This window comes from Amblyomma maculatum, chromosome 9 (genome assembly GCF_055883805.1).
Source record: "Amblyomma maculatum isolate TAMU_Amacu chromosome 9, ASM5588380v1, whole genome shotgun sequence".
Classification (NCBI taxonomy): Eukaryota; Metazoa; Arthropoda; class Arachnida; order Ixodida; family Ixodidae; genus Amblyomma; species Amblyomma maculatum.
In genome coordinates this window covers 111,139,855-111,211,943 of record NC_139352.1, presented here as the reverse complement: position 1 = coordinate 111,211,943, position 72,089 = coordinate 111,139,855, and the positions used below count along the sequence as shown (strand labels likewise).

The 72,089-nt window shown below is 47.3% G+C and overlaps 1 pseudogene; it reads left to right on the top strand.

The window, feature by feature from the left end:
• Positions 1-40,099: 40,099 nt before the first annotated feature.
• LOC146180157 (uncharacterized) lies at positions 40,100-44,586 on the top strand (annotated as a pseudogene).
• Positions 44,587-72,089: the final 27,503 nt, after the last annotated feature.

Below are 72,089 nucleotides of genomic sequence, written 5' to 3'. Positions count from 1 at the left end.
GCTGGAAAACTCAATTGGCAGCGGAAACACTTCTTCAGGCATCTCACTCTTAGGTAGCTAGGACATAAATAAAAATAACTGCAGAATGTACTGAAGGGAAAATTTTGGGGCTACAAAATTTTATATAAGTACGGCGTTATGAAAACAAGGCTGTTTATTATGCGATATTTTTGGCGAGGCTGCGTCGTTCTTTTCCAACAGAGCAGGTTTACTACCCCTTGGAGTACGAGAACTGAGGGCGTTAGGCAGCCGGATCAGATTTTTCCAGATTCATAATATGATATCAACCATGCTTTTAAAGATACAGTGTAAAGCATTACCGTGAGAAACTTGATAGTTGTTCGGAGTCGAGTTACCTAGTCTGCGGCCTTTTTAGTTTCTGAAGCCGAGTAATAATAAACCATTTTGAATTCTCTGTGAAAAACAGCGAGTTTATTCACACGATGTGGCTTACCTCGGAACTCTTCGCACAAAAGTACTAATTACGCAATTTTATTGGCTGGTGTTTCCTGTCCGCGCTTATTGCCATCGATAGCTTGCTATCGGTGGTTTCACGATTCGAATTTTCCCGCTTTCGAAGCGCTCCTTGACAAGTTCCGTCATTCAATAGGAAATAGAGGAACCCTTCTTTCACTTTTGCTTTTGATTTAATTTTCCGGCCTGCATGTAACCGTGCAGATTATCTCCGGAATCAGGTTATCGGCGCTTCTCGTTTACATCATGGCGTCGACGTCGCGCGCTCCTGCTGTGCGGAACGGGCGTTTGCGAGGAAGTTGACGCATCGGAAAGCACCTTTTTGGAAGCGAACAGCAGCAGTGATGACTCGGAAGACAAATTCAGCTCTTTAGACTTTAACACTGACAGCGAAACTGCGTTAAGCAGACCCGGAACGTCGACAGCCAAGCCGCATTCGCTCCCAAAACATTTCCGCTTTCGCTGTGCGTTGATCGGGAGAGACCCCTGTTCTGCAGGTCACAACTATTATCTGCAGGATGGCAACGTCTTTTGGGTAGTATAACTTGCCGCCGGCAGCGCAGGGAGTAGTGTTTTCCACGTGACGACTACGGCGTAGTCGACTTCGACTACCGTTTTCTTCCCTAATTTAGTGAATACTGTGCACAGAAAGCTAGAATTTGCTGCAATGTTGCACTGGTTCCTTTTGTAAAACACTTATATTTGGAAAAAGTTTTGTTTCATTTGTATCAAGAAACTTTGGTGCTCTCATGTGTTAGTTTTTTTACTACAATGTTTTGTTGGTAGTTCTTTTTTCATCACCTATTCTATAAATATGTTGATTGTTACTAATGCCCATTGTGAAGAAGAATTCTTCTAGAATTTGATACTAGACACTCCTGTACCAAGTGTGTATTGGTAAAGACAAATAACATTAATGGCACCACTTAAAAACCACCCCCTTCCCCGGTGTCAGGAAAGTATTGAAATACGGCAACAAAATGAGCAGCTGCTCGCGCATTTTTTTCACCCTGTGGGCATGCAAAGCATTAACGAGTCCTGTACGATCTCTTCTAGAACTATGCTGTCAATAGTAGCAGATTTGTTCTGGCGGAAGATATTGCAGGTCGAGCGTCCGAAAGCGTTATCGGCGGTGTGGATTTTTTGGATGAGTTTCCGGAGCGTTCGAAGCGCACTTGCAGCGTTTGGTCCCCGTGAAGTGGGCTTCACCGCATACGATGCACCTGGGCGTGCAGTCCAGCGTTTGCTTGGGTGGATGGGCAACGCCGCAGCGGAAACATAGGTCAGTCTTCTCCTTGGGACAGACATCGGCATGGTGTCCAGGCTTCCGACCGTTGAAGCAAGCTTCAACTTTTGCCTTGAATGGGTAGCAAGAATAAATAGTGCCGTAGAAGTTCAGCTGACGCGGTACCTCCGCGGTGTCGATGAACGTTACTAAAATTGACTTGGTCCTGCCGAGCTGCCGGGCGTCGGCCATAGTGGTAGGCTACGGAGTAATTTCGACCACCTGGGGATGTTTAAAGTTCGCTGATATCGCACAGCACACAGAAGCCACTTCGTTTCGCCGCCATCGCCACCATCGATTCGCGCTGGTCTACAATTGAATGAGAAGCTTTTGCCATCTGTCAAAACCCCCGCCTATATGATCAAAAGAGGTTCGGGATCCCCTTTATGGTTACCCGTCGTCAATCTATTAGGTTTGAGAGCACAGTTAAAAGTTAGGCCGGTCAACCCGTAAAGTACGTGTGTCGGTGTGTGATTGAGGAATAATTTCAATAAACTCACCGTCTTTTACAAACAATTGAATATTTATAGATAGTAGTAATATGAGTGCATGTAAAAGAACCCCAGGTGGTTGAAACTTCCGGAGTCTTCCACTGCGGCGTCTCTCACAGCCTGAGTTGCTTTGGAACGTTCAACCCCACAAACCAAACCAAACCAACCCAAATTACACTGCATAAGAATAGAGTCCAAAAAAAATTAAACGCCAGAGACGATAGTGTAAAGACGACTCGGTAAATATCAAGAGGAAAACCCGACAATGAACAAAACACCGCAATAAAAGATGACTATAAAGATCACAGTGTAAGTATTTCAGATATATAAGTATAGCAAGGTATATATAGAAAACACAGCGCAAAATACTAAGCCAGATAAAAGTTTAAACAAAATCGAAAAGAATATCCGATTAACCCACAGTCTGTGGCAAAAATATTATCACGGCGTGTTAGATGAGGCGTCGAATGCTGAGTTGGTCGGTATAGGCAGCCGTACAGATGAGGAGAACAATGCGTAGATCGCGGGCCCGGTAAAAAACAAGACGCTTTCTCAAAGCACCCAAGAACGTTGGCCGCGACAGGTGCTCGGAAGACTGAATGTTCTCGGAGTGCACTGCCACTTGCGTGCTGCGGTATGTGTTTTTAATGTTCTCGGAGTGCACTGCCACTTGCGTGCTGCGGTATGTGTTTTTATACTCTCTGCGTTTTTATATCCGCGCTTCCTTCACGCGCACTGCCCACGTGAAGGACGCGCGGCCGCATAGCTGATGCGTCCCGTCCAGCTCGCGTACCGGGATCACAGCGGAGTTGTAGGGCAACTCCGGAGGCTCAATGATATTCAGTCGGAGCACGTCGTCCACTGCTGGCGTAATTGCCTGCCTCAAAGCGTACGGTAGCGGATATTGCTTTACATTTATCGGCCTGTCGCTCTGTAACTTCAATTGGCACTCGATCAGCGTGGAAACCCGTCCATCCGCGATAAACTGCGTCTCGGGGGGTTTAGAAAGTTCTAACTCTCCAGCGTCTGCGTCTTATTCTGCCGACATTACTGCACCGACAGCTGCCACTATGGTATCGTCTTTTTGTGCTGGTATTTTATTAGCATATTGATAAGAAATATTTTGTGGCATGACCGAAATCCACTTCATAGTTGACCTCTCCCCTGCAGCTGATTACAGAAAAAGGGCCCTTTCATTGCATGAGCAGCTTATTGTGCTCTGTGGTTAGAAGAATGAGAACCTGCTCTCCGGTTTGAGTGATCTTTGCGGCTCTTAATGTCGTAGTAGCAGCTGTAACGCTCTCCTGCACGCTCCAGCTATTCGTGGGCATGTTTAGAGGCTTCTCCAGTCTGTCCCGAAGAGCAAGGACCTACTCGTACGTAGTTCGGATCTCGCCAGAGATGGTTATGTTAGTCCACAGCTCTCTAAGTACAGCCAGAGGTCAACGCACATGTCGCCTATATAAGCGTCCGAACGGGGAAAAGCCGAGGCTTTATTGGGGAGCTTCCTTGTATGCGAACGGGAGTGAAACCAGGTAGCGATACCAATCGGTCGGTCTCACCTGACACATGCGCTTGATCATTTGTTTCAGCGTGCCGTCAAAGCGTTCGACTAGGCCGTTCGCTATCGGGTGGTAGAGTGAGGTACGCAGCTCTTTTACTGACAACAGACAGCTAGCCTATTTCATTTCTTCAGACGTAGAATTAGTGCCCCTGCCACTGAGGACCTTTCTGGGCACGCCTACACGGGAAAAAATTTCGACAAGATCTTCGGCTACCCTTTCGGTCTCAATGCTAGGAAGCGCGACTGCATTAGGGTACCGAGTGGCATAGGCCAGCATGGTCAGGCTTTGCACGATTAGCCGACAGGAGGACGTCTCGAGATGGCATTCGCGTTGCATAAAGTGCAACAGAAATATTATTGGTCGCTGTTGCCTGCAAATGTTGTCAGCGGTACAAGACGCCACGAGTGTCAGCCGTGAGTGACAGCTGCGAGTGAGAGCCGCGAGTGTTAGCGATGCAAGACAACTCTGATCAGAACTGCTGGATTGCTGAACCTCATTCCAGCCCGAACCAAGCCGTTTCAGCACATAGGAAAAGATTTCCTCGGCCCTTCTCGAGTTCATCAGCGGGTATCAGGTGGATCATCGTGGCCACCGACTGCGTTGCCCGCAATTGCGTTACCATTCTAATCTTTACTTATTCTTTTATGACAGCCGCCGGAAAGCTGCCTTATCACTTGATTCTTGCGCACGGATAAATTCTGCATTCTTTAGTCATCCTTGTTGTCATGAGACGCAACGTTTTCATTTTCTTTGCATAGAAAGTTGCTCCGAAGTGTCTCTAGAAGAGTCCGGTCACTCGCGTGTGTTTCTGAAATGTTCCAGTTTATGCTAGTCACCGCTTGCGGCTTTATCTACATGTTTCTTCGCAGCCTTTAACGGGTGTTGACGAGTTCGACGGGATTTCTTTGTTCGACGATCGACGAATAAATTCGCTGCTATCGCCACCACCGAATGGCTTAGTTCTTTAGCGGGCGGAAGTCAGCCCCGAAATAAAGAGTTTATTTTAGTAATATTAGGCTTGTATTTCCTTTTGTGCCTGCGGTCTTGTCACTACCACGTGACAGTAAGTGCAGTGCCCAACCTGTTTTGAGCGTATTACATATGCACATTTTCACTGCAGGCTTTTGAGAGGAAAGGGGAAGTTTTGTGAAAAGTATCGCTTCATTCTCTTGATCATAATTTTGCCAGTTTAAGTAACTGCGTACTGAGAGAAAATAAGATAACGACAGCGTGTTGATTCAAATTTAAACGTGATAGTTCAAGAAACAATGCCGCAGAAAAAATCACTTTGCTTCGGTTGGACACAGTAGCAATCAGAGCACCGTTCAATCAATTTAGTTTGATTGCAATGATCGCCACTTACTTTAGATTCAAAAATTTTGATGCGTTCAACTGAAGTAGTGTCTCCGAACCATGGGCGTGCATTCATACACATTGTGAAGGTGGAAGATGTAGGTAGTGGAGGGTAGGAAATTCATGATTATTGATTCTGCGAAATGTGCCGGCATAGGCAACTGAGTCGTAACACGGGGAGGTGACGACCACCTGTGTTGCATCTGACAGAAAAAAGTAGGGACTGGGCCTTGGCCAAGTCTGAAAAGGATTGTAATCGGGAATGGCCGATAAAGAAAAAAAAAAATGCCTTGTACACAAATTTGATCGGATCTATGTGCCGTAGAAACTGTTATTTCCCGACGAAGAAATATAAATGCCATCTCAAACTCCTGGTAAAACCTTTTCACACAAAACACTAGTAATGTATTGAAGCAGACCATACGAAAGCATGGTTTAAGGCAACACTATAAAAATGAATGCTATTACAGGCGCGCTAACTGAAAAATTATTGTTACAATAAACAATCAGCCCTAAAGGCACTGATTTGTTTTCAAATCTTCTAATCATCATAACTACTTACAGTAAAAAACAATTTGGGTTTAATGCTGATATGGAGATGGAAACGGAAGAGAAGCCAAGGCCGAAACACGTTTCGAGCCTAAAGGTAGAAAAGCCCATCTTTTGCATGCCAGCTGCTCAAGGAAGACCACTACTGTGAGCACGAGCCAACTCTAAGCGCATTAGACTTGTAGAACCGTCGCAGAAAATGGTGCGGTCGTTGACAACCTGTTCAGTGGGTGTCGCGCTCAAGAATAGGTACACAAGTTTACTATGTTCAAACTATTGAGTGTCTGACTAGAGTCTCAACAATGAACCCTCTGATTGGCCAAAACTTCATCGGGGTCTAGAGGCTCCTGCCTGTCGTCTAGGATGGAGGGTTAAATGCCTTACTCTATATGTTGGAAAATATGCTGCTCCATTTATTCTTATATTTTAAAGTGTCGTTTTAATCTTGGACTTTATAAGTTTGCATTTAAACTCTGTTTGTTATGTTGCAAACTATCACATGCATTCTAGCAATGCCATATGCGGAAAAGCTTCTGGCAATCGGAAGAAAAACTTAAAAACAAAACGAAATCGGTAACAGTTGTTATCTATTTGAGTGCATTTAGGTAGTACAGTCTACATTAAAAGAATGATGATTCATCGATATTGTGAAGAAAGAGCCTCATGTGGGCAACGGTGCTCAGCAAAACATTTTGCGCTTCAAAGAAGTTTGACACTGACAACCTAAGAAGATACGATGCTCAGTAAGCAAAACAAATGGCAGTGCAAAGAGGGAACTTAGCGCGATATAATTCATTTTTTGACATACGACGCCTTCTGCTTTAATGGGGCCGATGTCAGTTTTTAATTTATTCATGAATATTTTCTGTAGAAACGGCAATCTCTTGGAAAAACATCGCTATTTGCGCAGTTCTCAAAGTCATTAGAAAGTGACAGTTGAGCAAAGAATACAAAAGTTTTATTCTGCTCATTTCTATTTTTGCGAGCATAGGATGGCGGAAATGCAATGTTTATTCGCAAGATGGGTATATATAAATAATTACAATGTCGCACTTGCCGTACAATAAACGTTTTTTCTAATATATGCAAAAAACAATGCCTCAAGATAGGCTTTCGCATTGTCTACAAACTTTTTCGCAGTACATTTCCCTCTTTTTACCTTCATGGCGCATGGTCAGATTCCCAGCAGAGGAATACAGTAATGATTAAAGTGTACTCTCCCCTGCGCCCGTAATCACATTTGAAGAAAAGAGCAGGTTTTGAAAATTTCTGGGTTCTTGATAATGATAGGTGGTTTTTGTAAACCTAGATATAAGCTAGAAAAAAAACTGAAAGAGAAAGGCGATTCCTAAACTTCCGTATTCCCGGAAATGCAAGCACAACATAGTACTGCGGAATGTTGGCTCACGAAAGTAGCAACCGTCCGATAATAAGAGCACCCAACTTGCACAATACAAGAGCAATCAAAAAGGTCCCTGTCGTGCGAAGAGTATGAAAAGGCAGGTTATGAAGATTATTTCGTGCGAGATTTTCGATGCGACCCTGAGATAAAGGAGAGCAGCCATACAAATCAGTCTGGCAAGACCGGTAGTGCAGGCTCTCGTTCAAAGATGGGGCAATGCGGGTTGTGAACAATGCCAGTTTGCGGAGGCTTCGTCAACAACCCTTTTGCAACATAGCAAAGCATTTTGTAGAGGCTTCGTCAGCGTCGGCAAAAGGCTAATTTTACAACTTTACTACTAATTTTACTAATTTTACACTCGGTCATTCTGGTTTACCAGAAGGAACATATTCTCTTGCTCTACGTTTAAATATTTCCTGATAAACGGTGAAGCTTTGCGGACCACTCAAACTTGACACTTCACCTTGAACAAATACATAGGACAGCTGCCTCAAAACAACCTACAGTTATTCTACTAAGTGAAGTGGGAAAAAGGCTAAATACACCATCATCTACTTACTTGATATATTCATCCGCAAATACAATTATTGTCTGAAAACTAATTTATGCTAAAGTGTTTAGTTTTTATATATCTTCGCAGTACATGACACAACTCAGACATGATGATTTATATTCGCGCTCTTCCGGAAATGCATGATCACGATGTAAGTATTGAGATTCATGGGTAACGTCATTAATGACGCCAGAGTTTCAATCTCCGTATCAATAACAGCGCATCGTCACGCTACGTACAGAAGTGGCATCACAAGCAATCACCTACGAACTGCGGCTGCCGATGGTCGCGTTGTGTGCTCTTTGATTGCCTTGTGAATAATGTTTCCCACAGACGGGTTGTTAGGCTTTTAAATGTTTTTAATTTAAAGGCGACCAGTTAGGCAACCAGCCAATTATTAGGAGACCAGGTCCCGTTGACATCGTCTCATTGACCCAATCGAACTACCTCATTTGAATGAAGAAATGACGCCTGTCAGTATCTTTACTACTCAAAAGGCTACGTCGTCAGCATGATTGTGTCCATTGTCCGCTAAAAAATGGTACTTTGTACAAGGCAAGGTTTTTTAAGGCTTTAGTGAACGAAAATATTTGCCTTCTATGCTCTAGGTAATACAAAATCATCACTTGTTGAAGATATCACCTGTATTTTGCTCTTGCATAGACAGTTCCGTGAACGCGCCGTATCTGTTTGCCTTGAATACCCGCTTGGTGAATTCGTCAAATCTATAGTGACAAACCGATCTCAATTACAGACATACAGGAATGCATTACAGCATTGAGCTGCGAACTACAACTGAGTAAACCCGAATTTGCTTCGGTTTCGACGCTGTGCGGATTATAAGAAAATGTTCCACGAGCAGTATATATTTGTGAGGAACTCTGTCAGATCAGTTAATTCTATATCAGGTCAAGAGCGTTTGGAGATGTAGCACAGCTCATTCAGGAATAGGCCTTTTCGAGCATAAGCTAGGCTATTTTGCCTCATAGGGGCCGACTGACCTTTAACGGCTGACAAAACTAAAACTGAGAACCTGACGATAATAAATAATCGTGTCTATGACAGGATTGGAATCACCATCCAACACGCTACAGTCGAGTTCGATAACCGCTATTTCATACTAACTTCGTGCGAGCAAGTCCATATTTTGTACTAGCTTAGCATCATACAGCACGAGCAATGATGTCACATTTTCATTGCAGCATTTCAAAGGCAATATTTTAATCTAAGTTAGTCTGCATACAACCTTCAAAAACCATGCGTAACAGAGCTTTCGCTGGTATAACTAGGTTCTAGCCATGCTCAGCCCACTCTGCCATTTTTGTCATGTTTTCAGCAGCACTGCTTTTAACTGCTATTTTTTCGCATCTAAATTCAGGCCACTCATCACCTCGAAGGAAGCGGCCTGAAGAGCATCATGGAAACATTACAACTGATTCAGTACAGAACATCGGAACATAAGTATTGTGAGGCACCATAATAAAACGACATTCAAGTCACTGAGAGTGAAGAAAATATGACCTTTTATTAAGCGATAATGCAGTCGAAAGAAACGAGGATGCGAAATTATAGTCTAGAAGTTTTAGGCATGTTCCGTCGGTTCTACTTTCCTGTAAACCCCATGGAAGTCCACAGGAGGCAGCTATGTTTAGGACGCAACGCTAATTCTAACGAGACACGTCTGCAGAACTGCAATGTATTAGAGCCTTTTTATTTCGAAAATTATTTAGGACATTCTTAAGACAGCTTAGGATCGTAATGAAATAATGTTAAAACTGCTGTCACTCTCAGTTAAATTAATGGCAAGCCGGCGGTGTTAATATCAGTTTTAAGCAGAAAGCATCCCTGCTCTCATCTTTTTATCTGCGTTGCGTCTGTTCAGTTTTTACCTACAGCTTTAAGTGGCGTCCATATATGATTTTTTTGCAGGTATCTAAGACTGTGCATAGCTCACACCTGGTAAAAGGTGCATAGGACTCATGCGCGTATGTAAGACATGCTGTAAGCGCGGCAATTCGGCACTGAGAAATAAATGTCATAGAGTACTTGCATCATCATTATCATCATCAGCCTGACTATACCCACTGCAGGGCGAAGTCCTCTCTCATATTTCTCTAATTAACCCGGTCCTGTGCTACTTGCATAGTACTTGCATAGTCTCCTCTTTTACCTGGATGAGTGCAAACAATGGAATGTACTATGACAGCCTCATCTGCCACTCCCTTCTCAAGTGCACCGTACGCGATCATGGTCAAAAAGAAATGGCCCCCCTCTCTGGCTTCATGTTTCATTTTTTACTTTCGCTCACTTTCAATATAGCCGCTTATAGATGTAGTACCTACATTGCCGTCTCTAATGCTACGCATTGTAGGTTTTTATTCGTCGTCTTCGTCCTCTTTTCTAAAGTTGTTCTAAATATATTAGTCAAGCTGGAGATGGAAAATACAGCGCAGAGAAGGACGAGGACAAAATGAAGACACAAGGACACACGAGCGCTGACTTGCAACAGTATATTTCGAGCCTCAGAGCCTTATTATATAGATGAAAACACCCAACATCATACATGCGCAGTAGGCGATATCTTGTCATATTCATATCTTGTCTTAAGTATATCAACTCCGCACGAGTCAGAGCGATAGAAGGCTTGGCTACGCAAGACCCACCCAACCGATCTATCATTTCGGCTTCTATAATCTCACGAGTCAGTTGACATCGGTTTTTCGCGATAACATGGCATTGTTGGTAGTTCGGATGGCACACGGACATTTCATCTGGATAGTGTTGGTTTACATTTTCGTCATTACTGTTTAGTTTACATTTCCTGCAGTGTACATCCAAAATCCCTCCTCGCTTTTCAGACACATTATTACAATGTTTCCGGAGGCGGTCGTTCAAGCACCTACCGCTTTGCCCTACATAGCTTTTCCCACATTTGAAAGGGATGCTGCACACCACTGAACGCGAACATTCTACAAACGTTGTACGGTGGTTCTTCTTGCAATTACGGTTTCTTGAACCACCGGGCCTTGTCAATCTCCACAATGTCTGCAGCTTATCGGGGGCAGAAACGACAACTTTCACATTGCCCCGTTCACCAATCTTTTTCAGGCGATGAGACAGACCATAAATGCACGGGATCACAGCAATCCGCTTGTGAGTAGGCGGCAGTGATTTACTAATTTCTTTTGAGCACAAGCGCTTAAGTAGGGTTTCAGCGACACTGGTAATGACATGTATGGGATACCCCGCAGCTCGGAGACGAAGGCTCTGTTCATTGAAGCTGGCAGCCATAAGTTCAGGACAAGATTACACAGGGAGTTTCTTAAGCACAGTCCCGCAATACCCCTTTTTACAAGTTTTGAATCTGAAGACCCAAATGGGAGCAGTGGCTTATTGGAGCATGGTTCATACTTCCAGTAAATATGTGCGTTATGGAATAAAAGCCTGATATCCAGAAATCTAATGCTGTCGTCAGAAGGCATCTCATGTGTTAATTCTAGAGGCGAAAAACCTGCGCGTACAAAAGTTAATGTGTTAGCAGCTAGTTCTTCAAATGAGTCCCAACTGCAGTCAAGAGAAATTAGGAAATCGTCAACATACCTAAGAATATTGATTATGTTAAAATTTGGGCTCTGACGGCTATAAAGGGCTCTGTCAAGATCAGCTAAAAATAAATCGCTAAGAACTGGGGCTATACAGGAACCAATACAAATTCTTTCCTTCTGCAGATAAGTTTTCCCCTCCCATTGGATAAAAGTTGACCGGAGTTGAGCGGAGGTGTAGCCATTTCGACCTCTGGATTCTGCAGCTCCGGTTTCCGTCTGAATGGTCTGAATGGCTACGGCTAGCTCGTCTCCACATGAGACTGCTTGCCGTGCAACTCAGCACTGCGGGGGACCCGTCCACTACTGGGAGGCGGCTTCGTGAGTTTTTTGTCCTGATCGACCAAGCCACTGAGCACATTTGGCAGCTTGAACTCAGGCAGTTTCGTCGAGCGCTCCTTGAGAAGCGCTCAGTGTCACATGGTTCTGTCCATGTCCCTGAACAACTCAGCTTGCCTCAAGTTGTACAGAAGGTGCTCGCACTGGGACCGAAGTTCGCAGTCGAAGAGCGGACAGCCCCGAAGCTCGTCACCCTTGTTCGACACGTGGCTCGGCGTGCCTGCGCTGAGGATTCCCTGCGCTGTGAGTCGGACGGCATGGATGCGTTGCATCACTGCAAGCAGCCTGTACCGAAGGTACCACTTAAGGGGCCCACAAACACCTCCCGAGCATTGCTCGAAAACTATCGCTGTCGCTAGGCTATGTTGCGATACACATCTGAACGTAATAAAACACGTCTACGCGCAGCACAGGTCCCGCAATCCTATTCGAAAGTTGGAGCTTTCTTTCCATCCACTTTTGCGGTCCCTCGCCTCCTCCGTGCAACGCGTGTACGTACACGCGGTTTCGAATGACTATTGGTCTGCTTCTTTGCGACGTCACGCATCCATAAAACTACCACTCATGCCAAAATAATTGTAATACGCTTAACTTTTAGTCATCAGGAAAGAAAATTAGAATGTTTTGTAGACAGAAACATTTTTTGAAAGCTTTTTTTTTGCACTTCCGGTGTCGCGCGGGCACCGCGGTAACCACGGTAACCACCGTGCGCGGTCGCGCGTGGCGACTGACCTCGCTTCAGTTCCCTGCGGGGCGCTTTCCGCCTGTGTATGCTCTCGTTTCTTGTGTCTCCCATGCGAAATGGACTTCGAAATCGGATTACCGGTCTCCAGCATTAGGTCGGTGCCTTAAATACAGTGCCACAGTGCACCGCGCCGTACGTAGTGCAGCAAAATTTCGGAGGCAACCGCTCCGTTCCCGTGTCCACCAAACCAAAATACGCACCTCGGATCGAGTCAAGGCGACAACATACGCTGGTAAGTAATGTGTTTACTAGCCTGAATATAGCGCACAGATAAACGACGGTTTCACGGGAGCAATGAGTTAGTCATTGTTGAGATGTATCAATACTATGGAGGCTTTTAAAATCCTACCGCTTCAACTGCTGACTTGATTGCATCAAACTTGTTTTGTCACGTAGTAAGTTTATAGCGTATGAACTTTTTTCTTATAGTAAATTAGCTAAGACAACTGTACCTACCTAGCTCAGCCGTGCGCGATGCGCGAACCCGTGGTATGTGCCGGCGTTGGCAGCTTTCGGCCCCCGATACTGGCGCAGATTGCGGGTTCGCATTGTACGCAGCAGCAACGAATTAAGCACCCTTACCTAACTTACTGCGAGCAAATAAAAGTTAACGCAATATCAAAGCTCCGTGTGCAGTTTCACCACAAACTACTGAGCCGTTAGGCCGGAGAGATACAAGACGCCGCGGTAAACACGTATTAACATTCGCATGCTGTATCTACCCCTTGCAAGGTTTCACATGACGTGCAGTGATGAGGAGGCACCGAAGAAACAAAGAAAACAACTTTATTTCGAGAGAAGGCCTACAGCATTTCTCTATATAAGTCCTAGAGCATATTCCATTATGTCCTGAGGGTAAACAATTGACGTTATTAAAAAAAAAACTTCTCTCCGCCGCGAAGTGTTGTGCTTTCTCAGTCGCTCAGCAGTATAAATTATCGCTAGGAACACAGTAATATATCGCGCACATAATAATAATAAGCGCAATTACACTGTTGTCTTGTAAACTGTGGACCTTAACGGATGCGGAACAGCGAGCCTGTGAAAAGAGAGATGTGACATGGTCACTTGTGAAGTCGGCTCACTTTAATTACTTCCATATACTTCCAGCTTGACCTCAAGAAGCTGAACAACTCTGATCGGCATAATTATTCGCTATCTAGCTTTACACACACCCTGAACCCACAGTTGCTCTGTATTTCCTACGTTTTGTTTCAATACTTGAAGGGCCTGCGAGCGGTCTCACACCATGTGGAGTTGCCGCGATAAGCAAACAGCAACATGTTTTGTGTGCACGTTTGCTTGGCCGCAGCCAGAAGCGTAACACAGAGACATGGGTATAGGACTGCACTCACTACGACAAAAAAAGTCATATGAAACTGAGCTCCAGTTATTGTTAGTCGCAGCAAACATATTGAAACAATTGTTTTGGCTCCAGCGGCCAATGCTGTGCCTCGCTGATGCCAGTCTGTTGAGCATTTGGGTTAAGTATACTGACAGTTGTGCTGTGCAGTTGAATAGTCATGATGAAGCACAAATCTGTGCCTGTGTGCAGCAATTAGTTCTTCTTTTGACGGTCTTTCATAGGCATCAGTTATAAGGTGGCGCTCTGAAGCTATGCTTGCAGCTGTGTCTCTGTGTGAAGAGCGCTGAGACCGTTCCTCCGCATCCTGGAGGAGCCTCTGGACGTACGCTGCACAAAATAGCCATCGTGATTACAACAGTTCACTCAGTTTTTTGTGTAATAATATAGGCAAAACGAAGTTTTAACTTACAAAAAGTATGCTCCATTTTCACTGAAGCAGCACTGAAATGTCCTTTTCTTGATTTTGCCATTTTCACTTTCCAGCCGTCCTCTCCTTTCTTTTTCTGTGCCTAGAGTTTAGAAGAATTTTCATTGAAGAGAATAACAGCCAGATGTGACCTAAAAGGAAGGTAAATATGACTTTCTCATACTTTGGAAAAAAATGTGTTTCTTGTTGCCTACTAGCAAAATTATGCCAAGTAGAGGCTACTATAAGAAACCATTATGCCTTATATTCACATCACAGCAGCAGAGATTGCTTCTGTTTTAGCTTCTATATCCAGCGCCTTCATATCAAATTAAAAATGTGATGCAATGATCTTCAAGCAGCAAAATGAATGTATGACATGGGATATACAACTTATCGTGGATCACCCGTGTTCTCCCTGCTGTTGTATTCTAGCGATCATCATTAATCCATGTGATCAAGTGAACCATGAGCATTCTTTCAGTTTCAATACATTAGCTTCGGGACATTCGAGATGGTTCCAGAGGGGTCAGAAACTTGCGCTGATAACTTCCAGTTCTTTAAAAACTACCTTTGTCTTGGGACTGCACTAAGATAAGGAGCACAAAAGAGAGACGAGGTGTTCTTCCAGCCAGCCCTCCATTCTCGTCCTCAACTTTGTGTCATTGCAGTGTCTCAGCTCATGCCATTTCTGTCTGTATGTATTCCTGGTGCACTGTTCTTTATCTCATCCCATCTGCCGATTCTAATATAACAGCAATGACTTTCAATGAGGACCCTTGGTGGCCTGTGCAGTACGTCTATAGACTCCTGTCTCACTTTTTCCATGGAAGGGGATTACAGAATGGCTAGTGCTACCATTCTACCAAATATGTTTTTACCATATTATATGAAGCATCCTTGAATGTCAGAAGTGTGCACTGCAGTCTCCTCCAAATATATGATAACTACCTTTGACATGGTAGTGTTTCAAGTTTCAAAAGGAAAGACACAAGATAAGTTCAGCTAATTTTACAGCAGTGTATTTACTATCAGGATGGAAGGATTGTGGCAGCTGGTTCATAAGGTGCATTGAGTGCCTACTTTATGCAGAAGTTGGGATTGAGTTACGTGGTGGGCACTTTTGTTTGGCAGATGTCAGGGTCGACTCCTGTGAATCGCAATTGTAGGGTCTCATTTTACCTGGCCTGATAACATGAGTGCTCCAGATCAAGCACTGCACTAAGGAGACTGAAGTCAAGCACAACTTCCATAAAAAGAAGGCGCCAAATGCGTCCAGTAACACAGCAGCTTCCCCCTCCTCACATTAAAAAAAAAAAAAAAAACCTTTGACCTTTATTTCTCTAAACCTCAGCACTAGACCATGCGAAAGACTGTTTTGAGGTGCTTGAAATTAGTTAAACCTGGAAGGCGTATAAAAAACAACGGACAACAGCAAGAGACAGACTTCCAACTGATTTTTTATTTTCATGCGAGAAGCAGAATATATGTGCACATTGAGATCACATGCGCATGCGAAGAAAAACTCAAACAAGAAAAAGTATTATCTGGCTGCACATGTAAAAGATGAAAGATATGCGATCTCTTTCTCAGACAGCAAAATCGACGCACCACTTACACAATCATCGCCAGTTCGTGCTATCTCACTTGCTTCAACAATTTCACGCGTTGTTTTACACTTGCTTTTATACAGAACTTCACATTGATGAAAGAGAGGACGACAATTCTTCTTGCTTTTGCACTTGAGGCAATGAATGCTCAAATGCCCACCTTTTCTGTTTTCGACAGCGTAATTATGTTCACCTAATCTCTCATTTAGGCATCTACCAGTTTGGCCTATGTAATATTTACCGCAAGTCAATGGCACCTTTTACACAACCCCTTCTGTGCATTTTACAAATGGTTTTTGGTGCTTGATCATGCAACCTGACCTCAGCCTGTTTTTTGACGTGCTCAGCTTACTTAGCGCACTCAGCTTACTTGGGGCAGAGAACAAAACATTTACATTCACTCGGTTACCAATTTTTCTTAGGTTGTGTGACAACCTGTGTTTGTAGGGGATGACTGCAAAGTTTCTTTTATCTTTTGTCTTATCCGGCTCTTGCTTTGAGTTAGCTTTCCTTTAGATTGTTTTAACAAGTCCTTCTGCAACAGACACCAGCATGTGCAATGGGTAGCCAGCATCTTGCAACTTTCTTGACTGTAAAAAGATACTTTCCTCAACAGAATGTGGGCATGACTTTTTCAAACAGTTTATGAAACCCAAGCGAGCTATGTTACGTTTAATGAGTTTAGAATGCGCGGAGCTGAAAGGTAAAGGCAATTTTCCATCTCTGGGATGATAAATCCAGCAAGTATGATCTTCAAAAAATGTTAACATGATGTCAAAGGAAGCGTATGCTATTGTTATCAGGGAGCTCATGTGTGACAACAAGGGGAGATAAACAGTTCGAAAAACAATCTAAAACACTTCCAACGGCCTCATCGAGGGTGATTACAGTTGTGTCTAACAAAATTAAAAAGTCGCCAACATAACGAAATACATTTAACACCCCTACGTCTTTCAGGCGAGCAAAGAGCCTTCTGTCACATTCAGATGAAAACACGTCACTTAAAATGGGAGCCACACTGGACCCTATACAAATTTCTTGCTTCTGTAAAAACAGGTCATCGCCCCACCTAACAAATGAAGAATTGAGATATGTTCCTAAAAGTTCTAGAAAAGCGCCGACACTCACACCCACTGAATTCTGAAAATCAATTAAACCAGAGTTCTCGATACATCTTTCAACGCACTGCAGCAAACCATTTTGGGGCAAAGAGTAGTAGAGGTCCTTTATATCTACAGAGAAAGTAGTGAGACTTCTTCTTTCACTTTGCTTAAGAAAAGTAGTCACACAATCGGGATTTTTTATAAAGAAGGGGTCGTCAACAGCTAGCTGTTTTAGGCTCTTTTGCAGAAAGTGTGAGACTGATTTTTGCCACGTTCCCGCTTCTGAAACGATTATTCTTAAAGGACAATCCAATTTATGGGTTTTAGCAGAAAAAAAACATGTCAAGATTTAGACCTCTGGAATTTTCGACGGACTGAGCTAAACGGGTGAGATTATGCGAAGTACACAACTTTTTTGCCTTCAGCCTAATTTTTGAAAGCTTGATGCCTTGCTGCTTGCAAAATACATTCTCAATCGCCTTGTCAACTTTTTCATCAAAAAGGCATCTTGGCATCACAGCAAAACCGCCTTCCTTATCAGATGGAAGAACACATAAGTTGTGTTCCTTGAGGACTTTCAATACTTTTGAAAGGGATACCATTGGCCTTGTCTTCGAACACTTCTTTAAAACGTCGATGCCCTGCGACACACAGCTCCCTTGCTCACTTGTTGGGGCATGCTTCGAAACCGTACGGACCATGGCCAAGAGTTCTGGTTTAGATTTCTTTTGTTCCACGGCGAACTTGGGTCCCAACTGAAGCGTACGGCGCACATCTTCGGGAAGCGTTATCTCCCCAAACGTATGGACGTGGTTGTGCAACCTAGAATTCCGTTTAGGGACCAGTTGTCGAAGCCCAGGTGGGACAGAACTCCATAAAAACTCGGCGGACTGGTTAAGAACTCGTGCGAATTTCTGCCATTTTTTCTTGGCACACGGCGGGCTCCCACCTGAGGAAAGCCTTGCTTGCAGACAGTCCTTGTACAGTCTTGCTTGCCTTCTCCAAACCGCGGCTGACAAACTACACCACAGCGCACAACTACGCAGTCCCCTTCTCCTCATCCCCTTCCTTTTCTTTTTTCTTTACAATCGATGGGTGTCTTTCACGAAGGGGCATCATATAGTCAAAAGCGAGAGGAGCCTAAACATGGAGGTTTCAAGGTTCGGGCAAGGTGCACGAGAGAATTTCCCTCCGCAACGCCCGAAAGACCGCTCTCTGCGATCTCGATTCTAAATTTCTAGTCTTTCGCTAACGTCTCATGCCCTTGCTGCGGTACGGATATTATGGACCCCGAGCTTGAAAAGCGACTTCGGCGAATGAGTACCGAGATGGGACTCGACCCCCACAAGTACACGCCGTTGAAGAATCCGCTTCTCTACCTCGACGATGATAGTATACGGCTTATATGGGTGCACTGGCGTGTAGGGTCGACTAGCATAACATTAAAAATAATAAAATCCCATCGTAAGCTCGTCACTGGTTTATTTTGAGCAGTGTAGTTTACAGCGATCATGACAAATCTTGCTATATGCACGCCACAACGCCGAGCAAGATCGCCTGAGTTAAAAAGAAAAGAAAAACAATCCACACTGTACTGTGATAACGGGTCTAAAGCTAATATTATCACAATCTTTTAATTTACACATACCGGCAGGGTTGGAAGAAACAGCGTTGGTACCACTCCTTCACGCAGACTCAGTCTTGTTGGGATCCCCAAATCGCGCACCACATATCCGGGTAAAGCAAACATAGATAAACGCTGTCTTCACCGATGCTGGCTATCCGATGATCTGTAGCCACTGTTTCCGGAGGTTGGCGTTTTGAAGCACTTGATGCAGAATGTTTTTCCTGCCGTCACTAGCAATACCTTCGCAGCCAGGGACTGCACACTGTAACAACCTCCCGCTCATATCCCGTCAACAACAACAATTCAGCGCTTCGATAACTGCCTTCGCGAACTCAAGAGAGTGACCAGTCTAGCCCAGAACTGTTCTGCACCCGTCGCGCACACAACGTAACACAAAATCGAAGGTGAGGTCAACGCCAGGAATGTATAGAGTGGCAACAAAGCTTGCGAGTTGGGCCTAAGGGCGATGACGATGAAGCAGACGACAAGAGGCCCCCGGTGGCGCGTCGGCAAGCAAGCGCGACAAAACGGAAGTTGCGGCGTGTGGCGTTAAGCAAATAAAGTAAAAGCGCAGATGCGTCAGTTTTGACGTGTCAGTGGGCGAGGCCTTGGAGGAGGGCCAGCCTTTGCGCGCGCTAAAAAGTAGAAAAGAGGAGGAAAGCCGCGAAGGCGCAGATATTCAAAATTTGATTGCAAATAACTCTCCTTCCAAATGCCGCATTTAAAAAATTTTTCGGGAAGGTTATCTTACATCGACATTCTTTCACATACTAGGCATAGGTAAACTGTATCGCTAAGGCTGTTTTGGGCCCCTTTAAGCGCGTTTTGTCCTTTTTGAAAGATCGCACTCTTTGCGTTCTACCTGCCGACAAGGAGGGGGGCTTCGCTGTGCAGACTCACGGGCTGTCTTAGAGGCTTAGAGGCTGTTTCTAATTCTTTTACTCCTCGCAAGAACATAAGCATGTCAAGGGTAAAAACTCAAGCAAAAAAGCTCTGTACCAGGCTGAAGCTAGAAACCGTTGTTAAGAGCCTAGAAGCTTGTCACCGAGATTATCTAGAGGTCTTTTTTAGCGTCAAAACGCACAACGCTGACACCCCCTTCAGGACAATTGTCTCAGAAGACGGCGCTTGGCAAAAATCCATTGCCCTTTTTCTTCAGAAAAAGCTCAACCTTTTGGGCATTGACGACCCTTTCCTAGTTAAGAATTCTGACGCCGTTTTGGATTACCTAGACTGTTTTCCACATAAAAATCTCAGAGCGTTCTCAGTAGACATTAAGGATCTGTTCTACTCGTTGCCTCAGTCAAGTTTGCTCTCTTGTGTCCAGGACTGCATCGATACATTTGGAAATGTAGCTTTTATGAATGAGACCGGGATGTCCAGCAGTGGCTTCTTGGAACTCCTTAGTTTTTGTCTCCGGTCAACTTTTATCCAATGGGAGGGGCAACCTTATCTGCAGAAGACAGGAATTTGCATTGGTTCCTGTATAGCCCCAGTTCTTAGTGATTTATTTTTAGCTGGTCTTGACAGAGCCCTTTGTAGCCGTCTACCAAATTTTAACATAACCAAGATTCTTAGGTATGTTGACGATTTCCTAATTTCCCTTGAGGAGAGAACAAGGAAGTGTGAGAAAGAAGCTCGCCAGACGGAAGAGTAGGAAGAGACAGCTCGCCAACGTTCAGTGAACGCAACAGCTAAAGTTGAGTCATCTCTGTAAATAAACCTAATAGTGTTGTGGCAAGTGCTGGAACGATCACCACAGACCCTTCTCGACCTCGTTGCAAAAGAGGCCTCGCTGGACGTCTACCTTTGCCCTTGAACAATATATCCAGGAAAGCGACACACAGCAGCAAGGCGCAGCAGAACCCGCTTGGTACCACTACCGCGAGCCGCGGACCTTTTCTGGCAAGGCTGGCGAAGTCGTGGGCGAGCGGCTCACCAGTTACCAGCGGGTGAGCAAGTACAATCGCTAGAATGCCATAGTAAAGCTGGCAATTGTTTTTCTTGGACGCCACAGCCCTGCCATGGTTTGAGAACCATGAAGCACCCCTAACGAGCTGGGACCGCTTTGAAGAAGAGATCCGTAATTGTTTCGGGGATACTGCGGCAAGAATGGAAATGCCCTGAACAGACTTTACTCCAGCAAGCGCAAGGTCCAGGAGCAACATGCGCGCACATTAAAGATGTCTTGAAACTCTGCAAAGCGATGACTTGCACAATGTCTGAAGACAGAGTTGGAAACCTCTTAAAGGGCATCGAGGAGAATGTATATAACTTTTAAATTACGAACGATAACTTGGATTCTGGCCCGGCAGTGATCAAGCACTGTCGTACGTTCAAAACTTTAAAGCTGCGTCGCATAACCCCGAAGTTCGGCCGTTTGCCTAATGTGACCACTGTAGCAAGCGTCGATTCTCATGAGCCTCCGAATTTATCGGACATGATTCGCCAAATTGTCCGTGATGAACTCTCCCGCCATTAAGATGGGAGCCGCAGTACAATCCTCTGGGATAGCTGCTATCTGCTGGCAGCTACGATCCAGCACTCTTCTTTGGGTACAACCGCTCCAATTCAACCCGTCCTTGGCGCTTGAAACGACTCCCACAGCCCTGCTCCACTAGCGCGTTCTTACTACAGCGCGCCACGTCCTCCACAACGACACTAGCGGCTGGATTTTCCTGCTCGCTTCAATCCTATATTCAAATACTATTATCCGCACCGTACTCGTAAACCACCAGTACGTTACTGCTGTGATATGCTTGGCGATATCCAGATTTTGCCGCGGCCGGAACCCGGTTCCACGCTAACAGCGCTACTCTCCAGCTTCTGACCGGAGCCTGACTCACCCTGCTCGCCGTTCTCGACATTCGCCCTCTCCCCGCCGTTCTTCGCCGCCACCGGAACTCTAGCGTGTGCGGCCGATGGAGGTGCGGTCGACATGTCATCGATATTGCGATGCCTCTACCTGTCGTCATGGTAAAGAACAGCCTGGAAAATGTTAGTGGACGGTGGTTGTGGTATGGCCTTAGTGGATACTAGTGCTGCAGTGTCCGTGATGAGATTAGATTTTAATAGCCGCCTCGGCCGCAAAAGTATGGTTGGTTGGGATAGAACTCTCATATTTCTGGGCGTAGGGGCAAATCGCTGGCTCCGCTTTGTATTTGTTATGTAAATGTAGTGATCTCTGGACACGTGCTTAGAACTGAATTTATGATGCTCCCTCGCTATACGCACGACATTATTCTTGGAGCTGACTTTTTACAAAAGTGTGTCGCATTTCTCGACTGAAACAGTGGCGGGATATCAATAAGCCCCAGTCTTCGATCGGCCCTCATAGAAAAAACGTCGCTGGCTGCCCAAGAGTTTTGTATCTTTGAAGATATGGTTGTTCCGGCGATGTCCGCAATCTTCGTCCCAGTTGTGTCCTCTTGCGCGGCTCCCAATGCATTAGACGCTCTGGTGGAACACGCTTCCCTTGCCAGCATGAAACAGAATGTGCTGGTGCCCAGCAGTATTGTTCGAGCTATCGAGGGCCGTGCCACTCTTTGGATTGTCAACCATTCCAACGAACCTGCCATATTGCCGCATGGTTTCAAACTCGACGACTTTGAAGAACACCCTTCTATCCGCATTGCCGCGTACAGTGACGGCGTTGCTCGTTCAACTAGACATCCTGATCTTAAAGATTTCCAGTTCGATAAACAAACCGCTACCCATCAACGACCGCCGAATATTAATTTATAGTTGTTCTTATCTAACATGTGGACGTGTTCGACTTTGCTCGAGATCAGCCACCCCTGATTCCATCTTCCCGCACCCATCACATGATGGACTCTGGATCTGCACACCCGATTAGACAGTAGCCATACGGTGTCTCCCCTTCAGAACGTAAGATAATTGACGAACATGTCCGTGATATGATGCAAAGACAATTATTCAGGAATCATCTAGCCCATGGGCCGCCCCTTTGATTCTCGCGAAAACGAAAGATGGCACATGACGATATTGTGTCGACTATTGCCGCCTCTACCCTGTCACAAAGAAGGCTGTTTACCCGCTCCCGCGCGTTCATGATGCCATTTACTGCATCCATTCAGCTTCCTTATTTTCCTCTGTTGATTTACTGTCCGGATACTGGCAGATCCCGATGCATCTGAAAGACAAAGAGAACAAAGACTGCATTAGTGACTCCAGACGAGTTATATGAATTTAATGTGATGCCTTTAGGCCTATGCAATTTAATGCAATGCCTTTAGACCTATGCAACACTCCGGCTACCGTTGAATGATTTATAGACACCCTTTTGTGCGGACTGAATTGGTAAATTTGCATGTGTTACCTATATTACGTTCCATCTTACCAGTACTCACCTATGGGGCTGAAACGTGAAGGCTAACCAAGAGGGTTCTACTTAAGATGAGGACAACGCAGAGGGCTATGGAACCAAAAATGGTAGGGGTAACCTTAAGAGATAGGGAGCGTGCAGAGTGGGTCAGAGAAATAACTCAAGTTACTGACATTCTAGGTTAAATCAAGAAGAAGAAATGGGTATGGGCGGGACACGTAGTGCGAAGAGAGGATAATCGATGGTCGCTTAGGGTAACAAACTAGATTCCAAGGGAAGGAAAGGGTAGCAGGGGGCGGCAGAAAGTTAGGTGGGCGGAAGAGATTAAGAAGTTCTTAGGGGTAAAGTGATGCAGCTAGCACAGAACCGGGTTAATTGGAGAGATATGGGAGAGGCCTTCGCCCTTCAGTGGGTATAGTCAGGCTGACGATGATGATGATGATGATGACCTATATTACGTAGGAATGTTCGGGAGGACCTTTGCTGAGCATAACATCCTTAGCTGTTATCCTTAACGGCATGCAGAGAGCCGATCTCGTGCTGAACTCCAAGAAGTGCTGCTCTGGGGAACGTCAGATCGTTGCCTTTGGCATCTGGTTGTAAAAGACTGCGTTAGGTCCGACCCACAAAAGATTTAAGCGGTCAACTGCGGTGCGCTTCATCCCCAAATTTTGTGACGTAGCCGACCCAATAAAATGTCATTTGCAGAAAGATATTCCCTTCAAATGGACTGTCGAATGTGATTCAGCGTTTCGCCAGCTCAAGGTTATTCTTACCTCGCGGCCCATACTGCGTCATTTGAGCCCGCAGCTCCCACTGAGCTCCACACTGACGTCATCGGCATTGGTATAGGTGCTGTGCTCATACAACGGTATGGTGAGAATCAACACGTTGTCGCTTACGCAAGTCACACCTACTGTAAGTCTGAACACAACAGAGAGTTTCAGTTTCACGTACGTGAACGTGGAAAGTACACGTAGCCGATGCGGATTTCGTTTGCAACCCTTATAGTTACACGTTCGCGACGCACGCCACACGTCGTTCCTAGCGCCATCTATTCACAAATGCAGACACTGTTGCAGTAACTAATACACGACGAGTCAAAAGCAAGCCATTAGTCCTACCTACGTATAGCCATTCCTATACACAATGATTTTAAGCCAAGCCAGTCTTTCGAGACCATTGCTATGGCAACGGTAAACGTTGCCTAATCAGACTTAACAGCTACAAAATTATCCTTCTATCTGGGAAACAAAAGCCATTTATCGCTCGAAACTTTATGTGAGGATAAGAGCGGGTAAATTAAAGACAAATACAACAATTTACAACACGGTATCGCGTCGAGGGATTAGCAAAGAAGCTGTTATCGCTGTGAAGCGGGCGCTCTGGGCGTCGCCGTGTCAACGCTACGAGTACGCCAGCACCGCGAGGAACTCAACGTGAAGATCCGAATTTCACCTGCGTCCGTGAAGCTCACGGGGACCCTTCACGTTCCGCGCATGCGCACTGGTCACACGTTGGCGCTTCACGTACGTGAAGGGTCCACGTACGTGAACCTAAAACGGTCGAATCATATCGTGACGAAGCAATGGAGTCTTGCGCGGCGGAGAGCTTCGGGCTCTCTGTGCCGACGTGGGAGCTGCCCTCTACACCTGGTGCCTAGCCGAGTGTCCTCCAGGACCCCTACTGTGGGAAATAAAGTTTTACCAAACCAAACCAATGGAGTCTTGCCGTTGTTTTCGGCGTACAGCGGTTTCACTGGTAGCTTTATGGACGTGCCTTTGCAGTCATCACTGATCATCATTCGCTTGGCTGGCTAGTGAATCTCCGCGACCTCTGCGGATGGTTAGCCCGCTGAGCATTACGCCTTCAGTTCAACTTTACAGTGCCGCACTAAAGTGTTCGCCAATACGCCGACGCTGACCGTCTCTCGCGGCTCCCTTACGTGAATACTCTTTGCAATAACCACCACCTTGACGACTATCTTGACACCGTTTCTGTACAATTTCTGGATCTTGCCAGTTTCCAGCGAGAACAATGCAAAGATCAAGACAAGGTACCACTTTTTGAAAAAGCTCCTGATCTGGCATCTAAACCTCTTTCTGCATTCGCGACCGTATGCTCTACCGGAAAAATTACTCGTCTGGCGGTGCGCAGTTTCTCCGCGTTGTTCCGGCTAGACTATACTCTTTTGTTCTACACGCAATGCACGATCACGTTATAGCTGGGCCCTTGGGGTTTGCCAGGACCCTTACTCGCATTAAGGAACGTTCCTACTTGCTAAATCTATGTCGAGCGACTCAGCGCTACGTGACCTCCTGTGTGCAGTACCAGCCGTCCAAGCTCCCCGCGGCTATTGCGCTGGGTCGCTAACATCCGGGGACACCACCCACCACATGATATGAGCAAGTGGGTGTTCACATCTTAGGGCCGTTTACCCGCTCGTCCAAAGGCAATTGCTGGGTCATTGTTGCGCTGATCATATCTCTAATCACTGTAAAACTGCTGCTCTCTCTTCCGCCACCGCCGCTGACGTCTCTTTACTTCTTCACATTGTCGTTCTCTGTCATAGGCCTCCTCGTGTCAATATCAGTTACCGGGGCCGCCAGTTTACGGCAGATGTGGAACAGCTTCTGCGCTTTTGTACTTGCCAATTCCGTCACTCTACACCATACCATCCCACGACAAATGGCCTCGTTGAACGTACAAACCAGAGACTAAGAACTGGAATATCGTGTTTCCCTTCTTTACGTATGTCTATAACACCTCGAAGCATGAAACCACTGCTTATAGGCCATTTTTCCTTCTCTATGCCCGTCCTCCTCGACGTTCTCCCGACACTATTTTGCCGTTCTCTCTCGAAACCGAGCCTTCTGTTTCGACCACCCTCTGCCGCGCTGTAGAGGCTCGTCAGGTCGCCCGATTAGGCACTCTGGCTTCGCAGGACCGCTCTAAGCAGCACTATGATCGTCGGCATCAGGATGTTGCCTACCTTCCCGGCGACTTAGTGTGGCTATGAACACCTACCTCTCCGCAAGCGTGGTTTGTCCCGTCAGCTGCTGTCGCACTACACAGGCCCATTTATTGTGCTGAAAAGCATCCATGACTTGGATTACGTGATGTGTCGCCAATGTTGCCAAGGCCGCCCCTCTCGGAAAACACAAGCTGTCCATGTAGCAAAAGTGAAGCGCTGCCACTCTTGAGACTCTGACTGGGGCTTCGTCTGCGGACGGAAAATGTCAGGCAGCGCAGAGGAGATGACAAGGAAGTGTGAAGAAGAAACTCTCCAGAAGGATGGGTGAGGAAGAGGAAGCTCGCCAACGTTCAGTGAGCGCACCAGCTAAAGTGGAGTCATCTCTGTAAATAAACTTAACAATACATTGTCTTTGTCACAGGCCTTGAACACAGAAAATACTTGAGCCATTTTCCTGGATGAGAAACTGTAAGGGTTAGCAGGGACTTGCGAAATATGCCAGTAAGGTAATGACACGCCCATAAGGAGTACCGTACCAGAAACAAATTCGGGATGCCGTCCGGAGCCGAAGATTCTTTGCGTACATTTTCAATATAGTGTTTAAAACGCCTTAATTGTTAATGTTAATTTATTGATAGATACGTCGCTCCGAGCGATGGTAACTGGCTGTATTATCCTATTGTCACGAATAGAAACGGAGTGGTAATCGTCATAAATGCATTTTATATAAGAAATTGATGATTAGTAGAATCATTGTTTATCGCCATTGAACGAGCTGTTGTATCACATAATAAAATCGACGATCAAAATTTACACTGGTTATTTTCAGCAGGTCTTGCAGCTGGACACGTCAGAATAAATTACCGGAGTTACTTTTGAGTCGAAACCCCTCTTTGGATTTATTGAAACGTGCCAAGGCCGCCTGGCTATTTGAGCGCCTCCTATGCTTTAGCCAGTGTACACGCAGTGTTAGATGTAGGATGATTAGGATGATCCAGGATAGTTTAATATTGTTAAGTGGCAGGAAGCGTACACACCACGTAAAACACTGGTACACTCACACTGAACGCGGCACAAGCACTGCGCGCACCGGACGTCAAGCAAAGACCACTGCGAAGGATTCGGGGCACGAGCACGCACCATGCGCCCACGCACTTCGTCTGGCTCATGTTCTATGTGTCGACCTGTAGCATGGGCCCCGGGCGTAGAAGCATCGTCGTGGTGCTGATTAGCGAGTGTCAGAACAAGGTAAGTTGAAGGCGTAAGGCGCGAGGCGTTGACAATATCGGAGGGTGCGGTGCGGGAAGGGCACACTTGTCGCAGCACACGATATGTACCCACACAGCGAGAGAGAAGCTTTTCCGAGAGCCCAATACGGCGGGAAGGCACTCAGAGCAACACAAGGAACAGGTAAAAAGAGCTGTCGAGGCGGTGGCTGTGGTATAGTGCTTTTGTTGAGAAGCTTGGGAGGCATGCGGGATGAACGGGCAACCTGAAGAGCAGAGTCGGCGCTGGCAATGGCTTCGCAGGCACATTCAGAATGTGGAGAACCAGGTGTTGGAAACAATGTGTCAAGATGCAGTTTAGGCTCATGAACGTACAAGAGGTAAAACGGAGAAATGCCGGCAGTGTCGCTACGGTACGGGTTATACGCAAATGTAATTTACGGGAGGGTACCTTCCTAGTCAGAGTGGTCAGCATGTCAGCATGGCGAGCATGTTAGTAAGAGTGAAACTGAGTCGCTCAGTGAGGCCTTTACTTTGTGGGTGGCAAGCGCTCATCAACTTGTGTTTACTGGAGCACGCGCAAAGAATGTCATCCAGAACTGCTGATCGGAAGGTGCGGCCACAGTCAGTGAGCAATTGGTGGGGAGCTCCATGATGACGAATGAGGTCGTGAAGAAGAAAGTCGGCGACATCAGCGGTAGTGCTTGTGGGCAGCGCGCACGTTATCGCGTACCGGGTGGCATAATCTGTGGCTACTGTAACCCATCTATTGCCAGACGTGAACTCAGGAAAAGGGCCAAGGAGGCCCAAGCCGACAGGGTAGAACGGCTTCGCAGGGATGCCGACAGGCTGAAGAAAGCCAGCGGGAGGATATGCAGGCCGCTTACAACGTCGACCCTCATCACAAGCACCAACGTAACGGCGCACTGAGCGTTGGCGGCCAAGCCAAAACAACCGACGACGGAGGCGGTGGTATGTGCCAGTAACGCCTAGATAAGCAGCATCAGGAGATAATGAAGTTCGTGGGCAACGACTGTTCGTAAGTGGTTGCGGACAACTAGAAGAAGGTCAGGATTGCTGGGCGGAAGATTCCGGCGGTACAAAATGCCGTCAGCGAGAGTAAAGCGGTTCAGTGAACGGTCGGTTTGACCAGACATAGGCGATTAATGATGGAGAGAAGCTCAGAATCCCGACGCTGTTCTTCACCAATAGTTCTAGCCGGTGAGAGAGAGAAGAGGTCAGTGGAGCATGCGCTCGTGGGACTATCAGGCTGGGCAACAGGGTAACGAGAGAGGCAGTCGGCATTTTTGTGCAACTGGCCGCACTTGCAGATCACAGCATAGCCATATTCTTGGAGTTTTAGCGCGTAACGCCCGAGGCGACCAATAGAATCCTTTCGAGAAGAAAGCCTGCACAGTGCGCGATGATTTGTGACCTCTGTTTATGGCCTGCCATATTTTCCAACACTCCAGACGAGGCCAAGCACTCTCATTCGGTAATGGAGTAGTTCTCCGAAGGGGATAGGAGACGGCTGGCACAGGCGATTACACGATGAGTGGCAAGGATGGCCTCGATGCCATAGCCACTGACATCAGTACGGAATTCAGTAGTAGCTGAGAAACATAGTGTTGCAAGACCGGTGCGATGGTATTATTATAAGCTGAGCAAAGCTTTGGTCTTGGGACGACCTCCAGAAAAACTTACATCATTTTACGATCTGTCAGCGGCTGAGTAATGCCGGCAAAATCTTGATTAAACCTACGAAAGTAGAAACAAAAACCATAAGACTTCGAACGACATTGCTCGAACGCGAACCGGGAAGTGCTTTACTGCTCGGATCTTGTCTGTATCGGGACGAACCCCCGTGGGATCGACGACAAGACCTAGTATATTGAGCTGACAACAGCCGAAACGGCCTTTTCAAGAGTTGAGCCCGACATGGCGGCAGCGTGAAAGAACTTAAGGTGTGCCATTTGAGACGAAATCGTCGAAGAAAACGATTGTATCGTCTAAATAGCACAGGCAAGTGGGCCATTTAAATCCTTCCAGCAAGGAGTGCATCATGAGTTCAAAAGTGTCTAGGGCGTTACATAGGCTGAAAGGCATACCCTTAAGCTGATATAGACCATACGGAGTGACAAACACAGTCTTCTCCCGGTCGTGCTCATCCACAGCAATATGCCTATAGCCAGATCGTAGGTCAATGAAGAAGAATTTGGCTCAGACCGAGCCAGCGTGAGAACTTTACGTAAACTATGACGAAGGTTTGCATTCATGTGTCTATAAGCGCATGCACGGGAACACCATCAAATCAAATGTCTAGTTGGTTCAAGCCAGAGGTCTTTAGAAGATATGTGGCTCTGGCCATGAATGCAGCGTCACCTCCGGGAGCTGCATCAGCTACTTTTCCAAGTCAGATCAGCCGTATGAGGTTACAGCCGAGGATCGAAGGGGCTACGGGGATTGAAAACGGCAGCTCGTGAAGAGGGAGAGCGAGATGAACTATGCGGTCAGGAACTAGCTCAATCCTTGGCAGAACGTGACTGGTCAGGTTGTAGTCAGGGCGGTAAACGGCGGCGCATATCCGGACAGTAATCATAGGAAAACTCGGTGCGAGGAGTCGGAGATCATCTATTGCGGGAATGCCGGGAAATGTGGCTGGCACAAGAACAGTTGAAACATACGGGGCGATCATCAGGCGTCAGCCACCCTGCTGGTATACGGGGCGACCATCAGGCGTCAGCCACCCTGCCGCATCTCGCCAGTGACGAGAGCACGGGGCCCGAGGACGGAAAATATTCGTGCATGGTGGCAGGACGCTGAGGTTTCATATGGAACAGACAGAAGCCGATATGTCAAAGCTTGCAAGTTCCTCTCACACGACGGCCTGAATAATTGAGAGATCGAGTAGGGGGTGGCCGGGAACAGGCCATTTCGCGGCAAACGGTCTGGGTGACTGTGTCGGTGATGTTAAGAGGCAAGGCGGAAGGTGTGCTAGTTAAAACAGAAACTTGGGCATGTTGGTAATCCATTGTGTATAACAGCGCGAAAAAAACGACAGGGACGAAGGAAGACAACAAGAGGAGCGCTGACTTTCAACTGACAAGTTTATTGCATGCCTGCATCCATATATATGAACACGTTCACACAATACTTGTCAGTTGAAAGTCAGCGCTCGACTTGTTGTCTTCCTTCGTCCCTGTCGTTTTTTCGCGCTGTTCTACACAGTGTGCTAGTTAGTGGCTGCTGCATACCCCACGAAGATGTGGCGGCAGCAAGAGGAAGTCGTTGAAACTGGAAAGAGGCGCCGGCTCTTTACTTGCTCGAAGAGACGACACTCATTTATAAGGGCATCCACGGTATAAGAGCCTTTGCCGAGGAGCAAATGGAAAGTGTCGTCCTCAATACCTCTCAGGATGTGGCCCACTATTTGAGATTCTGACATGGCGGTGTCAACCTGGTGACATAAAGCGAGCATGTCTTGAATGTAGGTGACGTACCTTTCTCTGGAGGACTGCGCACGTGACTCAAAGTGTGTTTTGGCGGCGAGCTTCAAAGAATCTGGAGGTCTGAAGGGACCACAAAGTTTTTCTTTGAAGATATCCCAACTCATTAATTCATCCTCGTTAGTGGCGTACCATTGCCTGGCTGTGGCAGACAAATAGAAAATGACGTTTGCCAGCATTACTGTGGGGTTTCACCTCTTATGGGTGCTGACATGTCTGTACATCGAGATCCAAGTTGTCGACGTTATCATGTGAGGCACCGGAAAACATATCGAGGTCACGGGTATTAGCCATGACCATGAATGTAATGGAATTAGGACTTCGCGAGTAGCCGGTTTGAGGCATTGTAGCCGTTCCGGTGTAGCGACCACTGCGAAGCTCCGTGGTACAATTCAGCAAGACGAGGGGATAGGAAAGTCCGCACCTGCACCGAGATGTTACGTAGCAGTAGGCGTATACACCACGTAAAATACTGGTACACGCACACCAAACGCGGCACAATCACAGGGCGCACCGGACGTCAAAGCATAGATCGCTGCCGAAAATTCGGGGGCGTCATCCGCACACTCATTTCGTCTGGCTCTTCTTCAAAGAGCCGACCCGCAGCAATATTTTTCTTCGATTTAAAGGAATGAAGCCCGAAGTTTGAGCTCACTTTCATTTTAAGAATAAATGAGGGACCCGAGACAAAAAGTGAACAGTAATTCACTTGACGGCGCTCAGGCACCATTACATGTCAACGGCGAGGTGTTGGTGATAACAATCTCGGCGCATCTAAAATTTAAACTGTGATTTTAAACAAAAGTTACAAACGTCGTCTTTCTTAACCTGCATAATTCAGTTTGCGAGTGAATACTATCAGAATGAATGCAGCATGAAATCCAGAAAATATAAAACATTGGATACATTTTTAACTAAGGATTCAAAATAGCTCACCAAATGCGTTGACATCACAACTGGAACTCAGGGCGAGAAATTCTTAAAATTCATCAACCAGAGTGTCAATTATTCCAACGTCATCAGCACGGTGGAAACCAGGAACCTTACATAAAACAAAATTCTGTTTTGTAATCGAGAAATTCAAAGATACCGGAAGAGCCCACTTGTCAGAGGTTCTCTCAATGACGTCACTTCAGTAGCCCTTTGCAAAAACGTTCGAACAAACAAAAATCAAAGCGAGCTGAGCGTCGTGCCTTGTAGGTTTATTTGTTATCGGTATCAGGTGGAGCAACAGGAAAATGTTATTTATTCTCCAGCTATGATAGCTTTTTAAGAACTGTTTAATTAGGCCAGTCAATGTCAAGGGCATCAAAAGCTCCATACAAATGAGGTTGCCCGCATTGAGTTGCTCCTGGTTAATATAGCGACGAGGAGATTAAATGTGCACCACGGAAAAAATTGCTCGACGGCAGAAGACGCCTATCACGACGTGTGCTTTGTCTAGATAAAGTTTACACCAGAAAGATTCTATATCACCTGGTGGTGACAGTGTTGAAAACTTAAGATCTGATCTAAAAAGCAATGCTACGCTGCCATATTTAGAGTGACATCGATCAGCCTGAACCGCAATGAAACCAGGAGTGAATTTTGAGTCTAGTATTTAGTCATTTAGCCAACTTTCTGTGATACTAATAATATGCGGCGATTGTGCGAAAATTAAAGAGCAAAAGCCTCTAAACGTCTAAAGGCGCAAAACTAAAAGATTACGATTTGTATTACGAGGCAGGCTGTCGGAAGCAGACGAACGGGGTGGCTCGGGAGGCTTAACTACTTGTGGCGTATCAGATAGTGGCGAATGAAACATGCTATTTACGAAGGAATTCGGGTCTCTCATAAAAGTACTAGATACAACAATCAAAATGTAGCACACTTTGCCGATGACAGCACGAACATAGCGTAGATTGAATGTAGAAGCCTTGATTCGAAAAGGTGCAGAGGGATTCCAAAGTTTTGTCCTGATTGCACAAACGTGCGCGGAAAAATCTTCAGTGATGTAACACGGCGACCCTTCAAGCTTAGAGACGTTTTTCTTCAACATATAGATGTCGTCCGCAAATCCAGCAACCAACAAATGACTGGACGTCAATTATTTGTGCGCTTTCTGCAGATCCGCTGGCAACGCTCAATGTATAGGATCGTAATTTGTAGTCTATCGTAAAATATCTGTGCAGCCCTCTACGGCTAAGTATCCTCCTTTTCGTCCGGAATTTTATCCAAGTTGAGTATAATATTATTGTCGCGACGGGATTGGTTGTTAAGGTCGTCATTATTTCCAGCCAGCTGAGCTTCAGTTCTGTGTAATATTTTAATCACGGGTCGCATGGGAGTAACCTTTTGGCTTGATGTAGGCTATTCAAGAGCTGCCACACTGGCCTCAAGCGCATCAAAACGCGAGTTGATTGAAGTTTGGAATGACTTGATATCGGCAAGGTCTTCAGCCACCTGTTTTTGCCTCTCAAGAACTTCAGTAAGCATGGTGACAATGTCAGCATTTTTGGTTGAACATGCCACATTAGTCGAATTTAGAGTGGTAGCCAAAGAGCGCATAGAGCGTAAGGAAAGACTGTTAATATAGTCATAACTTTTCAATGAACTACCAGGCTTTTTGAGGTGTCTGGTCTGGGTGTGAAGGGGTAGAATTCAACTTCATATCTCCACTCAACAAAAGGCGACTGATCAAATACAAAGTTTTCAAACATAAATCAGCTGCGTCTCGTGGGCAAAGGAACAGCAGCAATGATCGGTTGTCGGATACAAAGCATCGAGAATTCTCTAAATAACATGCCTCCGCAATCAAGAGACGACGTTTGAGATTGTGTCGCCGCTGCTGTTGCCTTGCCCACTGAGGAGCAAAGCATCCAGCGCTGCTTTTAAACCGTTCAGTGGTGACGTCGAAGAGGTCCAGATATCGATGGTGCTCAGATAAGCACCATGGTTGCAAGGGGCGCAGGAAGGCCGTAGATTCCCTGAGCAAACCAAACATATCGCATACAGGGACGATAGGGCAGTCAAGCAATATACAGGTTAGGGTCTTCTAGCAGAACGATGCAACGGCAGGGCAGCTTTCGACGGTCATGTGACATGGTGCACATTCCGGTAGGATATGTTTGACGACGCATCCAAGCATCTGTACAATGAAAAGACAACGCTTAACCTCATGTCGTCACCGCTGTTGCCTTGCCTACTTATTTGCGCGGCTTTCAATGTCGTGGGCTGAATTTCCCAAACATGTCTTCACTACAATTCATCTAGTACCCGATTTTACTAAATTATTATTCAAATCTGCCGATTTTGCACAGCCGTGTACAATATGCACCCAAAAGCACGAAGTACTGAGGAAATGAGCCCACTTATAGTTGGTAGGGAAAGGAAGATATAATGAAACGGGAAGGGAAGTAGGCTTGCAGAATATGCCTAGAGAGGAACATCTTGCTCCGATATTGAAAAATTATAACTGGTGTTATGTTTCTCGAGATGAAATGTATAATTGCAGTGCATTTGTGGTATTTGTCTATGGTGCTGAAATGTTAATGCTATCAGGAAGCTTACACCTAGAGCGTGAAATGAGAAAAAAATGTAGGTGTACCAATACAAAACATAACAGAACCGCCAAAAAAACGCAATAATGACACACTAGTGAAAATAATGGAAACGAAGCGTGCATTGGCGGAGTATTTATTCCGAAGGCCGGATAACTTATGGCCATTTTAATCTAACCAAACGCAATAGAAAAGAAACAAAACTTATTAGGAGGGCGCCGGAAGTTAGGGGGGTGGCTGAGATAGCTTTAGTAATAAGTTGGCCGCATATAACAAAAGACTGGTGTAATTTTTAAGTTACTGCAAGGGCATTTCCCCTGCGGTAGGCACAGTCAAGTGAAGGATAACGAACTGCACGACTCCAAAGAGCTAGCGGTGGTCGCACGATATTGAGGTCAAAGAGCGTACAGGTTATCGTAAAGAGCGTTTCCGCGCGAAACGGTTATCAAACTTGCAGCAGTTCTATAAGTTATCCTATATATAAAACCGTAAAAGCCGCAGTTTGTCGCAGTGTAGAATGTTTTGATGTTTTATTTATTTTAAAACAAATAATTTGCATGGTCGTTAAAGTCAATATATAATTTTTGAGTTCTACATATCCTCAATGTATATTGCACCTCAATTGCAATAGACATTGCAACTGTATAAATATTGATTACTTTCTATAATTCACGTATTGAGGGATCTTTGAATCATGAACAGGAAATGTGTGCACGGTCATAGCCGTTTTACTGGAAGCTGAATTCTTGGTCCTCGCATCGTTATGCCATTCCCCACCCACATCTGTTAATCACGCCATAAATCTTTGGTCCCTGGCACTTCCATTCTACTTTATTGTTAAGTAATACCTGAGTACACGTAGCCTACAATAAAAGACTTAGCTCCCCTTGAAATGTTAAACAATATTTACTTGGCGCTTTTTGTTATGCCAAGTGCTGCATTATTCAAGTCTAAGCGAATCATAGTTCTCTAATGTTCATCCAAAGCAGTTATTCTCTGAACACAGTATTTTGATGCTTAAAAAATTATATGTGGGACGAGTCAGCCAATATGAAGATTTCAAGAAATACATGTTTACCCCACGATACTCTTGAGCAGCATGGGCCCAGCCTTAGCCAGTGGTACCGGGAACAGGTCTCAGTAAGCTGCAAAATATGTCGGGATAGAGCGGATACCTCGCACATATCATATGAACATGTCAACATATCGAAACTTTTAGACACAAAAAGAAAATAATTTTTCAAGACCCTGCTCCTGAGCACATACAGAGAAACTAATTTATGTCTAATAGGACTTGCCAAACACCCAGTCCCTGTCCAAGACCTCCAGATCGCCGTCTGGTCTGATAGGCGGACATTTAACCTGTGTCTGTCTGATTTTAAAATTTTACCACCACCAACTACGATTCTTTGTAATCTAATGAAAGAATTGCTGTGCACGACTGTATCCGACTGTATCGCCAACATTGATGGCAAGCCTCCTACTCATGAAATGGCCAGAGTCCGCGATAGCAGAGAGAAATAAAAAGGTTGCATGAGAATGCATTTTAAGCAGAACATTGTTACAGTCAGTGCTGAGGCGAATATTGCTTCACACATGCATAAAAAGGTCTCTGTTTAATCATAACGACCGGCAGCTGAGCCTGCTACTGCGACATTTACTAAAAGCTTTTGTAAGCGCAAATGGCGGTCATTTACATGGCGCGCAGTGAGAATATGTGCGACCGTTCTGTAAGCGTCGTATATGGTGTGATCTTCCTGGCGGAAGAAAACTGACTTGGATATCGAACAGCCAGTTATCGTAGCGGTACCATTAGCTTGAAGAACGCTGGCAGTGCAGCGCGTTGCTCAATGAAACACATCTCATTGCTGCAGCATCGGCGGAAAAGCAAAAAAATTGGTGGATTATCAAGGTTAAGCCCAGTGAATGCGAAGCATGTTCAGCAGCTGTCTCAGTGTGGATGGGGCTAAGTAACGGAGACGTGGTTATAGGTTATTCGTCGTACTTTATTATTTGCAGCCCGACAAACACACTCTTATGGTCCGTAAATGCATGACTCTTGGTTTGCACGTCACTTACGCATACACGCCCGGCGCAAAAGACGCTGGCGCGGTTGCGGGCACAGAGACTGACGCGACGGCGGGCGCGCGCCGCTTCATTCCTGGCGTGACGTCACATATCACGTGATGCAGCGATGGTGGCGCCGCCGCCGCGTCGCCCGCGACGGCGCGAACCGAAGCGTGGAGGCCTCCGCCGGACGACGTCCGACTGCGCGATATGAGGCCCCATCTGCAGCCGGTGTGACGTCATCACGTGACGTCACATCATGTGATCTCATTTCAAGGTCAATGGTGGCCACCGCCGGGAGGCGACCGACGGCGCGATATGAGGCCCCATCTCCAGCCGGTGTGACGTCATCACGTGACGTCATGTCACGTGACCCCACTTCAGGGTCAATGGTGGCCACCGCCGGGCGTCGCGCGAAGGCCCGAAACCTACGTTAATATGCTTCGCATAATAAAAAACGACTACTGTGCCGCAGTTCCTGGGTTCGAACCCGACCACAGCGACTGCGTTTCGAAGGAGGCGAAACGAATTGGCGTCCGTGTGCTGTGCGATGTCAGCGCACGTTAAAGATCCCCAGGGGGTCGAAATTACTCCGCAGCCCTCCACTACGGCTCCTCTTTCTCTCTTTCCACTTTCACTCCCACCTTCATCTCTTCCCTTACGGCGCGGTCCAGGTGTCCACAGAACAAGAGTGACAGATACTGCGCCTTTCCCTTCCTGTAAACCAATTATCTTATCTTATCTGTGCGGACACTTTTGGTATGTCTCAGGTTCAGAACACATAAAAGATCGCAACAGTGGCGGTTCTGCAACACCGAGCATCACTGCACATGTGGCTGAGCAAATTGTTTTTCATTAGTAATCGCATTAAGAAATGATTCCTTCAAATATAAACACTTGTTAAAACTGCCAATGCATCGTATGGCAATAAAAAAAAGAGAGTGTAGACCCCAATTCAAGAAATCGCAGCTTGTTCCACATTTATTTCTACAATTCACATAATTCCCGATTGTCACATGTAAGAGGCCATGTACAGAGGCGTTTTGCGAAAGCAAGAAAGGATGCTCATGCAAAAACGACCCAGACCATCAATACAACGACAAAAACCCCAGAAGTAGACAGACATCTCGTACATTTATGGGAAGCCCGAAAAAGTCTATTAAAACGGTGGAAAATGCAAAAATTAAAGAGAAAACTTAAAATGAAGATCACACAGGTTACGGCTGAAGCACAAGAGTATGCTATAAAGCTCGCCAAGCAAAACTGGGCAGATTTCTGCAATTCGCTGAAAGGTACCCTAAGCACGGCTAAAGCATGGTCAATATTAAGAAGCATGATAGACCCCTCAAAAACCAAAACGGCCACAAGAAGAACCCTCCACACCATAGCCCATAAATACCCGGGCACAGATGCAGAGTTGATCACCACCATGCACAAGAAATACATAGGAGACCCTACTCCGGCTTGCCAAACTTCATATGCGGGTCAACCAAACCCCTCCCTTGACTCCCCCATAACACTGGCGGAGGTCTACTCAGCCGCCCGTACATTTACAAGAAACACTGCCCCTGGAGGAGACAAAGTCACCTACGCCATGATTAGGAACTTAAGCACCGAACATCTGCAAGACCTAACGAAGTACATCAACGAAGAACTGTGGGAGAAGGGACAGGTCCCATCAGCTTGGAGACACGCGGATGTCATCACCATAACAAAGGCTGGAAAGCCACCGGCTGTGGAGAGTCTCCCTCCTCTCCCTAACTTCTTGCCTGGGAAAACTCTATGAAAAAGTAGTCCACCTCAGGTTCCAAAATTACATCGACGAAAACAACATCTTTCCTTCCTGCGTGCTGGGCTTCCGCAAGGGACTCTGCAGGCAAGATGCTTTCCCCCGGATTAGGGAAGAAGTCATCAACACCATACCCCGAAAAGGCGAAAATATCATTCTGGCACTAGATCTCAAAGGAGCATTCGACAACATTGGCCACCAAACCATATTGCACGAAATAAACAATATCAACTGCGGGGAGAAAATCTTGAAATACGTGAAGGCTTTCCTCTCAGATCACACAGCCACCGTAGGAATTGGAGAGATTCGATCACCAAAAGTACCCATACCGAACAAAGGTACACCGCAGGGCTCTGTAATCTCTCCAATGCTATTTAACATAGCAATGATAAATTTAGCAAAAAAAAAACTGTTGACCCGCAATGATATTGCCTTCACTTTATACGCGGACGACATCACCATCTGGGCTACTCAGGGATCCTTGGCGCAAAAAGAAGAAGCTCTGCAAGCCGCTATAGACCTAGTCGAGGAATTTGCTGGGGAGAGCGGTCTTCAATGCTCCCCCGAAAAATCCGAACTTATCAGGCTACACAGAAGAAATTACAAGTCCCCAGGAGAAATTCAGCTCTCTCTAGGAGACCAGACAATTCAAGAGAAGGACAAGATCAGAGTTTTGGGGCTGTGGTTGCAAAGCAATTTGAGAGTGGATTATACAATCAAAACACTCAAAACCACAGTCAACCAAATTTCCAGAATGATTAGAAGGGTGACCTGGCACCGGAAAGGGATGAGGGAGGAGGACACCCTCCGCCTTGTACAAGCCCTAGTCGTTAGCAGGATTACCTACGGGCTCCCATATCACGAAATTATAATCACTGATAAAAGGTCCATTGACACTATCATAAGAGGAGCCTATAAAACGGCCCTAAACCTCCCGCCAACAACATCAACGGAACGTCTTCGGGCACTCGGAGTGCACAACAACTTAGAGGAGCTCAAGGAGGCGGTTCTAGAGAGTCAGAAACAACGCCTAACAACAACGCAGGCGGGTAGGGAAATCCTGTCAAAACTAGGGCTATGGCAGGCACTAAGAACTTCCGAGATCAAATCACAAATTCCGACATCCACAAGAAACAACATCTATGTGAACCCGATACCCAAGCACATGCACCATGAGTTACAGAAGGGTCGAAGGAAAGCCAGAGTCAAATCATTGGAAAAACAATTGTCTAAAGACGCGGAAGTTGTCTACGTGGACATAGGGGCTTACGGCGAGCCTGGCAAGTTCACAATAGTTGCAGTTGACCACCAGAAGAGGCCAATTATTCAGGCTTCGATCTATGCCAAGGATCCTGCGGAAGCGGAATCACTGGCAATAGCCGTCACCATAAAAACACAAGACCACCAAAAGAAGTCATCACACGTAGCGACGGACTCCCAACCAGCCTGCAGGGACTACCTGGCCGGAAAACCTCACAGAAGAGCGTGTGCAATATTACGTTCCATCTCCCAGACGCACACAATTACATGGACACCTGTACACGAAGGCCTAGAAGGAAATGAGGTAGCGAATGATCTAGCCCGAGCTTTCACAAACCGGGCGGATCCCCATCCCTACCCCGCCCCTCTCCTAGGACCCTACGGCGACAGGCTGGAACACCTACGGTTAGAAAGAAGAATTTTCTCACCACCACACAAACAACTTCCTTCCTCGGACGCTATAGACTGGAGAAAAAATACAAACTAAGCCCAACAAAATACACGAGTTACTGTCCTTAGTGCGGTGCAAGCCCCACACTGTTGGGAATGCCAGGACAAACCTGACCCAACGTTACTAGTGCCATGCCCGACACACGAGCAGTGGGAGGCGGCCCTGACCAGCGACAACCTGGACCAGCAAGCCTGGATTATCCAGCTAGTCCGAAAGTCAGCTGCTGCCAGCGGAGCCCTGGACTAGGGGCACCGACCACCCAGCTCCTGCGAATTTTTACTGATTAATAATTAAAAGTTTTCTCTCTCTCTCTCCCTTGCGAAAGCAAGGAAGACGACAGCGAAAAGTATTACGTGGGCCAACGAAGGATTAAAAAGATGAAGTAGTCGTTGACATGGCAAGCGTTGATTAGTGAACAGAATACGATGAAGACGACGATAAGGCTGACGTGTATCAACGCGGAGGTTATAAAATGCCGCAATATGGAGACGCAAGGGAGTGGAAGCCAGAGAAGCGGAGGCTCCAGGAGGTGAGGGACGCCTTGGCTGGGGGTGAGCAACGCCGGCTGCTGTACCGGTGTCCTTATGTTCTACGCCAGTGCACCGTAGACTCCCTGCTGTTCTCAAACCGTTTCCCTGGATTGAGCGACTACTCAGCCACCTGCTACATCTGGGGGGTACCTCCAAAGCTCGTACTACCCTCCACCTGCCTCACCCAGGAGGTTCACCTCAACGCCGCCACGAACGCCAACGTTCCTTCAGCCCACGCCTCAACGGGAGGTCGTCCGTTGCGGCCCTCAAGACCAGCTAATTGCAAGCCGAACGCCACCTCAACGCCGACGCCATTGTCTGGACCCACGAAACGCGTCGCCCGCTCCGAACTGTAAGCTCGAACGCTGTCTCTTAGTGTGAAAGTAGAACGCTGTCTCTTAGTGTGAAGCATCGTGTCTCATCATTAGTTTTTGTAGCTTGTATTTATTTTTGGTAATTTTGTTTGCGAGTTACGTGTCTGTGTATGTGTGTAATAAATGTGCGTCCGCGTGGGTACGTCTGGCATCTAGTTCATGATTTCGGCCTGAGCGTTCTCCGGAGATCCGTGACAAAGAAACAAGTGGCAAGCCTGCCATGATTTTCTATTTGTCTCGGATCTTTCGAGTTTCTCGACAGCAAAGAGTATAGACTTGGCGAAGACATTAGAGGTGGCTCTCAAGCAAGGCCTAAGCAAAGAGGAGGCGGTGAGTCTCTATGAGCAACAATTGAAAAGGCTTAGATATGAAAGAGCACAGGCACATGAAGATGCGCGTGAAGCAAAGGGGAACGCGAGGTTAGGAGAATTGAACGAGAGGAGTTTTTGCTGTGGAAACCGCAGCAGTTGATCGGAGATCGCGAGGGGAGCAAGGATGACGATCGGGGCTCCGAGGTAGTAATAGGAGCACCTAGATCGACGAGAGTTTGTCCGAGGATGCTGATGGCTCCTTTTGATGACAAAAGAGATGGATTGGACGCATATCGGCAATGGTTTGAGCGGATAGCTTCAGGACAAATTTTGGAGCACTGCAAATGGGCAACAGCTATGAGTATGAGTTCTGCAGCTTGCGGCGGAGGCTAGCCTGCCACTGATTTTTGTCTGTCTGTTGTGGGTCGTCATTGCACCCGCCACCGTTTCGGTAGTGGCGGACGACGGCTGTTGTTGCGGCGCGCGTTTTTCTCTCCCTCTTCTTTTTTGCTTCTTGTCTGTTTTTTCTTCTGTCCGCACGAGGCAGCGAAGGTGGCTCAGTTACAGAGCCAGTAGCAGGCCAGTGCATTTTCTTTTCTTTCTTCCTACAGCCACAACAACAAAACTACTCGTTTCCCTGATGGAGGCGAAACGAAGTGGCGTCCGTGTGCTGTGCGATGTCAGCGCACGTTAAAGATCCCCAGGTGGTCGAAATTACTCCGTAGCCCTCCACTACGGCCCCCCTTTCTCTCTATCCACTTTCACTCCCACCTTCATCCCTTCCCTTCCGGCGCGGTTCAGGTGTCCACAGAGCAAGTGTGACAGATACTGCGCCTTTCCCTTCCTATGAACCAACCTACTCGTTTCCCTAACGTTACTGCATCTGCATTTGAATGATGTAAAAAGCACATCAACAATTTCGTGCACTAACATTAGAATTCCTGTATTATATACATAATTATCGCCGCCTTTTCATCTCGAATCATCCGCTTTTAGGCAGAATTAGTTGCTGTAACATAATAACCATGGCTAAAATATTTAATTTCTGCCACGAGTATTATGGCCACCAAATCAGCTTTCACATACCTTAGTTCCATGTGGGGGTGTAGAGAGAGGAAGTCCGGAATATTTTGTTAGGATGCCTCTGGCTGATTCCATGGATTACGATAAATTCAAGAAGCTACTCCTCCAAAGAATCAGGCTAACAGCAGAGGGTTTTCGCGAGAGATTCCGCACCGCAAAACCTGAGGATTCCGAAACCGTTGAGCAGTTTGCTTGTCGGCAAGCCTATTATTTCGACAGGTGGCCTGAGATGTCGAACACAGAAAAGAGTTTTGAAGGCATGCGTGACAACCTTTTGACTGAGCAGTTCCTAGTATGCTGCAGTCCACATCTAGCGGTATTCCTGAAAGAAAGAAATTTCAGTCATTAGTAGAGGTTGCCGAGAATACACACCAATTTGTCCAAGCTCAAGGTCTCAGGAAGGAAGAAAATCAGAAGGTTTCAGAATTAGATTAACAAAACCAAGACCCTCTGGCGGGGCATTTAAGGCGCCAATCAGATGTTTACTCTGTAGCAGGGTGGGACACCATGCAGCTGACTGTAGAGCTAGCAGTTCAGCCCCGAGAACGCAGGTCTTGTGTGAAGGTTGCAACAGGAGAGGGCATACTGTGTGAGCATGCCAATATGAAACGCAGGACCAAGGTGCATGTGTTGTTGATTCAAAGAAAGAACCTATCACACAAGACAAAGTTCCATCAGAATCCTAGGCATGTTCATTCAGAGTAACCACAGAAATTTAGGAACATTAGATAAACTGACCACAACAGTCACCCAAACAGCCAGACTAATCAAGCGAATAGCCAACAAGAGGAGGGGCATGAAAGAACGCGACACCTGTCGACTCATTCAGGCTTTCGTCATCACCAGACTAGTCTACACCCTGCCCTATCTGCACCTTTACCAAGACGAAAAGCAAAAGGTTGAATGTCTTATACGGCAAGCTTACAAGACAGCACTAGGACTATCGAGAAACACCTCAACCGATAGGCTCTTAGCTCTTGGAATGCACAACACACTTGATGAACTCAAGGAAGCGCATTTAATAGCGCAGTACTCCAGACTGGCGCGCACCAAAGCCGGGAGGCTTGTCTTGCTGAGGCTAGGCATCAATGCCGAACCCATGGCGGACGATCCCAGGCAAATACCCACAGCAATCAGGAAAGAGCTTGTTATCAAGCCCCTCCCTAAGAATATGCACCCCATTCACCACGAAGGCAGGCGACTAGCACGCGCACGTGCATTACACACTAAATACAAAGGAAACCATTCGGTTGCTTACGTAGATGCGGCCGAATATGAAGAGACGGACCGCGGTTTCGCGATTTGTGCGGTGACTGGGGCCCGTGAGTCCACGCCTACCAAAATCTTAGCTTCAGCTACTGTACGCACCAGAACCTCCGAGGCTGCAGAGGAAGCAGCCATCGCGCTGGCTATCGCTTCTACCGAAGCAGATGTTATAGTCAGTGTTTCCAAAACAGCCGTACGGAATTTCGGGAGGGGCCGTCTGTCGGCTGCCGCCAGGAGTATCCTTAAAAGCTACCGTCCAGTCCCTGGTAGGACGATAGAACTGGTATGGGTTCCGGCTCACTCGGGCAATCCCGGGAACGAGAAGGCTCACGAATATGCCCGAGGTTTCGTCGGCCGGGCGGTGAGCACCTCGTTTCCCGCGGGCGCGAGGGAGGGCCTGCTCTCGTTCCATGATATAACTCGCCATTTTAGCCTGGAAAGGCGCATCTTCCCTCCACCGCACAATTCATTAAGCAAGGCCCAGGAGATAATCTGGCTCCAGCTACAAACCCGCTCCTTTCCCTGCCCCAAAGTTTATTCACATATATTCAAAGAGCAGGTTGACCCTGAATGCAAAGAGTGTGGCGTCGACGCTACTTTAGACCACATTACATGGGGGTGCGCGGCCTATCCGCCACCCGCCGATTTGCTGCCAGCTCCATCTCTGGAGGAGTGGGAGGCCGTGCTGCGCTGCTCGGACCCGGCCATCCAGGCTCGGGTCACTGAGTGGGCCAAAGAGATCGCCGACAGGACGCAACTGGCGGCCATCTGGCGCGGCCAGCTATCAAACTAAACCACTTAAAGCCGATGAAATAAATGTTTTCCCATCCATCCGCAGCTCAAAGAAGAGCAAACGCTACTAGACAATGAAGTGGAGAGTGGAACGCCAAAGTCGAAAACAGCAATACCAGTGGTGGTTGGACAAATAGCGGACCGTCATATATTGGTAGGTACTTATAAACAGTGGAGCCAATACAGCTTTGATTCGGAGAAGCCTAGTCAGGGATGAAGACCTAACCGGGCAAGCGTCCGCTGTCACCCTTGTGGACGGCACGGTTAGGCACCTGCCGGAAGCAGGATTCTAACGTCACCCCTTATTATACCGGAGAGCGATTAGCAAAATGCGTAGGGCAACCAATCTATGACCTCATCATGGGAAATATTCCGGGTGCAAGAAGCGTCAATAAACCTGACCCTGAGTAGAGGATGATCGATGTTGGGAAGCACCAAAATGAGCAAAAGCGCACGACTGGCCAGCAAGGGGATGGTTCAGTCAGTTTCTCGGACGCAGTAGAGACACGAGCGCAAGAGACAGCCAGAGCGACGAAGCGGCCGCTCTCTACTCCTGTGGCGATTTGTCTTAAAGTAACACCGGGCGAAAAGATGCAGCGGTGACGTAGCGGCAGAACATCCACCTCGCATGCAAGAGGATTAAGGCTCGAATTCCGGTGCAGCGCAATTCTCTACCGGATAAAAAAAAAAATCCGCGTCTCGATGGAATTGCATAAAGAGGTCTGGGGTGCGACCTGATGCCGGTGGAGGTGAACACCTCCGGCAACGCACTCCTTCGCCAGAACAGGAGTTGGCCACCCAGGTGCAGCAATTGGCCACAACCTCCCATGATTAGTCCTATAAAACCCCGGCCCTCAGTTACCAGCGGATGCAGAACAACTGGCCATGGCAGCCGTCAGACCTGTGATGCAGCAGGGTGCTAAGAATTTCTGGCTCCGCTAGACAGGCCACCTTTGGAAACTGACCCTGGCAACGTTTATCGCTAGAACTCTAGCTAGTGAAGCTAGTTTAGCAGTGCTGTTAGAGGAACTAGAGGGCATGAAATGGGATGTTATAGGGCTTATGAGGCTAGGAGGCCGAATGAGGCATATACTGTGCTGAAGGATGGGCATGCATGTGTTATCCAGGTTTACCGTAGAGGCGAAAACTAGGAGTAGGTTTCCTTGTCAATAATTATATAGCAAGTAATATACATGAATTCTGCAGTAATAATGAGAGGGTGGCAGGGATCGTAATTAAGCTAAATATGCGGTATAAACTGCAGGTTGTAAAGGCCCATGCACCTATATTTAGTTATGATGACCAGGCATTAGAAAGCTCCTACGAAAATGTAGAGCGGCAATGCGAAACGTAAAAAGGCAGTGCACTTTACTATTGGGTGACTTCAATACCAAAATAGGAAAAAGCAGGCAAGAGATCAGACACTAGGTGATTATGGCATTGGTTCTAGGAATAGCAGAGGGGATTTACTAGTTGAGTTTGCAGAGCGCAATAACTTCTGAATCATGAATACATTGTTCAGCAAACAAAAGAACTAGAAATGGACATGGAAAAGTCCGAACGGGGAAACTAAAATTGAAATTTACTTCATACTGTGTTCAACCCCCGCCATTATGCAAGATGTAGAGGTAGTCGGGAAAGCGGGATGCAGTGACCACAGGATGTTGAGGTCCCGAATTAGTCTAAATCGGAACAAGGAATGCCACAGGTTGGTAAGAAAGAAGTCGATCAACGAATTAGCGGCGAGGGGGAAGGCAGAAGAGTTCAGGATCTCGCTACAAAATAGATAATCAGCTCTAACTGGGGATGGCGACATTACCTGAGAAGCAATAAACAATAATTTTGGAGATATCATTACTCAGTGCACTGTAGATGTAGGCGGTAGGATAGTTAAAGAAAATACCTGTAAGCTGTCTAAGGAGACGAAAGATTTGATTAAGAAACGCCAGAGTACGACAGCTTCCAATCCAACAGACCAGAACTAATTGGCAGAAATATCAAAACTAATCAATAAGTGCAATGTGGCTGATATAAGGAAGTATAACATGGAGAAAATTCAGCATGCTGTAAAGAACGGGGGAAGCCTTAAAGCGGTGAAGAAGAAATTAGGCATAGGCGAATATCTGTTGTATGCACTAAAAGGGAAGGCGGGCAACGTCATCACGAATATGGACAAGATAGTCAAAGTAGCCGAGGAGTTCTATACTGATCTCTACTGTAGCCAAAGTAGTCAGGACCGTAATGAGATTGGCGGTAGGAAAACAACAGTCAGACGTTGCACCAGGGACTAAGGACGAGATTAGGAAAGCAATGGAAACTGTGAAAAGGGCGAAAGCAGCTGGAGAGGACCGAATGACTATAGATTTGTTGAAGGACGGAGGGGGGGGGGGGTATTGTGCTAGAAAAACTGGCTACCCTGTATACGCAATGCCTGGTGTCATCGACGGTACCGGAATCATGGAAGAACGCAAACATTATCCTCATTCCTAAGAAAGGGGAGGCTAAGGACCTTAAAAATTACAGACCAATCAGCTTACTATCTGTTACGTATAAGGTATTTACTAAGGTAATCGCTAATAGAATCCGGACAACCTTAGACTGCAATCATGCAAAGGATCAAGCGTGGTTTCGAAAACGGTACTCTACTATCGATCATATTGCCTGAAAACGTTCAAAACAGTATTTTTTGTTTTTTAACAGCCGCCGGACCGGCCTTATCACTGTGATTCTAGCACGCATATCAATTCTGTATCCCGTACTTGTTCATGCTCGTTGTCGCGATACGACGCGTTACCATTTTATTTGTCGCGAACGATGCGCCGAGATCTGTCTCGAAAATTCCGATCACTTGCGTATATTTCTACAATGTTCCAGGGTGCGCTGGTAACAGTTTGCGACGTTATCTAGATTTTTCTGAGCAGCCTTTAAATTCAGCGTACGAGTGTGATGGGCATTCTTTGTTCGACGATCGACGAGCACGTTTATTGCTATCGCCGCCGCCGAGTTGCTTTTTTCTTTTGCGGGCGCAAGTCAGCCCAATAAAGAGTTAATTTCAGAACCATCAAGCCTGTGTCTTCTTTTGGTGTCTACGGCCTTGTCACCACTACGTGACATTTGGTGGAGGTGCTGGCTTTGGTCCTTCAAGCGAAGACCCCAGCCTTGTTCCTGTTACCCTGGAGGACCAGCCAACAGGCCACCGAACCAGTCGCCGGCTTCAAGGGCTCTAAACTGAACACGGTCTGCTGCCGGACCCCATCCGATCTCAGAAGGCATCGACGCTGACAATCGCCCAGCGTACAAAACAGGTTGTTTTCGTCCAGCCCCGTGAGCCCCAATGCTTTCATGGACGACCGGACGAAGATGCGGAAGACTAGATGGACCTTTTCGACCGTGTGGCAGAATTCAAACGCTGGAATGACGCTGCGAAACTCAGGCAAGTCAACTTTGTTCTTCAAGGACATGCCCGAGTTTGGTTCGACAATCACGAGACTGCTTAAAAGGATTGGGAGATATTCAAAGCAGAGTTTTGATGGCCTTTGCAAGTTATGTCCGAAAAGAAAGATGGTTTTGGTTTGTGGGGTTTAACGTCCCAAAGCGACTAAGGCTATGAGAGACGCCGTAGTGGAGGACTCCGGAAATTTCGACCACCTGGGGTTCTTTAACGTGCACTGACATCGCACAGCACACGGACGCCACTCCGTTTCGCCTCCATCGAAACGCAGCCACCGAGGTCGGGCTCGAACCCGGGTACTCCGGCACAGTAGCCGGGCGTCTTACCACTGCACCACCCCGGGGGGTCGAAAAGAAAGAGTCCAGGCCCTCCTCCAATCAACCAACTCCAAAACGAGCCCGTTCTGGTCCACGTAGAGGAGATGATCAGCCTGTTTCGCAGCGCCGACCCTGACATGACCGAATGTAAGAGAGTGAAATTTTTATTGCTAGGTGTTAAAGAGTCGCTTTTTGCAGGATTTGTCCGGAACCCACCGAAACCTGTGGAAGAATTTGAAAGTGAAGCATCGACCATCGAGAAGACGTTGGACACTCGGATGCGCCACTACGAGCGACAACTTCAACCGGAGTACCCAAGCCACTACACCAGCGCATCTGCAAGCGGACAGAACATTCGGGACGTGATCCGGGAAATCGTGCGAGAGGAGCTACTCCGATTGCTGCTATCATCGCAACAACCCCAGGCGGCGAATCTCGCGAACGTCGTCCGTAATGCAGTCCAGCAGTCGCTGGGCCTTCCTAAAGCTACTGCGGCGACAATTTCAGCACAAGAGGCAACAACGATGAATTACGCTGCTGCATTACGTTGCCCCACGCCCCGACGTGATGACTTTCCATGCCCTAGCCGCTACCGTCCTGTTCCTGAAAGCCGCCGCTTGGCCCCCGCCCGCCAAGCCTACCAACGATCCCCAAGCCCCAGGAAGTGCAACGCGTGGAAAACAGTCGACGCTCCACGACCACGCCCAGGTAAACGACCACACGAAATCGACAATTACCTGCGTATGGGTGAGACTGCGCCACCAAGCCGCCTGTCCAGGTCTCCATCACCATAAAGGGCCCGCTTTGCGTCGCCAGTTCGTAACTACGATGCGAGTGTGCGCGGAAGATCCCCAAGCCCGCGCAGGGAAACTAAACAAAGCAACCTTTTGAGCTGAGGTTGCTTCACGGCGAAAACACGAAGATCCTCCATCGCCGACGATGCGTGACGACGATGCAGCCATTAGATCGCCGATCCACAAGACGACAACGTCGACGAGATCACGACCACACTTCAAGTTGACATCGCCGCCGAGCGACGTTTCGACGGTGTGCCCCCGCAGCGACCTGAGCACAAGACGAAGCAGAGGGCGAACACCGAAGCCAACGTGCAATACTAGGACGCGATCGAGCGACCTAGAGGTTGCTGTCGACAGACGCACGATTACCGCCCTAGTAGACACTGGTGCCGACTACTCTGTCATCAGTGGAGCTTTCGCCGCCCAGCTCAAGGAAGCGACGACCACTTGGGACGGCCCGCTAATCCGCACCGCTGGTGGTAACCTTATTACGCCGTCGGGGCGATGCACCGCAAGGGTTACAGTCAATGGACGTACCAACCCTACCAGCTTCGTCGTCCTTCAGCACTGTTCTCGCGATGTGATTCTGGACATGAATTTTCTGAACGAAAATCGAGAGAAACTCTTCAAGCCCTCGACCGACAAAGCCATACCTGCTACGAGAACTTCGACGCATCGCGTCGCTCTCAACGTCCTCGGCGGGGAACTGAACGTACCGCCCCGATCAAGAGTCACCGTCCCTGTGGTTACAACAGAAGTCGAAATCACGGAAGGGGTTGTCGAAGGAAATACTCGGTTGTTACTAGATAGAGGACTTGGCATCGCCAGAGGAATCGCTCGTTTCCGTCATGGACAGGCTGATGTGGTCGTCACGAACTTCACCGACGAATAGCGGCACCTGAACAAGGGCATGACGATTGCTTTCTTTGATGAGTTAGCGGATACCCGAGAAGTCTTCGCCCTCCCCAGCCAACTTGAAGACAATTCACCGAACTGAGTCAAGCAGCCCAATTTCTACATTAACCCAGCGCTCCGCCGAGACAGACAAACCGGATTCGCACTCTTAATAACTACAGCGAGCGCTTTTCTTCAGCGTCGAAGGTGCGGCAAACTCTGTTGGCAAATCATCGCATCATCACGGACAAAAACGCTCGACTACTACGTTAAAGCCCTTACAGTGTATCGCCGCGAGAACGCCAGGTCATACACGATCAAGTTCAGGAAATGCTGCGTGAGGACGTTATCCAGCCATCCAACAACCCCTGGGCGGCACCAGTCGTTTTGTTGAAGAAGAAAGACGGCACACTTCCCTTTCGCGTTGATTACCGCCCCTTGAATGACATAAGAAGGATGTCTACCCGCTTCCCGGCTTCGACGACACTCTGGACCGGCTTTGTAACGCTAAGTGCTTCTCGTAGATGAACCTGAAGAGCGGGTACTGGCAAATTAAGGTCGACGAAAGAGACCGCGAGAAGGCGGCGTTCATAACATCGGGCGGCATCTTCGAATTCAAGGTAATGCCTTTTTGCTTGTGCTCCGCACCAGCCACATTTCAACGGGTAATGGACACTGTCCTGGCGGGCTTAAACCGGCAGATTTGTTAGGTATATTTGGACGATGTCGTTGTGTTCTCGTCAAACTTTGAAGGCCATCTGAGAAGGCTTCAAACAGTACTTGACGCAATCATGCCCTCAGGTTTAACGTTGAAAGCAGAGAAATGTCGCTTCACCAACAACGAGATGTTTTTTCTTTGTCATATTGTCAGCAAGGAAGGAGTTCGACCCTACCCGCAGAAAACAGTTGCGATCGCAATTTCCACAGCCAGGTGACAAGAAACTATGGGCCGATTCCTCGAACTGTGCGCAAATTACCGACGATTCGTCAAGAACTTTTTGCGCCTCGCCGAACCTTGACGCAGCTTACAAAGGCAGACGTGCCATTTCAATGGTAAGCACCGCAAGCGGAAGCCTTCGAGGAACATAAGCGCCGCCTACAGTCCCCTCCTGTGCTAGGTCACTTCGATGAGAACGCCGAAACTGAGATACATACCGACGCGAGCAATCTGGGCCAAGGCGCCGTTCTAATTCAGAAGAATGCCAGACAGGAGAATGTAATCGCTTACGCTAGCAGGTCCCTCTTGAGAGCCGAAGCGAATTACTTGACCACCGAGAAGGAGTGCCTTGCGATCATCTGGGCCACTTCAAAGTTCAGCCCGTACATATACGGCCGACCATTCAAGGGGGTAAGCGATCACCACGCGTTCTGCTGGCTTGCAAATATGAAAGACCCCTCCGGCCGCATTGCCCGATGGAGCCAACGTCTTCAAGAATTCGACATCACAGTCGTCTACAAGTCAGGCCGCAAGCACTCCGATGCAGACTGTTTGTCACGAGCCCCCGTTGATGCGCCGGCGAAAGAAGACGACGAATACGCCATTTGGGACCGGTAAGCGCCAGCAGTTTCGCAGAACAACAGCGATCAGACCCTGAGCTGCAAGCGCTAGCCGATTACTTAGAAGAAAAGACCGCTTCCCCTCCTGCTGTAGATAGGTAGGTAGGGGTCTTTGGGTTATTCTCGGGGGGGGGGGGGGGGGGGGGGGGGGGGGGGGGGGGGAGGGATACCGGACACGGGTTATGCCGGCCTTAATTCGCTGTGGCACTCTTGGTGTCCGGGCGGAAGGGGAGATGGGATGTTGGGAGGGGAGGGGGTCATCACCGTGGAGTCGCTCTCGTCGTCGTCCTCGTCATCGGCTCCGTCGCCAACGCTGTGGCCAGCCGGTCAGCAGGCCCGGTGGTAGGCTACAGTTGCGCAGCCAGGCCGGACTCGTCGAGGAAGGCAAGCAGGAGCCGGTGGGCTGCCAGGGGGCTGCTGTGTTCAGTCCACATTTATCATTGTTCGCGTTAAGCAATGACCTCCTCGTTAAGACCTTCGCACCCAACAGGACCGCGCAGCTTCTTATTGTGCCTAAAAACCTCCGGCAGGAAATTCTGCAGGAATTGCACGACGAGCCCACAGCAGGCCATCTCGGGGTTTTACGCACGTTGCGTAGAATCCAGGAGAAGTACTACTGGCCGCGACTGCCTGCCGAAATGTCCCACTGCGTGTAGACTGGTCGTGAGTGCCAACGACGCAAGACCCCGCCGATCAGACCAGCAGGACTACTAAACCCGATTCCGCCCCCAATCCTGCCCTTTCAACAAATTGGGATGGATCTCCTCGGCCCCTTTCCAGGTTCGTCTATGGGTAACAAGTGTATCATCGTGGCCACTGACTACCTTGCCCGTTACGCCAAGCAAAAGCACTGCCCAATGGTACCCCGGCAGAAGTTGCCAAATTTTTGTAGAGCAAATTCTCTTGCGACACAGCGCCCTAGAAATGCTCATCATGGACAGGGGAACGGCGTTTACGGCAGAGTTGACGCAAGCCATCCTGGAATACAGCCATGCAAGCCATCGACGAACTACTGCATACCATCCGTAGAGCAATGGCCCACGGAGTGTCTGAAAAAAACGATCGCGGACATGATCGCCATGCATGTCGATGCTGAACACAAGACCTGGGACGCCATCTTGCCGTACGCGATCTTCGCGTATAACACGGCAGTCCAGGAGACGACAAGAGCGACCCCGTTCAAGCTTGTGTACGGCAGGGAGCCCACGACGACGCTCGACGCAATGCTGCCGCACGTAACGAACGTGGACAACTTTGACGTCGCCGCCTACCTGTAGCGTGCAGAGAAAGCCCGACGACTCGCACGGCGGCGTATTAAAGACCAACAGCGCAGCGACACCCGGCGATACAACTTACGACGACGGCACGCAGAGTACAATCCAGGAGACCAAGTGTGGGCTTGGTCGACAATTCGCCGCCGTGAACTCAGTAAAAAGCTGTTGCGTCAATACTTTGGGCCGTACAAAATTCTGCGCCGGACTATGAACCCATTCCAGACAGTACGACAGCATCACAACGGCGACGCGCGCGCCCACAAATCGTATATGTTGTTCGTCTGTAGCCTTATTATGCGCGTTAAAGAATCCGTGGTGTTTAAAGTTTGTAATGTTTGTATTTAAGTTGCTTTGTTTATTTTGGAACATCGAGGCGATGTTTTTTTAAGGGGAGAGTAATGCCGCGAAACCTTCAAAAATTTTATTTGTTGTTTTTTAACAGCCGCCGGCATGCGGCCTTATCACTGATTCCGGCATACATACCAATTCTCTATCCCGTGTTTGTTCATGCTCGTTGTCGCGATACGACGCGTTACCATTTTATTTGTCGCGAACGATGCGCCGAGATCTGTCTCGAAAATTCCGATCACTTGCGTATATTTCTACAGTGTTCCAGGGTGTGCTAGTAGCAGTTTGCGACGTTATCTAGATTGTTCTGAGCAGCCTTTAAATTGAGCGCTGACGAGTGTGACGGGCATTCTTTGTTCGACGATCGACGAGCACGTTTCTTGCTATCGCCGCCGCCGAGTTGCTTAGTTCTTTTGCGGGCGCAAGTCCGCCCAATAAAGAGTTAATTTCAGTACCATCAAGCCTGTGTCTTCTTTTGGGGTCTACGGCCTTGTCACCACTACGTGACAATATCCATACCACCAACCAGGTATTAGAAAAACGTTCGGAATATAACCAGCCCTTATACATATCATTCATTGATTACGAAAAAGCATTTGACTCAGTTGAAACCTCGGCGGTGATGCAGGCATTGCGAAATAAGGGGGTAGACGAGCCGTACGTGAAAGTGATGGAATATATATATAATGGCTGCACAGCAACCATAGTTCTACATAAAGAAAGTAACAAAATTCCCATAAAGAAAGGTGTTAGGCAAGGAGACACGATCTCCCCAGTACTATTCACAGCTTGCTCAGAGGAAGTATTCAGAGACTTGAAATTGGAGCAGTTAGGGATAAGGGTAGATGGAGAATACCTGAGTAATTTGCGAATTGCTGATGACATTGCCTTGCTAAGTAACTGAGGAGATTAACTACAAACAATGATTGGTTACCAGCGGTCAAGTGGATGCAGGAAGCACAGAACCGGGTTAATTGGAGTAATATGGAATAGGCCTTAGCCCTGCAGTGGGTATAGCCAGGCTGATAATAAATGATGATGATTATGAACACCAGGCTAAATGGCAATTAAGCAAAGAGATGATTTGATTGTGAAAGCTTGCTTCGAGAAAGTAGGAAAAATGCAGAAAAGGAGACGGAGTCGTACCTTGTTTCAGTTTCAATTGGTAGACGGTCTCCTTCACAGGAAATCCATATATATTTATCTAAAGAAGGCAGGTTCAACAGCTTGTGTTACCGAAAGATTTGCGAGAGACGGTTTTGCGCTTAGGACACGACACCATGCATCATGGCCGAACACCAGGGGGTTCAGAAGACAGTATCCAGAACCACCGAGGAGTTCTTTTGGCCAGGCGTCCAAAGCGACGTTAAATGCTTTGTTAGGTCGGGCGACGTTTGCCAACACACAATCCCAAATGGCAGAGACATTGTCGCAGATTTCATGAGTAGAGCCGAACAGGCTTATTTAAATTTGAGTTATGTTTTTTGTGCGCTTGTTTCGCGGTTTGTAGATGTGTGTATACAAAGAAATGTGTGGTGCGCGTTAGTATGTGTATTAGGGACACTGTACGGACAACTACAGTGTTGTTATAGTGATCTAAGAATACAATTTTGGTGTGGTGTCAGCTGTGTGCTTCAGGCGCGTTCAAGACAACTGAGATGTTTTAAATGCTGGGTCCAGACTGGCCGGAGAAGATATTCCGTTTGCTGGAAGTCGTAAAGGCAGCGAAACTCTAAGAAGTTTTCAAAGAAACACTCTTCAGAGAGGGGGCCCTTGTCCCATGTAAGAGGCCTAATACAGAGGCGTTTCGCGAATGCAATGAAGACGACGTCGGTGAAAAGGAATACGTGGACCAAAGAAGGATTAAGAAGAGGAATTAGAAGTAGTTAGTGACATGGCAAGTGCTGATTGGTGAACGGAAGACGATGAACACAACGCTAAGGCTGACGTGCACCCTAGCGAAAAAACTGTATGAGTCACAATAACCTCATAGAGATTTCTCATACTAAGCTCATACGAATCTTATACAATCTCATATAATTCTCATATACTGAATGATATTTGTATGAGGTTATATGCGATTTATACGAGTTTAGTATGAGTTTAGTATGATAATTCTGTATGATGTTATTGTGACTCATAGGGTTTTATCGCTAGGGTATCAACGCACAGATTATAAAAAGGCGCGATATGGAGAGGCAAAGAGGTGGAAGCCAGAGAAACGGAGGCTCCGGGAGGTGAGGGACGCCTTGGCTGGGAGTGAGCAACGCCGACTGCTGTACCGGTGTCCTCATGTTCTACGGCACTGGACCGTAGACTCCTGTTCTCAAACCGTTTCCGGAGATTGAGCGACTACTCAACCACCTGCTACGTCCAGGAGGCACCTCCAAAGCTCGTACGACCCTCAACCTGCATCGCCCAGGAGGTTCAACTCAACGCCGCCACGAACGCCAACATATCTTCAGCCTACGCTTCCATCATGGTTCACCAACTCGCCCAATCAGCCGTTCTTCAACGGGAGGTTGTCCATTGCGGCTTACAAGACTAGCTAATTGCAAGCCGAACGCCACCTCAACGCCGAGGCCTTTGCCTCAACCCACGAAACGCGTCGCCCGCCTCTACCTGTAACCTCAAACGCTGTCTCTTAGTGACAAAGTGGAACGCTGTCTCTTAGTGTGAAGCATCGTGTCTATCATTAGTCTTTGTAGGTTGTGTTAGTTTGTTTTGGTAATTTTGTTTGCGAGTTAGTGTCTGTGTATGTGTGTAATAAATGTGCGTCCCCGTGGGTACGGCTGGCGTCTAGTTCGTGCTTTCAGCCTGAGCGTTCTCCGGAGGTCAGTGACACTGATAAATTTGGATAATTGCAGCATTTGTAGCAGAGACGTAATAGCCTATGCATGTACCCTTCCTGTACATAGCCATGAGGTATAAATATCGTGCATAAAAAAAACCTGTGGCAGGTACCTTGCGATAGAATTTTTTGCCCCGAAAACAGAAAAAAAGCAGTTAAAGTTTTCTCTCAGGCAAAATATTTTTTTTCTTTCAACTCTAATGCGCTATGGAATAACAGTTGCACCGCTCCTATGCAGCTATCGGTTTTAGCAGGCAGTTTTTATTATACAAACGGTTATTCTCAGCACTTCGTCTATATAAATAGTACCGAATGCGGCCACGCAATTATAGTCTCAATGAGACCACTATTAAAGGAAAAGAGCGAAACAACGACTCGAATATTTGCAGTTCCCTAGTGAAAAATCCCGTATCGCGACAAACGGCTTTGAACCGGTGCTGTATTATCGCGTATAAATTTGATACCGGTGTGACCAGTCCTGTATGAAGATTCATCATCATCATCATCATCACCCTGATTATACCCACTGCAGGGCGATGGCCTCTCCCATATTTCTCCACTTAACCCGGTTCTGTGCTAGCTGCATCCACTTGACCCCTGCGAACTTCTTAATCTCATCCGCCCACCTAACTTTCTGCCGCCCCCTGCTACGCTTTCCTTCCCTTGGAATCCAGTTTGTTACCCTCAGCGACCATCGGTTATCCTCGCTTCGCACTACATGCCCTGCCCATGTTCATTTCTTCTTCTTAATTTCCACTAGAATGTCGGTAACTTGAGTTATTTCTCTGACCCAATCTGCACGCTTCCTATCTCTTAATGTTACCCTTACCATTTTTCGTTCCATAGCCCTCTGGGTTGTCCTCAACTTAAGTAGAACTCTCTTGGTTAGCCTCCACGTTTCAGCCCCATAGGTGAGTACAGGCGTATGAAGATTAAACGGGTTTATATCGGACAGGTCATGTCTGGTATGAATCTCACTCCGGACGGTCCAGTCCGATATAGAGTTAATACAGGGCAGACCATTTCCAGTATGCATGTTATACATGACATCCCAGTCCGATATGGATATGAGACAGGGCGGATGTCACGAAATCGGCGCACATTTTCATCAAGCCGGCACGGCGCGAGGCCCGCGCGGCGTCGTGTGGAAAGCATGTAGAGAAAAACCCCCTTCCCCGCGCGGGAGAGCGCGTAGCTTTGTACGCGTTGCCGTCACCCTCTTTCCCATTGCCCGGGAAGGACGGTGGTTCATCGGACTGGAATCCGCCAGAAAATTCCAGAATCTTCTATGGGACCTAGCCAATGACGACGCGCGGCTCGACGGGAGGAAGAGGGAGCGCTATAACCAGCGAAGCTAAGTGTGTGTGCGCGCTAGTTTTGGTGCGTGCTAACAGACAGACGCGGCGCGCCCTATTTAAAGAGACCGCGTCGCTTGTGGGTCAGTCAGTTCGTGAGTGTTTTGCGACGTGCTCGCCTGTGCTTCGGCTGGACTCCCGGGGATCACCCGCTGCTGGCAAGCCCACGGACTTTCAAGGGAGCGGCGCTCGTCTCGTATGGCGGCCACATCGTGACTCTTGAGACGTCGGACTGCAACAGTGCCCGGTGAACAATTTGGTGTTTGTTTATGTAACTCTCTCGTGTTTGATCTGTTGTAAAGCCTGTGTTATTGAATCATTCTGTAGTTGCATGCTTAGCGTTTGTGTTCTGTGAACCTCTCGTGTGTTGTATTTCAAGTGATCTTGTGTATTCCTTTGTATCGTCTCTTGCTGTGCATAAATTGTGTTTTGTTTGTTACTTCTGACTCCGATCCTTACTCTGGTTTGAACTGGCGACCACTGGGCACCAAACGACCACCCCCTTCTGTCACTACAAGGTAGTTGAATTCCGGCTGAGCTTGCCACGCAAGTCGAGGGCATCTCCTTTGCGACCGGAACAGCTACCCCCACTCACTCTAAGGGTGTCTGGGAGTGTGCGCACCGTTAAGGGCGCATCGTTAATGATAACCCCTCATAATTATTAACGGGTGACAGCGGACCAGTCCTGTATGAAGCTTAAACGGGTTTATTCGGACAGGTCATGTCCGAATGAATCTCAATCCGGACGATCCAATCCGGTATCGAGTTAATACAGGGCAGACCATTTCCAATATGCATCTTATACATGACATCCCAGTCCGGTATGGATATGAAACAGGGCGGACCAGTCCTGTATGGAGGTCATATGTAGGACAGGTTATGTCCGGTTTAACAGAAACCGGACAAATCCGATATGAATGTAACTGATACGGGACAGAGTATTTCCGCTTCTCAGTACAACTCGGGCGGATCGTGAAGCTCAGCCAGGATGACCATGTCGGAACCTGCCTTCACGCTAAATAAGCATGAAACCATACACAATATATGTTAAAACTTTTCTGTATATGTGGAGTACTCGTTGTTTCGTACATACCTAGAAGATATGAAGCCGTGGATGTGTGCGCTAGCAAGTACATACAGGCATCGCGTTTTGTTTTTGCGTGTGCAACAGTGGCTTCAGCTTATACGATCTTGCGGTGCATCTTCATAAACTGCGACTGAAGATCTGCCACCTTCAACGCGAAAGTGCAAGCAAGAACGTAGCGTTTCGTTAGCGCGGATAAAATACGCTCGAGAATAAATGAAACATCGCTGACCATCGAAATATGCACAGGTCAGCCGGGCATCGGGAGTCGCTTCCTCGAGTGTTTATGGATGCAAAACACTTGGTCAGAAGTAAATTCATTGATGTCACGGCTCCGCTGGCAGCAGGTGAAGCTAAAACAAGCAGTATTACAAGTGTTGGTGCACCGCATATATCTATATGTAGCAAAAATTGCATGCGTTTGAAGACGATGACAAAACACATCAGCACTAGTAAATTGTGACATTCGGAGGTTTGTCTACAAGAAAGCGATACATTGTAAAGTTGCGGGACACGGATAACTCTTCGTGATAGCCAGGAAAAAGATGCAGCGTGTTTAAAGGGCGATCGTTCAATAACGACCACAAATTCTACACCCTACAAAAATACACAAACTACAAAAGAGCAATCTCGACTACATAAGCAGATATATAATCACCATCACCGTATCCTTCGGTCTTTTCAGCCAGCAAGCAAGCACTTTAACCACTACACCACGGCAAAAAAAAAATGCCGTGGTGTAGTGGTTAAAGTGCTTGCTTGCTGGCCGTGGTGTTCTTTTTCAAATCGGCAAACCATCCGTTTCTTGTAACTGTGCTCATTAGGCGTCTTAGTCCACATTTGCCTTATTTATTCACACCAACTGGGCAGGCTCGTGAGGTACGCTTATGGGGATTCCTTAAGGAGGTTGCTGACACTTTCAATTTTCTCACTGTGCGTTTCTCTGTAGATTACCTGTATAGCCTCTCAATTAACCAGAAACCGGACGAACGCGTCATTTCTGGAACTGATACCGGGCAGAGTATTCCGCTTCTGAACAGAAGCCGGGCCGATCGACGATGCTCAACCAGAATGACCATGCCGGACACGCCAGCGCACTAAATAAGCATGATACCAAACATATTATACAACTGTTGTGTATATAAAGGGCACGCTTCATTTCCCAAATACCTCGAAAACGCGAAGCCGTAGAAGTGTGTGCTAGCACGCATATACGCGCGCCGCGTCGCTTTTGCGCGTACAAAAGTCGCTGCAGCTCGTACGATCTTGCGGTGCGTCTTCATATCTGCGACTGAAGATCTGGCGCCTACAACACGAAGGTAGAAGCACGAACGTATCGTTTCGCTAGCGATGACAAAAAACTGTTCGAGAAAAAATAAACATCGCTGACCGTCGAAAGATGCGCAGATAGCCGCACACCGGGCGACGCGTTCTTGAATGTTTACATATTGAAGCCGCTCAGTCGGAAGTGTATTCATTGACATCGATGCTCCGCTGGTAGCACGTGAAGCTAAAACGCCCAGTATTACAAGTATTAGTGCACCGGATATCTCTGTATGTAGGAAAACTTACAAGCGTTCGTAGCCGATGAAAAACACATCAGCACTAGTAAATTATGATATCTTGAGGTTTGCCTTTAATAAAGCGACGCATTATAAAGATACGGCACATTTGTGAACCCTCGTGATAGCCTGCAAAGATATTCAGCGTGTTTAAAGGGCGATCGGTGAATTATGGCCACAAATTCTACTGCCAAGGAAAACATACAAGTACGAAAGAGCAAAAGTAGCTACATATACTGAATAATAACCACTGTAACCATGACCCGCCGTAGAGTAGTGGTTAAGGTACGTTTCTCTAAGGAACAGCACTTACCTTAACCTTTCTGATCCACCTGACTGGATCAGTGTGCTCGATGAACCTCAAGAAATGATGAACGTGCTGTCCTCAAGAAATTTTAAACCTTTCGTGACAGCCGAAGTCTGGTTTTTGCGAGTTTTACCATTATTGTGGATCTTTTTTGAATTGATGTGAACTCAAAACAGGCAATAAAGAAAAAAAAAGCAGTGGTTAAGGTGCCCGTCTGAAGACCATAAGGACCGAGGTTCGATTCCACATTCGGTAGTAAAATTATTTTTATTTTTTTTTAAATTTTATTATTTTAAATGTAGTCCTTTTATTTTATATTGTTGCATGCTTTTTTCCACCCTTGCGACGCGTTTCTTTCGGGAAACGAGGGCCATCAACCTTACAGGCCATTCCGCTATCAGAGCTCCGCGCGGTTTCATTCCGGAATTTCCAGGGCAGTACAGGAATTTGCTGAAATAGCCCCCAATCCTGTATCCAAGATCCTGTACAGTAAACCTGTATACGATTTCCTGTACGAATTTTATACAGGAGTTTTCAGTAGGGTTGGCATTCAGACGGCTAATATAATTTGAAGTACTATTTCGTTTTAGTATGTGTTCGGGTTTCATTACTCTGGGTGTGCTATACGCAAGTCAAGTTGTTATGACATTACTATTTTGTTTAAGAACTGTTCCAGGCTCTGATAGTTGTTTTGTTTTCAAGATTAATTTGTAGCGCAGCCTTCGTGGGGCAAATTTGCTGCACAAAGGTTACAACCACTACAAAATGAGACAAAAAGGGCGCGAACAATGCTGCCACTGCCACTATCGCATGCATATAATACTTCAGAGAAAAGAAATAAAGTGCACAGCACGAGAACAAATGTTTTTCAGTTGAAGGACAGCGACAGTATCGGATGACAAATGACGGAACGATGTCATGAGCGACCGGCACGAACTTTGGAAACCTGTCTTAAAGGCACCGTGGTTCTTTGTGATTCCTTTGACCGTAATACTGACGTAGCGGCCAGTGCAATGTTCCTAATTTCAAGAACGGCCTGATGAATATTAAATGAATCGCCAGAACATGACGGTGAATTTCTTCAATATAAATCTATGAAAAGAAATGCGTATCTTGGAATATTTCAGAATTTACTTCCCAAGTTTCTATTTCCAATGATGTTACAAATTGCTTGCTCTGTAATTACATTTTTCCAGGGCCCTTTATTCGTTATAAGTATCTTCCACGACTAGACTTACAGAAATCTTTCGGAGTAAATTTCAGTCTTCAAGGAAGTTTCTACCAATACACATGAAGTTCGGTGCACTCAGCTTCTTGCTTATGCTTCTCATTGCTGGCTTTGCAGAGTGAGTATGGTATATTGAGACGCTATTTTCACAAAATTTACGTCGAGCTATAAATGCGTTTCTCTCAGCACTGCCGCCAATTATGTTCTTTAGTCACAAGTGTTAAACACAACCAGGCTTGTAAAGAGTATAATTTAAGTCAAGAGTTTGACGGAAGCCCGTCTGGTCGGGATGGGACATGACGAAAAATAAGCGACACCAACCAAAAGAAGAAAGATGGAATGACGTTTCGGCTCCCACACGGGAGCCTTGTTCACAATGAGGCGAAACGGGGAACCGTTGCCTTAAATACGGCGCATCACAGAACCCAGAATCTTGCGTATACAGGGGGCAGATTACCATAATTACGGTTTAGCGTATTTGCTGCAGTCTGAATGATCAGCTACTCAAGATAGAGGCGTGATGCTCTGTTCCTTTTTTTCGCTATCACAAGTGCCTGCGCCCAGTCAATATTGTGTTTGGCAGATACCGAATGTTCGGCCAGCGCGTTCGAAGCCACCCGCTGTTTCCTCACGTCGTTTTGATGATCGCGCAATCTTCTTTCAAAATCCCCTGACTCGCCAATGTACACAGCTGCGCAGTCGGCACATGGGATTGCGTATACGACGCCAGAGACGTTTTCCTTTCAGAGTGGGTCCTTCACTTGCACCAATTCTACCCTGAGCTTCTGGGCTGGCACATGCGCAGTCTGCACGTCGTAGCGACGCAGTATACGTGCCAGCGTTTCACTAACGCCTGGGAAATATGGAATCGATGCCCGCTTTCGGGTGCCTGGGGTCCGATGCAGCGCAGGGCGTGCAAGCTGTCGTTCCACTGAGTCAATAAAATGCCCAGGGTAGCCGTAAGCAGACAAATCATGGCGTATGCGCAAGGTGTCAGCACACCTATCTTCTCTTTTTGTTCATATTCTTTCGTTTCGACGGAGGAGCGAGGCAACCACGGAACGCTTTTGGGAAAAAGGGTGAATAGAAGTGAAATGAAGGTAGTGGCCGGTGTGCGTTGGTTTTCGGTATACGTGGAAGGTTAGTCCTGACGGTTCACGGTGACCAGTACACCCAGGAATGGGAGGCGGCCATTGACTTCTTCTTCAACGGTAAACTGTATTGCTGGTTCCATACTGTTAAAGTGTAGGCTAAAAGCGTCCAGCGTTTCTTTCTTCAAGACACAAAAGCAATCGCCCGCGTGTCTCAGAAAAACTTTGGGGGGACGCGTGGACGATGCTAGTGCCCGAGTGTCGAGGTTCTGCATTGTCAAATTGGCCACCGTGACCGAAATCGATGCCCCCATTGCGGCTACGTGAACCTGCTTGTACGGTACTTGCTCAAAAGTGAAGTAAGTGTTTGAGAGGCAGAAGCGAAGAAGTCTAGTCAAATCTTGTACTTCGAAAAAAGACCTTTCTGGTAGAGTGCGGTCAGTTTCGAGGGCGGAGGTGCAGACATCCACAGCAAGGTCTATCGGCACGCTTGTAAACAGGGACCTTACATCAAACGAGACCATGATCTCCCCCGTGTCGATTTCAAGGTCTCGGACCGTCTCTATGAAGTCGTAGGTGTTTCGTATGTGCGTGGGGCTCCTGCCGACGAGTGGCGAGATGCCTCTGTGCAAAAAAATCGACAGGTTTTAAAGGGGGGAACGCGTGAAGTCCACAATAGGATGCAACGGGACATCAGGCTTGTGGATCTTTGGTAGGCCATATATCGCAGGGGCTGAACCATTGTGGCATAACAGGTGGTAATACAACGACTGGTTTTGCGATGGACCCATTCTGAAGACGTCAGCCAGCAGCTTTTGCAGCTCTCTTTGTACTTTTGCTGTCGGATCCCGTCCGAGACGAGCGTACGTGTCAGCGTCTTCCAAGAAGGCCAACATTTTCTTTCGGTAGTCGCTCTTGTCCAACAGCACGGTGGCTTTATCCTTATCCGCTGGCAGAATTACTATGTCAGGATTCGTACGCAGGCTCCTAAGAGCCTCTTTTTCTTGTCGCGACAGGGGTGAAGTCGAAGGCTGTGCGCTCAGCTTCGAAAGGACGCTGAAGACACGTGTACGTGCTTCTTCCCGGCGGGACGGCTCAATGAGGTTCACAGCATGCTCAGAAGCGCGAACAACTATCCTTGCGTCGGGCGCTGGACCAGTGTTGAAGTTCAGGTCGAGGCCCAGGACGGACAGTTCCGCCTTGTCTGGATTATAGGACGACAGGTTGCGCACGAACTCTTTCGGGGGATCCGGGTCCGGTCCTTGTGGCAAAACATCAGCCTTTCCAGTTTGCTTTCGTGCGAGCAATCATCCTAATGGGACCGAAAGTGAGCCTGGAAGTTCGCGTGTAGTTGGATACTAGCAAACTCCTCAGGACAGTTGTACTGTAATCGCCGTCTAGCGAAAAAGGCATCGTTTTCAAGCTTTCTAATGTAGTCCTTGCACTCAAGAACCCTTGCCTGGAGTAGTAACCGCTCAGCCTTCGAAACTGTGCTTAGACCAAACACTGTGGAAACTGGACGGTGTAACCGAAGAGAGCGGAGAATCAAACCTTGCGCTTTGCAGGTGAGGTTGAACTTGAGGTGTCCCCTGACTCGCAAATGTAAACAGCTGCGCAGTCGGCACATGGGATTGCGTATACGACGCCTGGGAACTTTTCCTTTCTGAGTAGGTCCCAGATGGCTGCGTTCCGGGGACACCTCAAGTTCAACCAGAAAGCTACCAGAAAGGTCTCCCTTCGAAGTACAAGATTTGGCTAGACTTCTTCGCTTCTGCCTCTCAAACACTCCACTTTTGAGCAAGTACCGTACAAGCAAGTTCACGCAGCCGCAATGGGGGCATTGATTTCGGTCACGGTGGCCAATTTGACAATGGAAAACCTCGAGACTCGGGCACTAGCATCGGTCACGCGTCCCCCCAAAGTTTTTCTGAGATACATGGGCGATTGCTGTTGTGTCTTGAAGAAAGAAACGCTGGACGCTTTTAGCCTACACCTTAACAGTATGGAACCAGCAATAGAATTTACCGTTGAAGAAGACGTCAATGGCCGCCTCCAATTCCTGGATGTACTTGTCTCCCGTGAACCGTCAGGACTAACCTTCAACGCATACCGAAAACCAACGTACACCGGCCACTACCTTTATTTCACTTCTGTTCACCTTGTTTCCCAAAAGTGTTCCGTGGTTGCCTCGCTCCTGCGTCGAAAGGAAAGAATATGCACAGAAAGAGAAGATAGGTGTGCTGACACCTTGCGCATACGCCATGATTTGTCTGCTTACGGCTACCCTGGACATTTTATTGACTCAGTGGAACGACAGCTTGCACGCTCTGCGCTGCATCGGACTCCAGGCACCCGAAAGCGGGCATCGATTCCATATGTCCCAGGCGTTAGTGAAATGCTGGCACGCATACTGCGTCACTACGACGTGCAGAATGCGCATGTGCCAGCCCACAAGCTCAGGGGAGAATTGGTGCAAGTGAAGGACCCACTCAGAAAGGAAAACTTCTCTGGCGTCGTATACGCAATCCCATGTGCCGACTGCGCAGCTGTGTACATTGGCGAGTCAGGGGATTTTGAAAGAAGTTTGCGCGATTATCAAAACGACGTGAGGAAACAGCGGGTGGCTTCGAACGCGCTGGCCAAACATTCGGTATCTGCCAAACACAATATTGACTGGGCACAGGCACGTGTGATAGCGAAAGAAAGAAACAGAGCATCACGGCTCTATGTTGAGTCGCTGATCATTCAGACTACAGCAAATACGCTAAACCTCTGCCCCCTGTATACGCAAGATGTCTGGGTTCTGTGATGCGCCGTATTTAAGGCAACGGTTCCCCGTTCCGCCTCATTGTGAATAAGGCTCCCGTGTTGGAGCCGAAACGTCATTCCATCTTTCTTCTTTTGGTCGTTGTCGTTTATTTTTCGTAATAAGTATAATGTCTGCGCACTCTGTACTGCTTCTTTTTGAAAAGTATTTGTATTTCCTAACATTGCCAATGTTACTGGCCTGAACCAAGATTCTGCCCACCATAATGTTTCCTGCTTTCTCCTTCTCATCTTGTTTGTCCTGTGCTTAACCGGATTCAAGCCCAAAATATTTAATTTTACTCGAGACCATTTTTCCGCCACTTTAACATCAATTCTATATAACCAATATGACTATTATCATATTTGAAATTAGAACTGTCACTGATATCATCATCTTCGGTATTATTACAAATAACTAACACCAATACAACTACTACTATCATCGCTATCACTCTCCCAATATTATCACCGTTCACTACAGTTCTGAACCTTTCACTATACCTGCTATCATTATTATAATGATTGTCGCCCTAATTAGGTTAGTTTATAATATACTGCTTATCAGTTTCATACCTAATTGAACTATGTAGTCATTTCTCATAATTAATCGGAACATATCTGATCATGAAGGTGGCGCGCACAAATATTTGTGATATCGATACTGACACGTTCAGCAGACATTCCCTACCTGCCCCATCTCGTGAGCAAATGAATGCTTTCGCCTTAAAATAAGGGCTAGGAAAACGTACTCAATGGTTTGGAAAGACAGCTAGGCAATTTTCAACGCTGCTTGCTGCTCCATGACCACCGTTGTAGCTTTTTGATGGGAAATTATAGTTAGCCTTATTTCTTAGATCATTTTCGAAGTTTACCTTCCGGCACCTACCTAAAATTATGATACTAAATAATGGCTTTAGGCGTGCTACCAAAAGCACAGTTTTGAGAAGTACTCCACTGACGGGCAGTATATTTTGAGTTGCGGGGTATCTCCACTTCGTTGTTTCCAGGAATCAGATTTTATGCGGCAGTCATAGATGATAGATATAAATGAACTGAACAAATTTTCGGCGAGTGAAATCTATGCACAATAAGGTATGAAAAAATGTTGCGGTAAAGTTTAGTTTTTATTAAGTCATACAGGTTTTTCGGTTTAGTATCAAAGAGAGCATATTCGAGTCACTTGTGGGCTGAATTTCCTTCGGCCATTTCTTTTTTCAGAAGTCTGAAATATTTTAGTAATATGCATGAAAGCCACGAAGCGAAAATTTGCACTTTTATTACGTTGATCATAAGAACCGGCGTAAGACACCACCACCAGGCTTCACTTTGGGCGCCCATTGTTCGTTTTCGTAAGTTTAGCCTAATGGAGAAACTGATAACGGTCGTTCGTATTGCCCCAGCATGAAGGCTATTCTAAAAAAAAATAAACATTGGCATTTTGCTACTGATTTCTCCATGCGAAATTCATAGGACACTTTAAAAAATGTCCAAATTAACTCCTATATATCTGTTTCAGTCGTTTCTTTTTTTCTAGGAATGCCTTCGGTCTGGAGTACCCTTTCATAAACCAGCACCAGCTATATTTTGCCACTGTGCGCGTTCGGTAAATTTTCAACATGAATTGCCATAGTGTGCTCCAGAATTTCCTACGCCCTGAACGCGAAATGCGCGAAGTTACCACTAAATAGCGCTGCCATGCTAGGTTCAAGAAGAGGAATGATGTTTGAGAATGTTACTGTTAACGAAGATTTAGGGTTTCATATTTGTGATAGACGTGGCCGCTATAACAAGCAAAACTGTTATTTATACATCAGGTAATAGCGCCCGTTTTCGCTCTCCTTGGCGCGGTCGCCCATGCCGGGGTCTCCCGGCGGTCCGCCTGGTTAGCTTGCCGCTTGGGGCACTGTGGTCAGACCCGCCCACAACACCCCCTTTCTTGAAAGGTTTCATCTCACAGGTCCAGGCGTTCTGGTCGCTCACAAACACGTCTACTTTTTGTGGTGCTCGTGTCCTGCAACGGTTGCAGGTGTCTTGCTGTACACCTTGCTCGTCCTCTGTCTGTTTGTACAACGTAGGACCTTGGTTCTGATGTTGGCTGTGTGACCACGCCGTGTGATGCAGCTCCAGCGAGGATGCGCACCGCTGTGCCTGGTGGTAAGCGCTGTCGGCTCCGTACCTTGTGCCGGGTGTCGTATGATCATTTTGCACGAGCTCTGTAGGCTTCATTATTTTGTCTGAATTCGCTGTCGTCCCACTTCGGGGCTAGCAGCTTCGAAGTGGTTGGTACTGTAGTGCTCAGACGGCGACCCATTAAGAGTTCTGGTGAAAACCCTTCCACGCTGGGTGTGGCCTTGTAGGCAAGCAGCGCTTCTTGTATGTTGGAAGACTTCCTCAAAAGCTGCTTCGCTGTCTTCGCAGCCCTCTCAGCCATGCTCTGCGCGTAGTAACGGCTTGAGGTTGTGTGTGTGGCTTCCCAGTGATGCACTAGTTCTTTGAACTCTGTGGAAGTGAACTGCGTCCCGTTGTCTGTGCGTATTGTCCGTGGAACACCGTACCGTGCGAACATTGGTTCCAAGACTAGGGCTATGTTTTTTGTAGCTGTCTTCGGCAGCTGTTCTAGCTCGAAAAATCGGGAGTAGTAGTCTACTACTACAACATACTCTTTCCCCTCCAGCGTGAAGAGATCCATGCCGACTGTGTCCGAAGGGTGTGCTGGCAATGTGGTTAGAAGCAGGGGTTCTGTTTCTGGATTTCTGTGCTCTCTGCAAGTTGGACACGTCTCCACGTAGTCTTCAATGTGTTTGCCTATGCCTGGCCACCATATGCATTCTCTTGCCGTCGCTCAGCACCTCGTTGTGCCCAAGTGGCCTGCATGGAATTTATCCAGAACCTCTACTCTGATGTCTGGCGGGATGATTATTCTGTCGCCTTTGAATAGCAGACCATCAACGAGCGAAATCTCACTAGCCACCTCGGCGTACTTTTTCAGGTCAGGTGACAGCCCATGCACAGTTGGCCATGATATACTGCAGAAGGTAGCCACCCTGGAAAGTGTTTCGTCTGACTGGATGCTTGCCCTGATTCTGTCCAGCATTTGGTTTGAAGCAGGGAGCTGTTCAAGTTCTAATTCTTCAAACTCGCGCACTGCACTCTCGAGAGTCCTTTCTTTGCTGGTTTCCCAGATGGCTTCCGGGACAGAAGGTCAGCTGTGTACAGCGTTTTGCCGGGAGTGTGGGATATGGTGTAGTCGTACTCCAAAAGGCGCATCCTGAAACGTTGAAGGCGGGGAATCAGCTCGTCAAGTAGTTTAGTAGTCAGCAGCGGTGTTACCGGCTTGTCGTCCGTTTCCACGTGAAAGGTTCATTCCAGCAGGTATTTGCGGAAATGTACGCAAGCCCATGTGATTGCCAGTGCCTTTATTCGATTTGGGCATACCTTTGTTCTGTATCCTTAAGGGAGCGTGATGCATATGCCGCAGGTAGGAGCTTTTCGTGCGACTGGTGTAGAAGTACAGCCCCAAGACCATTAGAGGAAGCATCCACAGACACTGTTTGAGGCGGCTGAGCATCGTAGTGATTGGGAATCGGCGGCCTGCTTAAAGCTTGCTTGAGTTTGTCAAAACTCTGCTGCTGAGCTGGGCCCCAGTGCCAGTCGGCGTCTTGGTGGAGCAAGTCTCTGAGAGGCTTCGTAAAGTCTGCTAGCTCTGGAAGAAATTTCGCTGGGTGGTTTGCAGAGCCCAACAAGTACCTGACTTCTGACACATCACATGGTGGGTCGAGCTGGACTATGGCCCTGACCTTTTCAGGGTCGGCGCTGACTCCTGTTGAGTTTACGACGTGTCCTACGAATGTTACTTCTGTTTGTCGAAAGGAGCACTTGTCCATGTTGAGGGTAACACCTGCATCTTCCAGCTTCCTCAGGAACAGCAGTAGGTTGGTGTCGTGTTCCTCAGTTGTCTTCCCTGAGACAATGATGTCATCTTGTAGACAACTCACACCATCTAGTCCTTCGAGCACATGGAGCATTTCTCGTTGGTAGAACTCTGGCGCTGTGGAAATTCCGAAGTGAAGCCTCAGGAACTGGAACCTGCCAACTGGTGTGATGAAGGTTGTGTATTCGCTAGAGTCCTTGGACAGTGGCACCTGCCAGTACCCTGCTCGTGCGTCTAGGCGGCTGAAACCTGTTGCACCTGCTAATTTTGCACGACACTCGTCCACCGTAGGCATGAGCACACGTTCGCGTATTATTTGTTGGTTGAGTTGACCATAGTCCACGCAGATGCGCAGCGCATTGTTCTTTTTTCGTGCGCCAACCATTGGAAAACACCACTCGGTTGTTCGCTCAATCTTCTGGATGACTCCCAAGTCTTCCATCTTTCTAATTCTTTCTTCACAAGTGGAAGCAATGGAAGAGGCACGCGCCTAGGATAACTGACTGCGTATGGCTCAGCATCCTTTTTGACTTTGATGCAGTACTCAGTCTTCATGACTCCAAGCCCAGACGTTAGCTTTGGGTATGACGCCAAGAATTTGGGGACATCAGTTGATTGTGCGAGGGCTTCGTCTAGCTCTAGAGGGCGCTGTAGAATCCCAAGTGGTTCTATAGCTGGTCGACTGAGCAGCGGTTCTTTTAATCCTTTGATGATGAAGACTGCTTCTTGAACTTCAGTGTTGCGCCAGGTGACTGTTGCATTGGTGTAGCCAACAGTGGCTATCGCTGTCTGGCCTGGGCCTATCAACAGCTGTTGCGTTGACTTGATAGGTCCCATGACGGGTCTGTCGTACTGGTTGTGTGCGATTGCAGTCACATTCGCACCGGTGTCGAACTTGAAGGTAACAGGCAAGTTGTTCACGGTAGCAGTAATCCTTCACGGCGTGTTCACTCCCACTTTGATTTTGCCTAGATATAGCTCTCTGAGATAGATCTTTTGGTCGTTGTCGGATACTCGAGGTCTTGTCCTTCGGCTTAGACATGCAGACGCGGGCGTAGTGGCCTTTTTTCCCAAACTGGTTGCACGTCTTGTCTATCGTGGGACACTTCGTGCGGTCACGCACAACACCAACCTACTTGCAGCGTTCGTCACCCGTCTTGTGTGTACGTTGAGGGCACGACTTGAAAGGCATCTTCGCTTCGTTCCGGCGAGTTTTGACGTTTGTCTGGCCGCGAACTTCTCCCATGTCAAGAGCTGGCTGTTCGATGGAGCGAATTTCCTTGTGTTGAAGTTTCACGCTCTCTGATTTGCGGGAAGCTGTGATTGCTTTTTCGAAAGTGAGTTCTGCGTCAAGCTGCAGGCTGTCGCTGAGTTTTACGTCTCGCAAGCCCACCACGAGCCTGTCCATAATCAGTTCGTCTTTGAGTTCCGTAATCGCAACTTTCTGCCATCTTGAACAGTTAAGTTGCAAATGCGTCGACGTTTTCATGCTGCTCTTGTTTCCGAGAGTTAATTCATGCTCTCTCATAGATGACATTCTTTCGAGGTAGGAAATGCTTTTTAAAAGCACTCACTACGGCGGAGTATGATGCTATCTGTTCGTCTGTCAGTTTCAAAGCAGCAAGCACGTCCTCTGCTTCTTCGCCCATGGCGTAGAGTAATGTTTTGATTTGCATCGTCTCGTCCGGTCCTGTCACATCGGATCCCACCTGCGGTGCCATCGTGTCCAATTTTCGGACTTGCGGAAATCGAGCTTTGTCGGCAGTTACACGGCGAGCGCGTTGAACGTCATTCTCGGGGTGCCGCTCGCGCGCTCTTCGTTCGCGCCGCAAGTGTCTGGCATGGCGCTGCGGCCGCTTACGTTGGGCTCGCTGTCCTTCTGGGTGTCACGCTGCGTTGGTTATCCCGCCGCTGCCGCCATGTGGTAGACGCAGCCGGTATAACAAGCAAAACTGTTTATTTATACATCAGGTAATGGCGCCCGTTTTCGCTCTCCTTGGCGCGGTCGCCGATGCCGGGGTCTCCTGGCGGTCCGCCTGGTTAGCTTGCCGCTTGGGGTGCTGTCGTCAGTGGCGCCCACAACAATATTGATATCTATACCAGCCGCATGTGGCTGTCCCAATATTACTTTCCTAAAATTGGCATTTAAGAGTTTGTGTAAAAGCTTCCGGGGTCCAATAATAAATATTTCCAGTGTACGCGGACATCGTAAAACAACCGAATAATGGTAACTACCTGACTAGTTCACTGCTTTATGACGAAACATTTTTAAATTATTATTCGAAGAATATTTCTGGCCTCGCCTGTTCCACGTACCGGCATTCTGGAGAGAGCGAACTACCAGAGCGGGTACGCACGGTGTGTCCTCACTAGCTGTCAATAATTATTAAGCTAACAAACTCGTTTCAGCATGAGGTTCAAACCCAGCATCATTCCGTGTCTAGGAAATGATGATAAACATCATTCGAAACCGGGTTCATGCAAACGAGTCACTAATTCTCCTTAGCAAGACGAAGTGCGCTGGAGGGCATGAGGGGAAAATAAACAATGAAGGGTAAAGAATTCAGAACTGAAACACAATGAAAAAATGAATATAGTGACGGCACGTATAGTGTCTCAACAGCAGCAGCAACACAAAGACACACACTTCTACAGTGCAGGTTATGCAGCTTCGCTTTCAATTTCAACTACAAATCAATTTCAAGAATCTCAGGAATGTAATTCCTAATGTGGTGCCAGCTCAAACATGAGTAGCGCCAACAGACGCCAGATTTGTTGGGCCAGTCATACTGTACTGACAGAGGTCGCTATCTTTAGCAGGCAGCCGCCATTTCCCGGATCCCTCCGCTATGGCAACTCTTTCTCTCTTCTTTTTCTGTTTCAGTCTTTCCTTCTTCCCTTCCGTGCGTGGTTCAGAATTCCATCCAAAAATATAGCAGGCAGTACAACCTTCCTTTCCTCTATACCGATTTGGAAGTTTAGTAACAAGCATATAAACCAGTTTACTACAGTGATCGCAAGGCTCTGTTGGTAATTGTCACCGTGTGAAAGACATGAATACAGTAAGCATCGTGGCAGCCTTTGGCCGTATATCACCAGAGTTTTCGCTCGACGCTCATTTTAGCAGCATTGCATCGCTATATTTCCTGCGGTCATCGGCAGTTTTGCAGATACGTTTTGTCCACAAATCATCTCATGCACAAGAAACGCTTTCGCATTAAGATTGCTCGTATTAAGCTATGACCTCCACG